The sequence below is a fragment of the Phoenix dactylifera genome, chromosome 5, assembly GCF_051530095.1.
Source record: "Phoenix dactylifera cultivar Ajwa chromosome 5, Ajwa_hap1_PhDact_Kaust_v1.1, whole genome shotgun sequence".
Lineage (NCBI taxonomy): Eukaryota > Viridiplantae > Streptophyta > Magnoliopsida > Arecales > Arecaceae > Phoenix > Phoenix dactylifera.
This window is the reverse complement of record NC_143194.1, coordinates 5,678,046-5,750,134: the sequence shown is the minus strand read 5'-3', so window position 1 is coordinate 5,750,134 and position 72,089 is coordinate 5,678,046. Positions and strand designations below refer to the sequence as shown.

The 72,089-nt window shown below is 37.6% G+C and overlaps 3 protein-coding genes across 17 annotated transcripts in view; 2 read left to right on the top strand and 1 right to left on the bottom strand.

Moving 5' to 3' along the window:
- Positions 1-25,258: 25,258 nt before the first annotated feature.
- LOC103711118 (NAD(P)-binding Rossmann-fold superfamily protein) lies at positions 25,259-52,951 on the bottom strand. 12 transcript variants are annotated; one of them, XR_003386484.3, is made up of 15 exons: positions 52,703-52,950; positions 52,286-52,350; positions 49,813-49,921; positions 46,578-46,725; positions 45,492-45,704; positions 40,276-40,410; positions 33,717-33,851; positions 33,162-33,377; positions 32,686-32,794; positions 30,740-30,860; positions 28,064-28,121; positions 26,125-26,197; positions 25,937-26,049; positions 25,653-25,802; positions 25,259-25,513 (listed from the first exon to the last, which is right to left on the bottom strand). XR_003386484.3 is itself a non-coding variant. In XM_026806260.3 (13 exons), coding segments are annotated over exons 1-13 (1,515 nt in total). In that variant the 5' UTR covers positions 52,795-52,948; the 3' UTR covers positions 25,468-25,801. The 12 variants fall into 12 exon arrangements, 1 of the variants encoding a protein (XP_026662061.1); XR_003386482.3 differs by lacking the exon at positions 26,125-26,197 and having other exon boundaries at positions 25,610-25,802; positions 52,703-52,948; XR_003386483.3 differs by lacking the exon at positions 26,125-26,197 and having other exon boundaries at positions 52,703-52,948.
- On the top strand, positions 40,588-41,932 carry LOC120110085 (uncharacterized). Its single transcript, XM_089931114.1, has 2 exons — positions 40,588-41,092; positions 41,253-41,932. The coding sequence occupies exons 1-2, from the start codon at positions 40,910-40,912 to the stop codon at positions 41,727-41,729; spliced, it is 660 nt and encodes a 219-aa protein (XP_089787240.1). The 5' UTR covers positions 40,588-40,909; the 3' UTR covers positions 41,730-41,932.
- A 15,202-nt stretch (positions 52,952-68,153) lies between the features above and the next one.
- LOC103711116 (potassium channel KOR1) overlaps positions 68,154-72,089 on the top strand; it is a 19,505-nt gene continuing 15,569 nt past the window's right edge. For 2 of the 4 annotated variants that reach the window (XM_026806258.3, XM_088721490.1), the window contains exons 1-4: positions 68,154-68,564; positions 70,581-70,869; positions 71,239-71,578; positions 71,890-72,089. The exon at positions 71,890-72,089 is cut by the window's right edge and continues 96 nt beyond it. In XM_026806258.3, coding sequence (XP_026662059.1) covers positions 68,383-68,564; positions 70,581-70,869; positions 71,239-71,578; positions 71,890-72,089 — 1,011 coding nt within the window. In that variant the 5' untranslated portion in view covers positions 68,154-68,382. Of the gene's footprint in view, positions 68,565-70,580; positions 70,870-71,234; positions 71,579-71,889 lie in introns of those variants that run through there. The other 2 variants (XM_008797132.6, XM_026806259.3) reach the window with 2 other exon arrangements.

Here is a 72,089-nt window from a genome sequence, read left to right as displayed (position 1 = left end):
TAACAATCAAGCACACTTAAAATGAATAAATATAATCATACTTAAAAATTTAGAATTTCATCAACATGATTTCACCTTCATATGTCCAATCATGAATAACATTTTTATTAATTAAAATATTATTGGGAGCGTGGCGTCCACGAGCCCCCAAACAAAAAGGTCGGCAAGCTGATGGCGTGGTCATCTTCTCTATCCTGACGCATTCGACTAGGAGCATTTTAAAAAGCGGGAGACCACTTGTTAAAAAAGGCAGGCAGGTCTTTTGGAGATTCCCCATTGATAAAAAGGACAAAGTTTTGGTAAGACGCCGGTCTCCTTACTTTTTCAAAATATTTCAGTTTGGATTAAGCTCGTCACCACCTTGCAAGCACCAGCCACCGGCCACCGTGTTTCTTGCGCAAAAGCTAAATATTCCCGTTAGACAAACTGTTAGCCCAGCCTCACGTTCATTGGACCGGTCTCTTGACCAAACCCGGCACCAAAAAAGAGGCTCAAAGCCCAATCCTGGCATCCAAACAGAGCGGTGCCATGGTTATCAGATGGATCCAGGAGGGTCCGAAGAATACGGGTGACGACCACCCTCTGCTTCGTGACATCTGAGCCATAACGAGGGATGGAGTGGCCGTTCAGGCTAAGCGTGTCTTCCGTGAAGCTAATGGGGCTGCGAATTGGGTGGCCGCCTATATGGTCAGCCATACGGGTAGGTACCGTGTGGGCTGGGATGAGAAGCTATCTCGAGCACTCCGAAATATTCTGTTTTTTTTACTTTATTAGGTGTATTCGTACTCGTCTGACAAAAATTACCCGTCCTAGCAAAAAAAAAAAAAAGAACGACTCCTCCTCCTCCACAAACTCCACTAGAAGCAATGGTAGCCTAGCATCCACTTCAACTTAAAAGTTCCGATTCCCCCCAATTCTTCCTCACCAGAAGATCACCACAACTATTACCCTTTTTCTTTTGTTTCGTCCTCTTAGTTGCTGAAGTTTAGGCTTACTGTGGCTATCGAAAATTGTAGCCAAGCCCCGTTGGAATTTCAAATAAGGATCTTGATCTTTTTCTCCTTTATTTCCTCATTTATAAGCCCCACAAAATAATCCAGAGAAAAGAGACTCTGTTTATCTCCTATTTTTCGATTCAAAAAACTCCTTTAGTTTTCTTTTTTCCAACCTCCTCCATTGCCGGTGCTTGTTGCCTGAGATAGAGACCTATCCCCTTGCGACTCTTGGCCGGCATCGGAGCCCCACCATCCAGGACCATGAAATAATAGAGAAAAGGGCCAACACCCCTATTTTTGGCTATTCTTTTATCTTTCCATCACCGACCACCCTATCGCCAGCTACCGATCGCCCTTGTCGGTGGTCTTCCAGTTGTTGACCACGACCACAGCTACCTGGCCAAGATCAATGTGAACTCAATTGGGTAGTGTTCATGATTTGATTTTTTTCCCAATTAGTGTTATGCTATTTGATTACTTATTTGTTTAGTATGCTTAGATCCCACTTTGATGTATTATGTTGATTATTGCACTAGTATAACTAATTATTCTTTCTTCTTCTACTTTCATATACTAAATTATGATTGTTTGGAACTTGGAAGAGTGCACTAGATTGCTTGAAGATACTTGAGCCATCTAAACTTCTAGCTTAATTTATTTTAGATTAGTTCAATGTAGTTTTGAATGACAATAATTTGTTGGAACATTATGATTCATGCATGTTACTTCGATATATTTGTTTATGAGAATGATTTAATTAGACCTTGAAGAAATTAATTTTCGAGGATAAAAGAGTTATTATTATTGCTCTAAAATTATTATAATTTTATCAGTAGCCTTGTATGCTTATATGGTCCGACGCTTGACCTATTTTCTAATAATTTGGTTCGTATCTTGATCTACAAACACATGTAAAAATGTTCTTGTTAATGGTGACTAGGGCATGCACTAGTGTAACATACAAGTAAAATTATAATGAATAAATATAATCATTTTTTGAAAACTTAGAAATTTAATAATTTTTCATCATGCTTGGGCCTTCAATTGTCCAATCATGAATAACATTTTTAACATTTTAAAATATTCTTGGGAGCGTAGCGTCCACGAGCCCCCGGACAAAAAGGTTTGCAAGCTGATGGCGTGGTCTTCTTCTCCATCCGGACACGTTAGACTTGCAGCATTTTAAAAAGAGAGAGGCCACTTGCTCAAAAGGGGAAGGCATCCGTTGAGCCTCATCATCGACAAAAGGGTAAGAGTTGGTATGAAGGCTTTGTGTCGTATAGGCTGAAAAATAATTTTTTTTATACAGACAATCAACTTTTCTGAAATACTTAATGGACGCAAATGACTTCTTCCACGTAGCACTTAATTTACTTTCACAATTCAATAAAATAATTTTTTTTATTTAAAAGATCTAATTATTTGGATATTCATAATTTATATTTAGTTAAATATCCAATGTGAGACAATTCTAAAATATCAAAAAAATAAAGTATGCTACCGAAATAGTAGCACGGTTGGAACGGGGCTAAAATTCCACCGGATTGGCTCAGGTTCGAAATGCGCAAGCGTCGATTAAATGTGGGGACCGGATGCCCCTCATTTGGTTTGTCCGGTGGAGTTGCCATTTGGTCCGCCGATACTTAAGTGGTGCTGGTGTGACGTATTCACGCATAGAAGGAGTTGCCACGTTGGTGGGGCTCCTCGTGGGTGGGAAAGGTATGAGTAAAACTTGTCTGCCCGTATCGAATATTCTCCAGTGGGAAGGGGGGCCAGTGGAAGTTGCTACGCGGGTGAGGTCCCCCCTCCTCTTCCCTCCTTGTTTAACAAAAAAATAGAAATAAAAAATTATATATTTAATAAAATGAGCAAGGTTTTCACTTGTCTCATCACCTCGCAGGTCGCAAGCACCCTCACCAGCCACCACCTCCCTACAGCTGGGGAGTGTTCTGGGTTCAATCACCACTAATGTAATACTATCACCATGTTCTCTCTTACAAAAGCAAAATATTCCTATGAGGCAATCTTCAATGCACTTTTACAATCGCAACCTTGTTAATGATATGCATACATACAAATACATGCATGCCTGTAATCTAAAAGAGAGTTTTATATTTGTTATAGAATTCAAATATTGAAGATTGAAAAAAAAAACTCTAGAATTGTTGTTAGAGACATAATTCATGGAGGAGAAGCTGAATTAGATGGAAATATGCAAGATTTGGCGCAATTCATGATTCACAAAAATGGATATAACTAATCTATTCATCACCAATCATGTATACGATCATTTTCCACACGCAACACTGAAGCCTGATGTTCTTGCCGGTCCTAGTTTTGTTGCCCAAATCCGTTTGTTTCATGGAGGAATGGGAGCTCAAAAGCAAAAAACTTTCATTAATAGGAAGTCGTTTCTTTGTAATTTTGTAAGTCAAATAATTCCCAATCGCCTTAGAATTTCACAATCATATTTAAAAATGATTGTACTTTTTCCAGATTTTTTTTGTGATATTTATAATTTATTAGTTTTAGTAATTAGGGCTCATTTATATAATGTAACCTAGGGTTAGTTTGAGGATTGAGACTCTTGATGTGATCAATAAAATTGTAGTAGAGTTCTTTTTTCCCAGTTTTCTCTAGTTTGATTTTTTCTTTTCTCCTAAGAGTAATCAAGTTAACCCTGCATTAAAATGTGAACTGCTAGATGTGATTTAAATGTTTATGTTAAAAAAAAATATATGTGGTGAAGGCACGCCTCTTCTCTACCAATCAAATCCTCCTAAGTTTATAAAAAATAAAGTCCTCCTAAGAATGGTGGCATGATATGGTATATTAATATTGCAACTACTCGATGCATAAATAAGAAATCTCTAAAATATATAATGTTTTTGTAAGTAGGTACTTTAGATACTGCATTAAATTCTGACATCAAGTTTTTAGTTTTGAATTCCAACATGGATTTTGCAATGTAAACGGTGTATCATAGTCTGATTGATATGCATGTGCATGCATTATTGTAGCCATTAGCTTATAAAAATAGTCCCACTAGATTAATAGGCTTGTCTACTAGAGGTTTTGAACATCCTTTTTGTCACGCTGCAAGCCTGCCTGTATGGCAGACCGTGCAAGCATGTAAGGCAACGAAATATATCAAAGCAATTACAAATCCTTAAAATTTATTTAAATATTAATTTATTCAAATAGATCTTATAAAGTTCCAAAAATAACATGTACTGACATAATCAAATAATCTAGTATATCTAACTAAAATGCCAATAACTAAAAGAAATCTTGAGAAATCTAGCACACTCCTTAAGTCCCATGTCATAACGTATCTGAATCTGAAAAATAGAGAAAATAGAATGATGAGTTACACTAGCCCAGTAAGCAACATAATACCTCAAATGTGGGGTCAAATATGCCAGATATTTAATTAAAATACAAAATAATGACTGAGAAATTAATCACAAAAAACATATTTTTTTCGAAACTTATTATCATTTTCACAAAAACTTTAATACTAGAATCCCAACATCAATAGGCTATGGCCACGTAATTCAATGGCATGGATTGCACAAAGTATCAAATCCACTATTATTAACCACCAGTGGCAACAGTGTCAAAATCCATTATTATTAACCACCTGTGGCAACAGTGTCCAAATCCATTATTCTAATCACTGTGGTGTGGTGTCGAAACCAGTTTCTCACAGATACAAATCGACAGAATCAACGAATAATCCTCATTGGCAGGGCCAGAACAGATTATAGCCATGCTCAGAATATATAAATATACACAAAATAGATTTTTCTTAATTTACCCAGTTACATTTTCTAGATTTCATAATATATAATATAAATATAAAATGATCGATTATTAACATGTCTGACCCAATTAACTAAGTACAAAAAACATATATCAAATTTTAATCAACTAATAATTATTTTACTAAATAATTTTGAAAACATACTTTCAAGTATTATGTTACTTAACTCTTTTTGTTTTAAATCCCACTTCACGCAAACATGTCAGATATACTTGTTTATTACCATTAAAATATTATTAATTTTAACATAATTTCAAAAGTCAAAATCAAATACTATGTCTTATGCCCCCAAATTAGTTCGGTCTGAGTAAAGAGGATTCAACGGGTCAGAGGTGAAGATCGAAAGTGGTCAAATTTAGTTGGGATTGAAGTACTGGCCAGTCTACCGCCCGAGTACAGGGACAGTTTAGGATCTCCAAACTGGGTCAACTTGGATCCAAGTAACAATAAGATTATACTAGGATCTCTGAACATGTCTAGAGAGAGAACGAGAGGGAAGAGAATCTCAGCTCATGTTTGGATTTGGTCTGATCCTGGTCTTGGGCTCGATCTAAGTGGTTCGGGTCGACCATTAGGAAAAAGGTCCAGATCTAGTCAGAATGTGGGCTAGCGTAGAGAGAGAAAGGGATACACGATCCAAAGCTAGTTGAGTTTTGGGGCTTAATCCACTTAGGCAAAAATATAGCTAACCTATAGAATTTCGATAGTCAAATAACAATTGTTACAATTGGATGGGTATATCTTAATAATAGCCCCTTGAAAAAAATATAAAAGCTAATTTTTAAAATTATATCAGCAATTAATTTATACTGTTGCAGATGTCCAAAGTATGATAGGGTGATTCTTTATCCATTATAACTATCATCAAAAGGTTATATAACATTGTCATGGCATGCACTTATTAGCAATGCTTCTGTGATATATAAGTATAGCTATATCACCTAAAACATCATTCGTTTACCAACAATAAATAAATAAAACAAATAATCCTTCTTTTTACGTCTCCTTGGCAACAAAACCAATTCTTTTAAAAACAAATAAAAGGAAATATTAAAGTTTTTTTTTTTTTTTTTTTTTGCACAACCAATTCAACTTTGTCCCCACCTCCCTAATATGATGGTATTAACCATGAACAACTCTTCAATTCAAAAGACGGCGAGGGTGTCGTGCCTGAGAGGCAATTCCATCCTTTATTTTATTTTATTTTATTCTGGTTTCAATCCTTTACAACCTTAGATTGAGCAAGTTGTTTCTCCAAAACCAGCTGATCGAGTTGCTAGTTTGGTATTTTCTAACACTTTGAAACCAGGGGACAGGAAACTTGGGAATTGGCTTGAAACATATGAAGAATTAGATGAAACAAGAAAGAACTAGAGTTACAAAAACCTCCTAACAAAGATGGTGTTCAACATATTAATTGTTCTTTTCCAAGCAAAACTCAAAACAGTTGCCTATTTTTTTAAAAAAAAAAGCACCTAAATTTTAGTATGGGAAATGACTTATCTTTAATCTCTCTCATGGCAATCTATTTATATACAAGATTTTTAAAACCCAAGATATCAATTACCTTAATAAATAACTAAGATGTCAATGAATCGAGATCCCGGTTTACCTTAACTAATATGATAAGGGAGAAAATTTGGCGGAAACTAACATTTTCTGAGATACCAACATAGTAAACTTAAATTCTGAATTATACTTAAATAATAATTGCAAAATTTATTATATACAAAATTAATTAAAAAAATGTTTATGGTATTATTTGATATAAAAATATTATATCTATCTATACCTTGAAATTTATCAGTTTACATGAAGGTGGCCAAACTTTTCATAAATATTATATCCAGAGGGTGCTGATACCAATACAAACAAAAGATTTTGTGACTCTGGTAGTTGTTTGAAAAGTGATTTGTCCACAAGCATGCAGACGAAGTTTAGAGTTAGAGACTGAATCGAAAAGGAATGCTTTCCTTGATGACTATGGTTGATAAGAACCAGAATTTCTAGAACATGACGTGGACCATGTTCATAGTTATTGATTATGAAACCCAATTAAATACTTTCACTAAATTAAGTAGACCTTGGAACCTCCATGAAAGGCTATAATCGCCATGAAAGTTTTGTAGGGGCCGACCTTCTGAAAGGTGAGAAGGATGTGACAGTGAAAAGGATGGGAAGATCTCAGATGATGTTTCTAAAACCATGAAGAGATGGTGTTAGCGGACAAGCAAGAGGAAAGCTCCGCTGCCGGAGATACATTTGCCTAAACTTATTGAGGGTTAGACTTCTAGCAATGTAGGAAGGACTTAGTGGTGACATTATTGAGAATTATGGCAACTTTGCAGCCTCTGAATCTTCAGAATGTGCTGATTATTTAGGCCCCATTTGGGGGAGTTTTTGGAGGGTCAAAAGGTACTATCTGCCCCTCCAAAAACACTTTTGGAGGAAAAATGGTATTTAGTAAAAATCTCAGAAAGCTGTTTTAGTTTTTCCAAAAAGGATAAAATAGCTTTTTGAAAGAAGCTTCATTTTGGAGTTTCGTTGGAAAGTTGTTTTGAGCTTTGTCGGAAAGCTATTTTTTTATCAAAATACCCATAATAAAATATAATAATTATATATTTTGTCTCTTTATAAACCTAAAAATTTGCTGAGGCCCTAACAAAGAACCCTAGCGGTGGATCAGACTCCTTTCCGTGCAAGAAAATGTATTCTTATTTCCTATTTTTGTATTATACTATAAATATAATATTATATTACATTATATCATAATGCAATAATATGTCATGTTAAATAAGGGTTAAACTTCTAGCAATGTAGGAGAGACTTGTTTTACAATCATCAGTACCCATGCTATGTATGTTAAAGTAAATGATCAAGGTGTATTTGGAGGTTGTTGCTTTTATGAATATTGTGTCTGATCCTGTGACTTGTTGGGCACCTGTATCATATATTTAGAATGAGGATCCTAGAATGAGAATAAAAATTGTAGGAACCTCTTTCACCTCATTGTTCAGGTTACAAACTTTGTCAAGCGTTATTGAACTCAATTGTGTTGGCATAACTGATTCATTTGAATGCTTCCAGGTGATCCCTTAGTAATTTTTTAGGAAAACAAGTTGGATAAGCCATAAAAAAAATTCATATCATAAGCTAGCCATTTTCCATATAAATTAAACAACATTTGATTTAGAGCAGTTGGTGAGAAATCTTGTGGATTGAAGTCGAATGCAAGACGTTCTCTGATAGCAGATGTTTCAAGTGGGATATAGAGCAATTCTACTATCTGAAAATTTCCTTTATACTGCATACTTTTAGAGAAAATTTTGATAGCAGTTGCTGGTAGGCGCTCAAACTACCAATCTTATTATTAAGAAATTTTATCTACATGACTTACATGTACGAAACTTTACATTCATTTCTTTTTTTTTGACAGTGAGAAAGATAAAAGATGATTTGGTTGCTATAATTAAATTTTGAAGATCAATACATAAGTGGGACTAAGATACGTTGAAGAAGCGTTCATCTGGTATAAAATATTCTCTCCGAGAATTTTTTATTAATATATGCAAACGACTACCTTATACAAAATATTAGATGCATGTATATGGAGAACATGACCCCTAACCCTAATTCAGGTGTTTCATAATTATTGGTACAAAATTATAATCGAAATAGGACTAATGGCTAAAAAAATGGTACAATTATTTTACTTGGAAACTAGTTAAAATTTGATACCGCAAAATTATAGTACCTACTGGATGCACTGCATCATTTATTTTGTCTTTCTATCTTATTTTATTTTTCTAAGTAGCTTTCGCTTAATGTTGTGATGAATTTTGCATTACAAATCCACTTAATTAATTATTGATTTTGCAAGAATGGAATAGATTTATTTTCTTGCATGGTACTAAACATTTAGAGATCTTTCCACCATTTTGGTCTTGGATTTAAGTACAAAATATATGATAGTCTAAACAAATGTACATCAAGCATTCAGTAATAAATATATATAGGAAAAATTATTTAATAACCTATCAATATATTATTATTAAAAGTTTAATTTTTGCTTATACATTTAATCAGAATCACCTCAACGCCCATCTAACGAATTAATTGATAGAGTGGGGACCCATCTAAATCATACATAATTTATTTCTAAAAGCAAAAATAGAGCTAATGTATAGGACTTTGATAGTCAAATAATATTGCCTAGATAGACAACCCAAGAGGAGGGGTGAATTGGGTTTTAAAATAATTTAGATATTTAAAACGTTGTGGATGACTAATTAAAACTATTGCAAGTTGTTTAATTAAATGCTATGTGCTGTGAGTGATAAGAGAGGAAGAAGAAGAGAGACAATCAAACACAAACACCAAGTTTTATAGTGGCTCGGAGCTAACCCTTGCTCCTACGTCCACTCCCCAAGTCTCACTTGGGAATTCACTATAACCCCCTTGGATTACAGCCGGTTGTTTTCCAAGCTCACAACCAAACTTGTTGTTTTACGAGCTCACAACGAACTCGGTCGGTTTTTCCAGGCTCACCGACTAGAACCACCCCGATTGTTTTTCCGGGATCACAATCAAACCCTTACACACGTTGGTTTTAGTAACTAGGCTCACCAACTAACCTCTATACCCTTGATTCAATCCCCCGATTGAATCAAGCAAATACAAGTTGTAAATAAAATAGACAAACAGAAAAACAAGCTTCTCAAAAGCAGATGAAAGACAATATAATCTAAAAGGAGTTTAGAAGCCCTCAAACGCTTTTAAGTTGGAGAAGAGGAATGGCTTCTTAAACTTCAGTCTCCTCTTGAATGTGTAGTCGACTTGAATGCAGGAGGAGCTTCTTTAATTGCTGGGAAGATGTAGGTGGATGCAGTAAATGCAGATCTTCCCTTTTTCTCGTTGAAGAACAAGTTGCAGAGTTGAATGCTTGAACACTTGGAGTGGAATGGTTGTTCTCTGCCTTGCTACAGTCCTCTGTGGCTATTTAAACCAACCCCCACGGAAACTAGCCGTTAGAGAGCTTTTTCTGCCCGTTCTGCACACTCTGTACAGTCTGACAATGTGTCCGTTGGTGGGTTGGAGTCGACTCGCGCGATCAGGAGTCGACTCGTCTGTAGCGGGAGTCGACTCATACTTTTCCGGAGTCGACTCTGCAACTGTTCCAGATTTGAATTAAAGTTGCCTTCGCGACTGGGAGTCGACTCGTCTTGACCCAGAGTCGACTCGCCAACTTCTGGAGCTGACTTGGCTTTCTCGGAGTCGGCTCATCCCAGGAAGTCCGTGGACGTATTTTTGAATTTGGTCCACTCGAGTCGACTCGACTGTCCTGGGAGTCGACTTGGCGCTCAGAGCCCGAACTCCCTATCTTCTGTCTTTTGGCTCGTCCAGTCTTGGAGTCGACTCGGCTCTCAGTTTCCGAAACTTGGTCTTCTGCCCTTTTGATGTGAAGCTGCCTTGGAGTCGACTCTAGCTGTCTGGGAGTCGACTCGAATCTCAGAGGCAGTAACTTGGTCTTCTGTCTTCTTTGTGGTCGCGGAGTCTCGGAGTCGACTCGCGTAATGCGGGAGTCGACTCGAATCTCAGAGTCCAGAATCTGCCCTCTGACTTTTTCTTTGTGTACTGCTGAGAGTCGACTCTTGCTGTCTTTGGAGTCGACCTGCCAACCATCGGAGTCGACTCGCGTTCCACTGGAGTCGACTCGAATCTCAGACCCGAAAACTGCTCTCTGACTTTTTCTTTGTATTCCTCTTGGAGTCGACTCTTACTACCCTGGAGTCGACTCGGTGAACATCGGAGTCGACTCGCATACTTCGGGAGTCGACTCGTTGACAGGTTCTGAGTTGAAGCTTTCTGTTCGTCTGTCTGTTCTCAGTCGGAGTCGACTCGTACTGATCCGGAGTCGACTCGAGCTCGTGCCAGTGAACTTGATACGCTTGGAGTCGACTCGTGATACTCTGGAGTCGACTCGAGTCTCAGACTTTGGTTCAAGCTGACTTATGAACCAAGTCTTGAGACACTTAGACAAGATTTTCACTGAAACACTTAATTGAATTCATTAGTAAACAAAAAATATACTCAAATGCTTTGAGCTCATCAAAATCAAATAGGGTTTTAATCAATCACTCCACAATCTCCCCCTTTTTGATGATGACAAAACATTGAGTATATGTAAAGTGAATTGCACAATAAACAATCAAATAAAATCCATAAATGAATTCAAATGTCTGGTAATTCAATTTATCCAAGCTTGAAAGGAGTGAAACAATAAATTTCGGAGTTAAAGCTCCCCCTTTCATTTGGAATTATATAAGCCTTCATATCATGCATTCAATTGTTTGGCTTATATATAATTAATGATTTAGCTTTCTTAAAATTTCAGATTCTCCCCCTCAACATATGCATTCTACTTTGTTTTGATTCTTTGAATTTCCTTTTAATGCTTTGAAGTTTTTGAACTGAAATTTTGGTTTTTAGAGGAAAAATCTGTCAATTTGTTCTTGAGTAAGATTCAGCTAATCTCCGAATATCCCTTGAATAGATTCTGGAGATTACTCCATTAGGAGCCCCAAAAGAGAGATAATGAGCCTCGAGGTACCGAATCCACTTAGAACAAATTTGTGTGTTTTAAGAGTTTATCTTTTTATTGATTTCCATTGATTCCTTTTACATATTTTATACATATTTTTCCTTTTACATATTTTATACATATTTCTCCCCCTTTTACATATTTTATACATATTTCTCCTCTTTTTGTCATCATATCAAAAAGGAGGTAAACAGAACACACAATCAAACATAGATCAAAAGGCACATTATTGAAGAAAAATGCGGCTACTCATTGTATTAATTTGTATGTAAGTACATTTCAGAATACAATAAGTAACGTAAAGCAATACATGTCAAAGCAAAATACAAAAAGTAGCTACGGTCTCCTCGAGGATGTAGGTCCTCCTCTCGAGGATGTATCTCCTCCTCTCGAGGATGTGACTCCTCCTCTCGAGGATGTGGCTCCTCCTCTCGAGGATGTATCTCCTCGAGGCATGCGCTCCACGAGTGATTGGACCGCATTGGTCACGTTCTCTAGCTGGCGAATGATGGCCTGGATGGCCCTGCTCTGTGTCGTATCCAGCTCGAGTACTGACTTCTGCAGTCCGTCCAGCTTGTCGATGAGCACATTCGACAAGCGCTCGGCCCCTGCGGTGGTGGTGGACATGTCACGGCCGATGTCATCCCGCATCCGTCGAGTGGTGCTCGTGACCTCACTCATGCTGTGGAATTGGGCCTGTATCAAGGTCCTCATGTTGTATATCTCTTGCCGCACCTCAGCCGTCATGTCTGTCACGGCTGTCAGGGAAGGGACCAATGCGGAAGATGTGGGCGCAGGAGAGGGAGTAGGCACCGAACCTCGGAGCTCCCGAAGCAACTCATCCCTCAGATCTCGGACTATCTCCTGCCGCAGCTCCCGGAGCTGCTCAGAATCAATGCGGACCTCCATGGATGGTGGAGCCGAGGAGGAAGGTCCAGCGGAGGTGGTAGGAGCAGGAGTGGATGGAAGATCTGGTAAGTCTGGAAAGTCAGAGTCTGGCTCAGGACTGGGGGAAGGTCTGGTGGTCTGTGTGGTGAGGGAAGACTTCCTAACCCAGATCCCCTCTCTCTTCCGAAACCCCATCCTGTGTAGGGTCCCTGCACGCGTGCGATCAGTCCATCGCAATGCGCGAAAGGGTTCCCCCTCAGGAATGGGAATCTCGTACTCCCTAAACAGAAGAGTGAATATCATGCCGTATGGGAGGGTGAGCCTAGGTCTATCTAGGGGCTCACACAGATACCTATAGATGAGTTTGGGGAAGTTGATTGGAGTGTCCTGAAGAATATAAAACATCAGAGCTAGGTCTCTCTCATTTAAAAAATCAAATCTTCCTGTCTTAGGAAAGATGGACCTAGACAATATACTCAAGAGGATCCGCACCTCAATCGGTAGTGAGCTAGCGGATACCTCGTCTAGAGGTGACTGGGGTGGATGCCCTAGAACGGCCGTAAGGGCCTCAACCCTGTCCTCAGGGTGTGTGGGAGCCACCCCTACTTGTGGAAGGTGGAGGATGTGGGCAATGAGATCCTCCGTAACGAACAGAGGGACACCGGCTACCGTGCCCTCGATACCCCCATCTCTCCGATGGACGGTACCGTAAAACTCTCTAACAAGGCCAGGATAAGTGGGGAGGTCTAATGTAAGGAAAAACTCTAAGCCCTGGACCCTAAGCCTATCACCTATGGTGAACCCTTCCCAGGAGAGATAGTCGAAGTCGACATATCTCCCGGTGGTGACGGCCTTCCCGGCCAATGGCCTCACGGGAACCGCCCTAGGCGGGGAACGAGCCGGAGGTGGTGGCCTCGCGGGATCGTGCCGCGCCTTGGAGCGCCGCTCGGGACCGGCCTCGGGTCGGGACCTCTTCCGGACTACGGTCTTACGCGGCATAATGACCTAAAATGGGAGGAAAACCTAATGAACGGTGAAGAACCGACGGGAAAGTCTTGGGGACGACCTAGAAAGGGAGGAAAACCCTAGGGGACAGTGAAGGGTCGACGGAAAAAACCTTGGGGACGACCTAGGAGTCGGCTCTAGGGCTTGTGAACAGTGGCGGCTTGAGAAAGAAGTATTTTCGAAACGACAAATCTAGGGTTAAAAAGTCGGATCCCGACTGCGAGTCGACTCCACTGAGTCGCGAGTCGACTCGACCTCGAGTCGACTCCAGAATATGCGCGAGTCGACTCTCCTTATGCGCCTGTAGACCTCGAGTCGACTCCCGACTATATGTGAGTCGACTCCCCCTTGCTGCCATCTATGCGAGTCGACTCCCGCAAATGCGCGAGTCGACTCTCCCTTAGGAGCCGACTCTGAAACTTACTCGAGTCGTCTCTAACTTTGGCACGCACCTAAAAATCATGCTTCGTTTGTGCCAAACGAGGGAAAATCACTAAATTAAGATCTGATTTGATGATCATTGAAGAGAAACTCTATTTTAACCACAAACTAATCATCAAAATCAATGAATCTAGTGGAAACTACCACTAGGATGGATCAATCACTCCTAATCCCCTCCTAAGCACACTAAACCTCTCTTCACTTAGGGGTTTTGTAAAAATATCTGCTAATTGATCATCAGTACAAACAAATTGGAGTGTCACATCACCATTCAATACATGATCTCTTATGAAGTGATGTCTTATCTCAATGTGTTTAGTTCTTGAATGCTGAATTGGATTTTTAGTTAGATTAATGGCACTTGTATTATTACAATTAATGAGAATTTTATCTTGTTTAATGCCATAATCTTCTAGTTGTTGTTTAATCCACAAGATTTGAGCACAACAACTTCCGGCTGCAACATATTCAGCTTCAGCAGTAGATAATGCAACCGAGTTTTGTTTCTTGCTAAACCATGAGATAAGGTTTTCTCCTAGAAATTGACACGACCCGCTGGTACTTTTTCTATCAAGCTTACATCCAGCGAAGTCTGAATCTGTGTATCCTATTAAGTTTAGGCTAGATTCTTTAGAGTACCATAGCCCTATATTCTTAGTTCCTATTAAATATTTAAAAATTCTCTTAACTGCAACTAGATGTGATTCTTTAGGATTAGCCTGATATCTAGCACACATGCAAACACTAAACATAATATCAGGTCTACTTGCAGTAAGATACAATAAGGATCCTATCATACCTCGATACAGTTTCTGATCTACAGATTTACCTGATTCATCTTGGTCTAATTTGCATGATGAACTCATGGGGGTGCTGATTGATTTGTTTCCCTCCATATCAAACTTCTTGAGCATCTCCTTGATATATTTGGCTTGATTGATGAAGATGCCTCCTTCAGATTGTTTGATTTGGAGTCCAAGGAAGTAAGTCAGCTCTCCCATCATGCTCATCTCAAATTCACTCTGCATCAAGTTAGCAAATTCTTCGCAGAGACGATTGTTAGTAGCACCGAAAATAATATCATCAACATAAATCTGTACTAACAGCATATCTTGGTTTTTCTTTTTCAGAAATAGAGTTGTATCTACATTACCCCTAGAGAACTCATGTTCTAATAGGAATTTGCTAAGTCTCTCATACCATGCTCTAGGTGCTTGTTTCAAACCATAAAGTGCTTTGTTCAATTTATAAACATGATTAGGGTATTGATGATTTTCAAAACCAGGAGGTTGTTCTACATATACCTCCTCATTAATATACCCATTTAAAAATGCACTTTTTACATCCATTTGAAATAGTTTGAAGTCCTTAGAGCATGCATATGCTAATAATAGTCTAATAGCCTCAAGTCTAGCTACAGGAGCAAAGGTTTCATCAAAATCTATACCTTCTTCTTGATTATAACCCTTTGCTACTAGTCTAGCCTTATTCCTTATAACAGTTCCATTTTCATCAAGTTTATTTTTATAAATCCATTTAGTATCTATAATTGGATATTCAGAAGGTCTCTCAACTAGATTCCACACTTTGTTTCTAGTAAATTGGTTTAGTTCTTCTTGCATTGCATTTATCCAATTTACATCATTTTCGGCTTCTTCTATATGTTTGGGCTCAAAGTGTGAGACAAAAGCTAGATGGTTATTCAAATTCCTAAGGGATGCTCTAGTCCTAACCGGTTGAGATGGATCATCTAGAATTAGTTCCTTAGGATGCCCGTGAGCATACCTCCAAGCTTTAGTTAGCCCATGATCCACAATAGCCTCTTGGCTTGATGATGCTCCTTCACTCAACTTTTGATTATCATCTTGTAATGCCATCTCATCTATCTTTTCTTCAAGAATTTCAACATCATCATCAAAATTATCTTTCTTACTAGAGGAGATGTCACTAGAATCATCAAATACAACATGTATAGATTCTTCTATAACTAAGGTTCTTTTGTTAAAGACTCTATAGGCTTTGCTAGTTGTAGAGTAGCCTAAGAAAATTCCCTCATCAGATTTAGAGTCAAATTTACCTAGATTATCTTTCCCATTATTATGAACAAAACACCTACATCCAAAAACATGAAAGTAATTAACTTTTGGTTTTCTGTTTTTCCAAAGTTCATAAGGTGTTTTCTTTATGATGGGTCTCAATAGAACTCTATTTAATATATGACAAGAAGTATTAATGGCTTCTCCCCAAAAGTACTTAGGGAGGTTACTTTCACATAACATAGTTCTAGCCATTTCCTCTAGAGTTCTATTTTTCCTCTCCACAACTCCATTTTGTTGTGGTGTCCTAGGTGCAGAAAAATTATGGGTTATCCCCTTTTTACTACAAAATTCCTCAAATGACTGATTTTCGAATTCGGTACCATGGTCACTTCTAATAGCTATTACTGAGGTATCTCTAGCATTGGTTACTTCTTTATGGAATTTATTAAAAACAGAAAATGCTTGATCCTTATGTACTAGGAACATGACCCATGTGTACCTAGAATAATCATCTACAATAACTAGACCATATTTATTTCCACCTAGGCTTGTTGTTCTAGTTGGTCCGAATAGGTCCATGTGTAATAATTCTAGAGGCCTAGAGGTAGAGACACATTTTATGGATTTAAATGAGTTCCTAGATTGTTTGCCAAATTGACATGCTTCACATATTTTGTTCTTTTCAAATTTTAATTTTGGCAAACCTATCACGGAATCTCTTTTAACTAGTTTAGTTATTGTGTCCATGCTTGCATGACCTAACTTACGGTGCCACAACCAACTAGCATCATTATCCTTAGTTTCATTAACAACTAGACATTGGTTATGTTTTGCAAGATCTTCAAGGTCTACAACATACACATTTCCTCGTCTAATTTCTTTAAAAACTAAACTATTATCATTAGGGTTTGTTATAATACATAGTGATGGTTTAAACATAACATCATACCCTTTATCACATAATTGACTAATGCTTAATAAGTTATACTTAAGACCATCAACATATCTAACATTATCAATATAAGTAGAAGGGGTGATTTGAACTTTACCAATACCAATGATGTGACCTTGGTTGTTGTCTCCAAAAGTCACAGCACCTCCCTTCTTAGCTTCAAGGGTGAAAAATTGATCCTTGTCACCCGTCATGTGTCTTGAGCAGCCACTGTCCAAGTACCAGCAGTTTTTGTTGACCTTGGCTACAAGACACTCCTACACAAGTAGATCATATAATCTTAGGTACCCAAGTTTTCTTGGGTCCTTCATGGTTAGTCAAGTTGGTTCCTTTTGGAACCCATACCCTTTTAATTTTCCTTTTTGTTTTACTTTTCCTATAGTCACATACATTTGCCTTATGTCCTATAGTCCCACAACAAAAGCAGGTTATTTTCTTAGTTTTAGTTTTTCCAGCTTTAACAAAGAAGTTACTAAGAAGTTTTTGTTTATTTCTTGGTTTATACCCTAAACCCGCTTTATTAAATACTGCTCGTTGACTATTGAGTATCATATTTAACTTTTCAGAGCTATATGTAAATTTTTCAACTAAGGGTTTGTATTTGTTAAGTTCTTTAGTTAGTGTTTGATTTTCTGCTTTTAGATCATTAAGTTCTTTTGTGAGATCCTTATTTAAGATTTGTTTATGTTTTTTAAGTTCTGAAAATTTCTTAGTTAGTTTTTCATTATCTTTAGTTAAGGTATTAGTCTTTTGAGTTAAAAGTTGGTTGCTTGTCTTAAGTTCTATATTTTCTTTGGTGATTAAATCCTTATCCTTAACTAATTTATCGTATTTATGTAGGTATGATTGATAAGCTATTTTTAGTTCTTTATTCTTAAGATTTATTGCCTTATATTCTATCATTAATTCATTAAATGCATCATAAAGTTCATCAAAAGAAAAATCAAGATGCGTGTCGGAAGTTACCTCATTTTCATTGGCCATGAAGCAGAAATTGGCCTTCTCTTCTTGTTCTTCATCCGATGATGAAGATGATGTGTCGGAGTCCGATAGGGTGATGACAAGGGCTTTCTTCTTCTTGTACTTGCTGCCCTTCTTTAGTAAGGGACACTCAGCTCTGATGTGTCCCGGCTTTTTGCACTCATAGCATCCAATCCCCTCATTTTTCCTTTCCTTACCCTTATCCTTTCGATAGGAATTTGAGGGGCCTCTCCTTTGATGATAAGCCTTCTTGTGGTTGATGAATTTCTTGAACTTGCGCACAAGAAGTGCCTCACCATCATCTTCCTCATGTTCTTCTTCTTCACTGCTGCTGCTGCAAGATAAGTCCTTGTTAGATGAAGTAGATTTTAGAGCTATTACCTTTTTCTTATGGGAGGACTCTTCCTCGTTGTGTTGCTTCATGGTTAGCTCGTGCGTCATTAGGGATCCAAGAAGCTCCTCGAGTGGTAATTTGTTCAAGTCCTTGGCTTCTTGGATTGCCGTCACTTTAGCTTTCCAAGATCTTGGTAGACACCGAAGGATTTTCCTGACAAGCTCACTGTTAGTATAGTTCTTGCCAAGGCTTTTTAGGCCATTGACAATATCAGTAAACCTAGTGAACATGCATGTAATTGTTTCATTAGAATCCATTTTAAATAGTTCATATTTATGAACCAAAATATTTATTTTAGACTCTTTGACTTGATTCGTGCCCTCATGGGTCACTTCAAGTCTGTCCCAAATCTCTTTTGCAGAATTGCAAGTAGAGACCCTATTGAATCATTTCTATCTAAGGCACAATAAAGCACATTCATAGCTTTAGAGTTAAATTGTGCCTTTCTCATGTCATGTTCATCCCAATCCTTTTCTAGTTTGGGTATCGTGACACCCTCTACATATACGGATGGGATGTATGGCCCATTTACTATAATGGTCCACATCTCATAGTCTTGGGCTTGGATGAATATTCTCATCCTAGCCTTCCAGTATGAGTAGTCGGATCCATTAAAGAAAGGGGGTCTTTGGGTGGACTGACCCTCAATGTGAGAAGATCCAAATGGGGTTGTCATTTCGATCTTTTACTCTTGGGTGGAAAAGTTTAGGCTCTGATACCACTTGTTGCCCAGATAGACAACCCAAGAGGGGGGGTGAATTGGATTTTAAAATAATTTAGATATTTAAAACGTTGTGGATGACTAATTAAAACTATTGCAAGTTGTTTAATTAAATGCTATGTGCTGTGAGTGATAAGAGAGGAAGAAGAAGAGAGACAATCAAACACAAACACCAAGTTTTATAGTGGTTCGGAGCTAACCCTTGCTCCTACGTCCACTCTCCAAGTCTCACTTGGGAATTCACTATAACCCCCTTGGATTACAGCCGGTTGTTTTCCAAGCTCACAACCAAACTTGTTGTTTTACGAGCTCACAACGAACTCGGTCGGTTTTCCCAGGCTCACCGACTAGAACCACCCCGATTGTTTTTTCGGGATCACAATCAAACCCTTACACACGTTGGTTTTAGTAACTAGGCTCACCAACTAACCTCTATACCCTTGATTCAATCCCCCGATTGAATCAAGCAAATACAAGTTGTAAATAAAATAGACAAACAGAAAAACAAGCTTCTCAAAAGCAGATGAAAGACAATATAATCTAAAAGGAGTTTAGAAGCCCTCAAACGCTTTTAAGTTGGAGAAGAGGAATGGCTTCTTAAACTTCAGTCTCCTCTTGAATGTGTAGTCGACTTGAATGCAGGAGGAGCTTCTTTAATTGCTGGAAAGATGTAGGTGGATGCAGTAAATGCAGATCTTCCCTTTTTCTCGTTGAAGAACAAGTTGCAGAGTTGAATGCTTGAACACTTGGAGTGGAATGGTTGTTCTCTGCCTTGCTACAGTCCTCTGTGGCTATTTAAACCAACCCCCACGGAAACTAGCCGTTAGAGAGCTTTTTCTGCCCGTTCTGCACACTCTGTACAGTCTGACAATGTGTCCGTTGGTGGGTTGGAGTCGACTCGCGCGATCAGGAGTCGACTCGTCTGTAGCGGGAGTCGACTCATACTTTTCCGGAGTCGACTCTGCAACTGTTCCAGATTTGAATTAAAGTTGCCTTCGCGACTGGGAGTCGACTCGTCTTGACCCAGAGTCGACTCGCCAACTTCTGGAGCTGACTTGGCTTTCTCGGAGTCGGCTCATCCCATGAAGTCCGTGGACGTATTTTTGAATTTGGTCCACTCGAGTCGACTCGACTGTCCTGGGAGTCGACTCGGCGCTCAGAGCCCGAACTCCCTATCTTCTGTCTTTTGGCTCGTCCAGTCTTGGAGTCGATTCGAGCTTCCTCGGAGTCGACTCGGCTCTCAGTTTCCGAAACTTGGTCTTCTGCCCTTTTGATGTGAAGCTGCCTTGGAGTCGACTCTAGCTGTCTGGGAGTCGACTCGAATCTCAGAGGCAGTAACTTGGTCTTCTGTCTTCTTTGTGGTCGCGGAGTCTCGGAGTCGACTCGCGTAATGCGGGAGTCGACTCGAATCTCAGAGTCCAGAATCTGCCCTCTGACTTTTTCTTTGTGTACTGCTGAGAGTCGACTCTTGCTGTCTTTGGAGTCGACCTGCCAACCATCGGAGTCGACTCGCGTTCCACTGGAGTCGACTCGAATCTCAGACCCGAAAACTGCTCTCTGACTTTTTCTTTGTATTCCTCTTGGAGTCGACTCTTACTACCCTGGAGTCGACTCGGTGAACATCGGAGTCGACTCGCACACTTCGGGAGTCGACTCGTTGACAGGTTCTGAGTTGAAGCTTTCTGTTCGTCTGTCTGTTCTCAGTCGGAGTCGACTCGTACTGATCCGGAGTCGACTCGAGCTCGTGCCAGTGAACTTGATACGCTTGGAGTCGACTCGTGATACTCTGGAGTCGACTCGAGTCTCAGACTTTGGTTCAAGCTGACTTATGAACCAAGTCTTGAGACACTTAGACAAGATTTTCACTGAAACACTTAATTGAATTCATTAGTAAACAAGAAATATACTCAAATGCTTTGAGCTCATCAAAATCAAATAGGGTTTTAATCAATCACTCCACAAATAACAACAGTCACAATTGGATTGCTATAACATAATAATCGCCATGAAAGATATATAAGTAATTAATTTAAGCTGATATCCAAAATATAATACAGTGATTCTTTAACCATTATAACTATCCTCATAAGGTTATATAACAATGTCATGGCATGCACTTATTAGCATGCTTCTGTGATGTATAGCAATATCAAATAAAATATCATTCTGTTACCAAAAAGAAATAAATAAAACAAATAATCTTTTTTTTTACATCTTTTTGATAGCAAAAATATTTTTTTAAAAAAAATAAATAAAAGAGCATTTTAAGTGAAGATAATATATTTTTTTTGCTGTTTTTTTTCATGAGATAATCGCTAGCACGTTCAACTAGCCGAAGCCGCATAAAGCAACAAAAAGGGTTGTCATTATAACTATCCTCATAAGGTTATATAACAATGTCATGGTATGCACTTATTAGCATGCTTCTGTGATGTATAGCAATATCAAATAAAATATCATTCTGTTACCAAAAAGAAATAAATAAAACAAATAATCTTTTTTTTTACATCTTTTTGATAGCAAAAATATTTTTTTAAAAAAAATAAATAAAAGAGCATTTTAAGTGAAGATAATATATTTTTTTTGCTGTTTTTTTTCATGAGATAATTGCTAGCACGTTCAACTAGCCGAAGCCGCATAAAGCAACGAAAAGGGTTGTCATTTTAAGGTCATTATCAGGCGTGTGTCCTCCACGCAACCACAAACAAACCAATTCAACTTTGTCCCCTCCACCCTCCTGTGACGGCATTAACCATGAAGAACACGGCAATTCAAACGCCAGCGAGGATGCCATGTCTGAGAGGCAATTTTATCCTTTATTTTATTTCATTATTTTATTTTTTTGGTTAGGAGGCAATTCAGTCCTTTACAACCTTAGATTAAACAAATTGTTTCGAATCCATTCTCCAATTCGAGATTGAGTTGCCAGTTTGGTATTTGTTAACACCTCGAAACCTGAGGATGGAAAACTTGAGAATTGGATTGAAACTATGTAGAATTAGACCAAACTAGAAAGAACTCGAGTTTAAAAAACTACATCAAAAAGTGGGTGTTTAACATATTAATTTTTCTTTTCCAATCAAAACTCAAAACATTTATTTATTCTCTTGAAAAAAAAAGCACCTAAATTTTAATAATGGAAAATGTTAATTTTTAAGAAGACTTTTAAATCTCAACATATCAATTACCTTAATAGTTTACCCAGATGGAGATAAATCAAAATCTTGGTTTATTTTTAACCAATATGATATATGAGAAAATTTGGAGGAAACTAAGATTTTCCAATGTCATGATCAATAGTTTAGAACTACAATACTAGCAGAGTAAACCTGAAATTTTGAATTATACTTAAATAGTAATTTTAAAATTTATTGTTTAAATTTTTTTTTAAAAAAAAATAAACCATCAGTTGATATAAAAATTGTGTATCTATCTATATCTTGAAATTTGTCGGTTTATATGGGTGAAATAATGTGCTGAAACCAACACAAACAAAGATTATATAGCTCTGGTAGTTGGTTGAATAATGATTTGTCTAAAAGCATGCAACCAAAGTTTTGATTTAGAGACTGAATGGAAAAGGAAATGCTTTCCTTAGTGACTATGATTGATAAGAACCAGAATTTCTAGAGCATGACGTGGACCATGTTGGTAGCTACGTTATTGATTATGAAATCCAATTAAATATTTTCATTAAATGAAGTGGACTTTAGAGTAGTGTGGCTGCCACAAGCCATATGCAACTGCTACAAGAAAGAAAGAAGAAAATTTTTGCATGTTTTTGACTAAAAGAAAGAATAAAGCACAAGTCATAGACAGACAACTGCTACAAGATACATAAATGGGGCCATAGCAAGCAGACCAAGATGAAGATGGATCATAACAAATTTTTTAATATTTTTCCCTTCTGCACTCAAATTGTGTTTAATCTACTTGAAGTATATCAATATATGTGATAAATTTTCAATTTATTTTTTAAAATATACTTTAATTTTTTTTTAAAAAAAATCTTTTCAATCAAGTTAGGCATGAACAACAGAATAATTTGTACAAAGAAGTTGTTTAGTTTGCAGTTCTGGCCTTTTCCAAACTCCCTAGAATTTTGGGACACACTTCACATAAAAAAGAAAAAATTGTCCTCTGTTTTATTTCAAAGTCTTAGTTTTCTACTGCTAATGCAAAAACGTTTGTTTTACTCATCATGAAAGGAGAAGATAAAGGAGTCGCTCAAAGCAAGTCCTTCCAGTGGTCACTCCCTTGGAATTTATGATGGGGTGCTGAAATTATGCTGACGCGATATTTTGTGAATGACTTGGTTTTGCACAGCTGACCTAATGCATTATCTGATCCCCTCTCACTGCATTGGATGGATAACTGAATAAGCAAGGAAATTACCATCAAGAACAGTGCTTGAATTGTTCATGTACTTGTTTTGAGCCTATGCAAATATAATGAGCTGAAAATAAGGATACATGTTTATTTTAGGTTGGTGCAAACTTTATGGGCAAAAACTATGTACAAGTTTATTTGAGCCCAATGTTTTCACTGGCTTAAAGTCTCTATACATCTTTGGGAGTGTAAAAGGTACACCAAATCAAAACAAACATTTGTGATCTCATAATATTGTGTAGGAACAAAATAATTTATGCTTTATTAGTCTGTAACGTTTGGCTAAAAATAAGCCTTTTATGGATCAAGGGTTGTTTTCTGTCCAAACAAATCAGTTTTGTTCTCTCTTAGTAAAGGACCAGAAAAACTCCTACCAAAGAAAAGGGAACTTATGAGACTAGGGCCTGAATAGGCTGAAGTCGGCGGCTCCAACTGACTCCAGTTGTTGGCCCAAAAGAAAAACAGAACAAAGAATCGCAATTGCTATCCTTTGCTCCATCTTCCTTGGGGTGTAATGGCTAACAGCTTCACGGCCGCCCCACAGCCGCTTAAACGGCTATCGATCCCACTCAACTGCCGCGATTCTCGTTATGGTAAATGGACCAACCACCCTTTAGAAACCTACTATAAAAGCCTCTCTTCCTCTGCCATTGCTCCAATATCGGCTCCCTCTCCTCCGTCGCCTCCCTCCTCCTCCTTCTCCGATGGCCGACCCGCCCCAGCCGAGCTCTATCCAAATTTTTTTTCCATGGCCCTGTTTCCTCTATTCCAAGATTTATTTTGAGCTGCCGCCGCCTCTGACACGAGATCTGCCACTTGACTGCCAGACTGAGCCACCCTCAATCGAGATCCGTCCTCTCCACCATGCTCTGGTGAGTCCTCTTTTTGTTTTTGCCCCCCCCCCCCCCCCCCGCGACTAAAGAAGCTCCACCTAAGGCAGCTTTGGCATTTGCCCTTTTTCCTTTTTCCCCTCTCTATTTGTCCTTGACCAACTAAACCACTGTGGCACTCACCTCCGGCTGCGCCACTGCGCTACCGCGAGTTGCTGGCCGAGCCACCGCCAGGCCATCGGCCACCCTTTCTGGCCTCTCCTTCCCCTCTTCCTCCGTCATTCATAGCCGAATCACCGTAGCCATTTCGCCACCGACCGTGCCACCTCACTATCGGTCGCGCCTGCGTGAGCCGCTAACCGGGCCACCGCTAGGCCATCGACCACCCCTTGCCTCTCTTCTTTATTCTCCTTCCTCTCTTCTTTTCTTTCTTCCTCCATGTTCAACAAGATGAAGAAATTTATGTTGGGCCGTGGGCCAACTTCATCCATTTGGGCTATATGGGAACGTGTTTGGCCCACTTCATTCATTTTGGTAATGCGAAAGCTTGTGGCTGCACATCTCAAAACTACTAGCATGCATGTCACTCAAAAGTTTTGTAAGAGCAATCGAGCAAGCCAGCATAAATTTACTATTTATTGTTAGGAAGGGACCACAAATGTTAGCTCAAATGATATATCTTGCACCTCTTACATGAGGGCTCGGGTTTCGGTTATTATAGCATAAATATGTACTTAAAATGAATACAAATTATTTAATTATTTATATAATGGGGTGGGTTGGGTTAAGCCGGATCGTTAGGTCAGCATTGGGTTTCAGTGGGCATGAAGGCCAATCCTAACACAACCCCACTTGAGATCGGTAACGATTTGAGTCCAAACCAATCAAGATTTGCAAAATTGGGTAGGCAACCAGAAATCCATTAGGTCCAACCAATCAAATGCCACAAGACCTGTTATATTTTGGTCAGTTTGATTCTGAAATGAGATTAATAGCAACATCATCGATTACTACAGAAAATGTTTCATCATGAGTTAAAGAATGAGAATTAATATCGCCCTGTTGGGAAAGCATGGTTAGAGTTGAAAATATCACAGCAGCGTCAACAATAGCACAGAAAGACCCATTAACCAATAGCCCAGAAGAAGAGTTTCATGAAGATTGATATTGACATCGCATTAATAATTCATATCAACTAACAACAAACAGTGAGTTTATTTATTTGGGAGAATGTCGATCATTTCAGGCAAGAGTGATCATTTTATGCATATTTGTTAATATGAATACCCAAGTATCAGAAAATTTATAATGACACAAGAAAAAAGAGAGGTCATAATCAGATAGATATGTCTTAAATGTTGACTTCTTTTTCCTCAAAGAAGAAAAAACATCCTGGATTCTCATCTGCTAGAATGATTGGTTCCACATTTCGTTGATGTCAATAAAGCATCCTACACCGACAAAATTCATGAAATTAATAAACAGCTATCACCCTCTAAACTTTCACACCGCATGGTAAACATGCTTAACTACAACCTGAATGATACCTTCATGCAAAAACTCTGAAGCACCACTTCTGACTTTTCTCACCTTAATTTGACAATATATGCCTCAACTGGGTAGGAAAAGGCACAGTAGCATATTTTTGTGATAAACAAATACTTGCACACAACACTTCATTGCATCCAGAAAGGTCAGCAGCGGTTAATATAGAGTGTATCCATGACAGTAGATGTGTATCTGCAACAACCAGGCATCCCAGAATATAAAAAAACAGAAAGCAATGGTTACATAATATAGAGAGAGAGTGTATTCATGAGATGAAATCACTAAGAATGGAAATTGAAAAAATGCCATTGAATTCACAGGCTTACCATCGTAAAGCAAATTCCTCTTCTGCCCGCTTCAGAACATTGGTAACCATTGTGTAGAATTCAGGTTCTTCTTCCCTTATGCGGTCAATCATCGTTGATTCATGTGCCCCTGCCTGAACAAATGGAGAAAGCTAGTAAATATGGGATAGCTTAGCTTCAAGGCAACAGAGATTGAATGGTGTCCCGACCTAACATACAAAGACTACTTGAAGATCTCTCTGCAATAGTCTAAGATCTGAAATATATACTTCAGACCCGCAACTGCAAAAAGTTTGAAATATTTTTTCAGATTTATGTCCAGAAATTTGCACGACATAAAATGATATGCTTTCATGGTGATCATAGGTACAAGAAGGTTTTAAAACATGGTTTTGGTTTCGGTTTTGATTCTCTAGGTAGAGCTTCAGTTTTGGCAGTTTTGGAGATTCCAGCAGCTTCACTACAAGTTTTGGAGCAACAGTCAGAAAAAAGTTAGAACCAGAATGATAGAAAACTTAAGGGAAAAAATGCAAGTTATAACATCATTTCATTGTGCCTTGAGTTATCCAGGATCACAGTTTGGCTAGTTTAGGTTAAAAGTGAAATGATTTAAAGCTTAACTTACTAGATATTTAATATTTTCACTAACTGTTATAATTATCATACAGAGTCTAAATTTCATAATTTTCCTATACTGGCTTTTGTTTATACTTTCCATATTTGCTCTAATTTTGTAATTAAATAAACTTTTTCTAAGCATATTTTATTTTATTTTAATAACTCATTTGAACAAGAAAAGCCATTTGAGCATATTTCATAATGATCCATTTTAACAATCAGTTTAAGCACGAAAAAGATCCATCAAAACAAAAACACATTTAATTTCACTATTCACTTTAATATATGAATTAATTATAAAAGAAGATAAAAGAAAACTCATTTAAACAGAAACAAAGCAAGAAACATGTAACAATTTCTAATTAGTAAAGATATAATAAGATTAGTATCTAAAACTACATTATATTAGATCATTTGAGCCTTGGTTTAATGTGATATTGAATAATTTAATGAATCGTAGAAAAACATTAGAAAATATTACCATATTTGACCAAAACTTCCGAAAGTCGGCCAAAGCTGACCGAAATTGTCTGAAACTGAAAATTTCGGACGATTTCGGATTGGTCTTGATGGCAACCAGTTCGTTTCGGCCGAAATTTCAAAACTTGACATACAATAAGGTGAATCCTTGGACCAAGTCAAAGATGAGATAGATGGGAAGAATAATAAAGTTCTTTGATCTTCACAAATTTTCTTTTACACATTTCTCCACCTTTTGAAACATTAGGCTAAATTAAAATAATTTTGAAGATTGTAATGGAAACTTTGAAAATTTTCCTGGCAAAATATAACCAGATCCTTTTGAAAATACGAAAATTGATATTTGCATAGCGCTCTATTTAGAAATCATCAAATTATAAAACTCAAATGTGATTTCGTTAAAAGTTTTCATCAACAAGAATTGTGCTGTTGAGGCCATGCTAAAAAGCTGAGAACTATTGATCTAAAGATAGCCACTGACTTTGCATCAGATGGTGAAGCACAAGATGCAACTAACTTGTGTTTCCAACCGAACAGAAGTAAAAAGGCAATGCCGTTAGATTGAGTGAAAGGCATTGCACATTTTATGCTTCCCATCTTGATTTCCATAAAGTATCACAGATGATCAAGAAAGCATGATGGCTAGGAATAATCAAATTCCTGCACAAGTTTTAAATATATTGAAGAGCACTCATTGCCTATGTGGCTAATGCTTACAAACTGCATTGCTGCCTCTGTCTCACTTCTTCTAATGAGTTCAATGATGAGAAGGATAATGGTCTTATACAACAAAAACTTCACGAGAGACATCATAAATTGAAATTCATGCTGCACATTGCATGGATTCATTCATATCGAGTAGTTTCAGTATTGGATTGTTGCTGTTGAGAGACTAACCTGCCAGACACTAGAAGAAAAAAGGAAATAAATTGTTTTCATGCACTTCCGCATGGTGAAAGCACTCGATGCAGCAAGTTGATTATGGCAAAATCATTATACATATTTAGTTTTCATAGTGAGAGCATTGTATGTGTTGTGCACAAAAATTACCTCAGTAAATTTCAAAGGTATCAGATTATTGACCGTAGCTGGTCTTGATTTGTCCCACCTGGAAAAGCACAAGATCATCATTTGGAACAAGAGTGTAAAAAAGTGAACATGTTGATAATGAAGGTATAAATTGATAATTAGAAATGTAATCAACCATTTACATAGTATTCATTGCTAAATAATCAGTAGACATATGCAGGATGCAAATGAATGAATATTGCAAAGAGAAATGCATCTCATAAGTGAAAAACAGCAGCCATCAGTTGTAAATTGCAACTAAGCAGCTATCTTGGTCATGGTCCACAAAAATTCCCAAGACAAACATGCACATGCAAGTACTTATCACTATTTTAACAATGAATTACCCCTACGGATGTTTTGGCACAATTCATGTGCATAACTTGCAGTAGGCACAATAAATCATCACCTTCTATGGGACTTCCATCATATGCAAACAAATTTAGATAGAAAATCCTTTTCTTTTTCTTTTTTTTAAAAAAAAAAAAAAACTGTAGATAACCACCTTTATTTCATTGAGGGGACAAAATGATAGAAGAGGAGCAAAAGGAAAGAAGAGGAGAAGAAGTTCCCAAATAGAAAGGATTGGTCGACAACCATGTCCAAAGGAACCATGGAGAGCAGGACTAACTTTAAAAACCTTTAAACATTAAAAGCTAACCAAAAACCCAGAAGTCATTCACAAATGAGATAAAACCAAGACTCTTACAGCAGAAAGTAGCAGTAATGTGCAGACATGGGAAGGTACACTATAAGTCTCATAGATAAAGGAAGATCTCTCTCTCTCTCTCTCTCTCTATATATATATATACACACACACACACACATATATATATATATATTATAAGCTACACAAACCCAACTTATTAGGATTCCCTAGGAGTTTTATAAGAAAATGCCTATTGTACATCCTTTCTCAAAAAAGAGCCAAATCATCAGGAAAGCCCATGCTTGGCTACGAGCTGATGATTGTAACTATATGACAGTCCATGGAAGGTTGGCAGCAGAATTTAAAATAGTATTTTTTTTCCTAATTCTTCTTCATAAGATATAAGATAAAGTATGCGTGTTACAAACTAAAAAACATTATCAATACCTGTCACTTTTTCCAATGTTACAATTCATATCAATGATTTTCAGGCACTAATCTAGACAATCATTATAATTAGGAGAACTAAGAACAAAGATACCACAAATTAAGTATTGAGAGATCAAAGAGTCATTTGCCAAGTCAGTTCATCTAGAATTGTCAATTTAGTATGTAGATGCCATGTCAATAGGAATCAATGTCCTTGCAGCCAAAGAGATTGAGGATCATTAGATGATGCATGATTAAATAACATGTGCTTAATCACATGTGCTTACTTTACTCTTGGGAAGTAATAAATATGAGTAGGGGTATAAATCAAAATAAGAATGTCTAGGTATAATGGTCAGTTCATAACTTCATATTGTATTCAAAACATGCAACCTTGCCATATACAAGACCTGCAAGATCTTTTGAGACAATTTCCTTCCAAGCATGGTACAAGAGTTTCAGCACTTTTCTCAGCAACTGTTCTATTGTACTTCTGTCCACATGATTTTATGTCCTTCAAAAAACTAAACATGTTTACCATAGATAGAGAAAAATTCAACTAATGAGAGTCAGGATTCCATAACCAAACACATTCTGTATTCAAATTTTTTTGATATGGCAAGAATTAGAAAAATAGATTTTAGTAAGTGATTCTGTTCTTGAATATATAGATATATGTAGTAAGCATGGTATGTCGTACCGTACCAAACCGGACGGTACCGGACATAGCGTACTGTACTGGTTCGATACCGATACCGGTACCGGTGGCATACCGACACTCAATACGCCAAAAGAATCGCGTACCGTACTGTACCGATACTATGCTAGTGTGGCACCGGTACGGAATCCGGTACCCAAACGGTAAACCTTGGTAGTAGGTGATGCATCATACACCAATTTGTACAAGAAAAAACCTGACGTTATTGCCAAATAACCCATTCTCATGACTAGACTATATCATGATGTTCTTAATAGTAAAAAAATGTAACTTTATTTGCCAACAGTAGTATAGCATTTATATGTTATTATAATATTAAACAGAAGACTCAAACCTCCCCCCCCCCCCCCGCCCGCCCAACAACAAAAAAAAAAAAGAAAAGAAACAAATGGCCATAAACCTCTAGAAATCAAGGTAAGCATGATTTAACAAGTTAAAAAACCAAGGATAACATTATTCATACAGAGGAGAAAAAGGAATCAAAAAGGAACGGTTAAATGAACAAAATAAAGCTTAGCATTTAGTCAACCATACCAGATACAAACCATGGTTCGTCGTACTGGCCCGAACCGAGTGGTATGGAGCATACCGTATTATACCGGTTCGATACCGATATCTGGTATAGGTGGCATATCGACACTCGGTATGCCGAAAAGACTCCATACCGTACCGCACCGATATAGTGCTAGTGTGGCACCAGTACGGAGTCATCGAGACAGCGAACCATGATACATACCATATTTCAAGAAAAGAATAACAGACATAAGCAATAACAAATGGAAGAATGACGAGAACTTAAGTTAGCACATTAATCTCATCATATTGAATAATTGTCAAAATTAATAAATAAAGTGAATTGTACCTTACAAGCATCAACTCATTAACAGATCTCCACATTTTACGACCAACATCTTTCTGAGATTGATCTCTAGCACTTCGGCCATGCCACAACTCCTTGACAACATACATCACTTCTTCAACATCTACCTTAAAGTTAAATCAAACAGAAGTCAAGAAATTATGAACAAAATATGGCTGAGCAAGGTAATTATTGTTATACCAAACTACGTTAATGAGCATTGCTATGAAAGTGGTGTGGGGATTAAAGAAAATGTAGTATCCAAAAATAAAAAGCTTTATAAGGAAAAAAATTGTTTGAACATAATATAGAGCACATTATAAAGGACTGGAAAAGCCCATCTGATAACAAAGTGGTAAGATACTGCTCTTTTTAATCCTTTGGTACATTCAAAACCTTTCTTTTGAAATTTTTTATCATGTGATTTCTTCTTTCCACTAATATACCCCATCCCAATCACTTGAGAAATGGTTCCGTAAAACATTGTTCTATGGAAGTGCGTGCTATCTGGATTTAAAAGAGCAATTTGTTGTTGCATTTATAAAAAGAGAAACATCAATTACATATCATGTGGCAGGGCTCTAGATGGTTGAAGTGTCACTTCATGTAGCATTTAGGAGTTGAGTTGAAATCATTTTCAAGATATAGACACAAAAGTAGACAGTATTAAAGATCAAGGCATCCTAAAAACTGTGTCAAAGCAATTTTTTATTTCTTTAGCTGATCCTTTGGTATTAATGGCACTAATGAAGTACAGAGGAGGTCTTATCTTAGACATGAGATATCCTGGGTTAGGCAGCAGCTACCATATTGGTTACACATTTTAATCCACTGCAACTAAGGAGAAACCATCAAAAGCAAGGTTTTGTGTAGGAACTATTTTCATCTTTAAGGTACATAACTATTGCCAAAAAAGCATAGTAAAATAAATTGTGAGGCACGGCATTATATGGAATCTCCAATCTCATATAGGAAGACCCCAAAGGAGAAGAGTTACCGATGGCTTATGTTTTTGCTTCAATGAGCTAAAAGACATGCGAAACTATTGCATTGATGAAGTACTTGGTTAGTGATTTGACATGTTCCAACAAAATGGAAGTCAAAATTCATCCAACAAGTTTACCAAAAGAAAAACCAACACGTTCTTATCACTATAAAATCATATGTTCACAACTTCACATGTTTTTTTTTTGGATAAAGGATAGAATGTAATCTGATAATTGTTAGGCTTGTCGCATCAGCATAAAAAGGTGGACTGTTGCAAAATATGGAACAAAAGGAAAATGTAAGGGTGTCAGCTCACATTAGAAGCTGCAGTTATTTTAATCTTATCCATGGCTAAAATTAATATCAACCATGGTTCAGTGGATGATTATACACAACCTTATTACAAAGTGTTTAAAGATTGACCAATGTCTGTCAACAAGCTTCAGTAATTAGCTTCTAGGAACATGTCTGATAGATTACCAATGTCATTTGGTTCTCTTTACCAAGTACTGCTTGCCAGTGTGCCTTCTCTCTTCACTGCATAACACTGTTCATGATCCTAGCAATAGTCAACTAATAATCAAAAGAAAAAAAATGAAAAAAAAAAAAATTGTATTCTGAAATTATTTTTTTCGGATTCATCGAGTCATGCCCAAATCTTTGGTTACACAGCTCCAAAGATCTGATCAACATTCTGAGGAACCCTATTACTAGGTGATCAGAAGATCCTATTGCTAATCACAATGGTCATATATATGAAGAGATTAGATCCATAGTGGCCATTGAATAGCATATCATGGGCTGCATAATTTATAATGATAACAGATGAAGCAGCTACTGCATCATTTTGAGCTACACTAGCTGTCAGAATCCACAATCTGGTTCAAAAGCCACCAAGACACCACAAAAAGGCCTAAAAGAAACAATTTTAAAGCCTCAGAAGGACCCAAACTGGCCCATACCAGTCGTGAAGATAACACCAAACCATGCATAGCAAAGCAGGCCCATATGGTTCAGTATAAACCAGTATGCACTACATAGCGACAAACGCCATTGTCTTGTGTCCATATCCTGGTGGCACAAAATGTGTCGCATGGCACATATGAGCATGGACCAATACCATAATTTATGTTGCACAATGAAATCAAGTTTTCAAATTTTATTCATTACAGAATAAATAAGAGTGCAATGCTTATTATTTGATTCAATGAACAAAATATGAACTATTAAGATCGTGGTTCGCAATACCGGACCGTACTGTCCCATACTGGGCACAGCATCCTATACCAGTAGCATAATGATACTCGGTATGTGAGGCATATGAGTGTCAGTACTGTAAACTGACCTGTACAATGGACCAAGATGGTACTGGTACAGGTACAGAAAGCGGCAGAAGGAACCATGTATAAAGATGATAAATAATGACAAAATTCCATACCAGAACCTGTACGGCTGAGCCATATATTAACTCCTCATGCTCAAGAAGGCGTTGATGAAGAATTCGATAGTGATCTAGATCCAAATTGACCACTGGTTCCGTCTGAACACACAATCCTGCTAGTTGAGTCGCAACATAGGAGGCCATTACTTGCCCAAAAATTGCAGGGATAGTTCCCAAAACAGGTATGATGCGAACCCTGAAACCTGGCACTATCTGACATCAGAGAAATCAAATGTCAGAATGTCAATGCTAACAGGGTATATCGAAAACCTTCAAGTCAGAATGCTTTGACAGAAACCCATCAAAAATAACTAAAGTAAAGAAAAATGATTCTGTGTATAATAACAGATTTTACGAAAGTTGGAACTATTTATTTTTTGTAAAGTTAACTACCAACTTCCACATAATAGCTTCAATCAAAGTAAGCTGTTCCCTATGTAACCTTCTGTAGAAACCCAAACTTAGCATGCTAATAACGTGTGCCATGTTAAATAAATGACAATGCAATCAATAGCACAAAACTTAGGTGTTAATTCACCTAAATGTACTAACCTGATAATCTGAAGGATTTTCTTCTTCTCCAGTTAAACCTTTAAATGGAAGCAGCTTTACCTTGGGTTTTTCAAGGGAAAAAACTACAGGGATTCCACCCTCTATCCCATAGTCCTTTCTTAGTCGATGCCTTACCTAAAAAAATATTTTCCAGTAGCATAATACAAGTTAAGGTCTATAGCATGAAATTATAAAATGATAAAAGAACTAATATTTACATGCTTTAATAGAAAAATCAAAACAATTAGTATTATAACCCATATCCCTTCTTTTCTCAAACGATGACTCACCTAGAGAAATATTTCCAGCAGCACTTAAGCATTACAAACAGATACAACATAAGAAATGAATGACCAAAGAACCAATAGTTTGCTCTTTTATGGAAAAGCCAAACTAAAGAAAAAATATAGATCTAGAATAAAGCTAGAAATTACATGAATGCTAATATGTAAATTAATCTATGTGAGCAAATGGACCTAAAAGTTTTACCTCTGAGGCCATGAGATCCAAATAAGCTTAAGCATCACAGAAGGAAGAAAAATGAATATGGTCAAAGCCATCAAGGATATAAATGAATGAAAAGCATTTCTTAGGTTTAAATATCAATCTTCTGATTTCTTATCAACCATCTAATTCAGACAAAAAATCATGCATATGAGCAATTAAAACTCAAAATGATCTGATATCAAAAATAACTGGCCCATCCAGGTCACTTGGCAATTTTAGGCTCCTATAATGCTAGGGGAATGAGAAATATTCTCAACACCACATCTAACACCACCAAAATTTACACACTTTTTTATAATACTCATAGGTAAGTGTCTCAAAAGATGATTACAATCAAGGTACACTGAACCGGTACCGGTAGGCATACCGATCGCCTACCGGACCGGTTCGAGACCCGTTTGTACCGGAACCGGTCCGGTACGAACCCGTCATTTATTTATTTATTTATTTTTGACGCGCGTGGAAAAATTTTTTTTTTTGGTTCGCGTCCGTGTCGCGAACGCGGCAAAAAAAAAATTTTATTTTTCTGCCGCATCCGCGCCCGCGCGGACACGCCAGGGCTGGAATGCCACTCTATGGCATTTATGGCGTGCGCGGGGCAGCGCGCAAACCACGCGTGGGGTGATTCCCAGTGCGGGGAATCGCGCACGCACGCTGTGAAATCGCGCCGCGCGCAGTGGAAACGCACGCGGAAACATACAGGCGGGCCAGGGGGACTGTGCGCGAGGCGTTGTCTCAAGGAAGCACGCCTGCTGTGAGTTAAAATCCACAACGCGTGCTGTACGTAAAAAAAATGGTACCGGTGCGAACCAGCCAGGGTTAAAATCCACAGCGCGTGTTGTAAGTAAAAAAAAATGGTACCGGTGCGAACCGGCTGGTTCGCACCGGTGTGGGCCGGTACAAGGCCAATACGCAGCCGGTACGCATGCGTACCAGTCGGTACTAGCCCGAAAATAGCTAGAACCGGTACCCGAACAGCTGGAACCGGTATCCACGCTGTCCGGATACCGGTTCTAGGCCAGACCGGTCTGTACCGGGCCGGTTCGGCTCAGTATAGACCGGTCCGGCAGACCATGATTACAATACTGGATTTTGGCTATTAAACAGAACTAAGCTTCAAGAAAACTTAATGGCAAATCCCCTCCAAATGAAGCATTGTGATATTTCAAGTCCTTATGAGCTTACATGGTACGAGTCTCAATTGTACATCAGTTAAGGCATCTGAAGGAACTTCACAACATATTATCCTCTTGACTTTCATTCCTGATGTTAGCTTCCCAGAAAAACATTCACAATCCACATTACCTGATGGATTGTCTTAAAGCTCAAATAAAATTGGCAATTTTGTATCACTTCACCTGGTTTTCCATCAATGCCCACAATCATTAGTGATTGCAAAATTTTCTAATATAAGGTTCTTAAACACCAACTCTAGAGAGTGAGCAATAGTCTCCATCTTCTAGGGGCTGCTAATGGGCTGACCTTCCTCATAATCAATCTAGATCATGACCAAATAAGGTAGAGCCCAACCTAACCCATTTGACTTGCTGGGTTGAGTTAGGTCAATATCCAAACTAAAATTTTGTTGAGGGTTGTCATTTGAATATTCATGATAATACCCAACCCCAAACTAATCAAATATGCAAATGGATTTGCATCAGAGCTGAGCCAATGAAACTGATATGACCCAATTAAAGACCTACTCACAAAATGCACAAACTATACATATAAAACTCATATAGTTGTATGATAATAGTAACCTAATTTGACACTTGCAATGCAAATCATATCAATTTAGAGAGTTTCATCAACATTTGGCTAAGGGCATGTTTGGCATTGCTTTTTTTCTTAAATTAAAGAGATTGAGACAAAAAACATGTTTGGTACTATCATTTTTATTTACTATTTTTCAAAAATCATATTTATTATTTAAAAAAAAATGAAAGTAAGAAATCTTTACTTTCAATATTTTCAAAGAAATCCGTATTTTTGCTACCACCAACACTACCTCTACCACCACTATCACCACCTCCGCCACCATGGCTCCCATCACCACCACTCTCACCGATGCCGTCGCCGCCACTCTCACCACTGTCATCATCACTGCCTCCGCCACATCACCGACACCTCCACCGTTGCCACTACCATTATCGCCATTACCTCCACCATACCGCAATTGTCATCATCATCATCTCCGCTACATCATTCGTACCCCCACCAATACCATCATTGTCCCCATTGCCACTATCACCGTCTCGCCTCCGTCACAGCACTATCGCCGTTATCATCTCCAGCCGCCAACCTTACCACCTACATCACTACCACCTCCAGTATCGTCACTATTATTGCCACTACCTCGACCACCATAGCCATGTTCTAACTATACTGAACATGTTTATATTTTTTAAAAATTAGAAAAAAATACCATAAACAAATTTTGTTTCTGTTTTTGAACATAGAAAAATAAAAAGTGATGCCAAATAATACCTAAGTTTAAGCTTTTCCATCATAGTGATTCATATTATTTATAAGAAAGCCAAAATATTTTAGACCAAAATGCTTTAATTTTATGAATACCATATAATAACATCAAAGGTAACTCTAAATAAAAATTTGTGAGCGTGGATTCACAAAGCAAATCCCAAATAGTTAAGACAAGGCTAAATGGTTATGATCCCAAGATTTTACTTAAGAATGACCAAAATGGCGTCTAGGATCATCATATCCTCATTACGGATATTTCATTTTTTTATGCACTTAATTAAGGAAAAATAAAAGATATGAAGAGAAGCATGTAAACTCTAACATGGCCCAAGTCTTGACCAAAATCCACAAATAGCACCTAGATATACAAACTGAGCCAATTCGTAGGAAACCAAGTCCTTGCTTGCAGTTTTTTGAGTCAAATGAAAGAAAATAGAAAAGTGGAAAAGAAGGGATATTCAATCACTTCTAGAGGATAGGGACTTCCAAATCCTATAGGCTGGGTTTGCTAAACTGATCGCTTGAATCCCTAACCCATAGGGCTAACATATTTATAGACCAAAATGACTTGGCTAGCAAGAAAATACCTAAAACTAAATTCACTAGGAAAACTAAAGAAATTGTTTTGTTCCCTCCCCCCCGCCTCCCCTCAAATCAACCTTGTCCTCAAGGTTGAGCTGCAACAAAGATTTTTCCACCGTCAAAGGGCATGATAAGAAATACTTAATGTATCTTAGACATTTTCATTTTGCGCTGGCCAAATGATGAAACTGCTGGATGTCAAGGTGGTTGATCATGACAATTACCATTGCTACTCCAAAACAGTCAACAAGTGGTAATTGTTGTTGGATTTACATAATCAACAAGAAAGGGATCCTCAAATTGAGACTCAATAACAGTCACTATCTAAATGTGCTTTGTCTCTTTAACAACTGAATTTTAGATAATCCATCATTTTCTCAATCATCTAATCTTTCACAATCACTTCAGTGTTCCATAGTTGAATCTTCATTGATCACATCTTCAATGTCTTTACTGATTGTTGAATTTCCATAACAGTACTTTCAAACCGTCAATAACTAGCACTTAGGGTGGATGAATCTCTCTCTAAACTAGTTTTTATTAGATCCACGATGATCGATCAAGTCATTCATCTTCATATTTCCTGATATTTGCATTGCATCAGAAGCCCGTGACTTATAGCTTTCCATGACAAAATCAATTGGACGATAGTCATGACCATGGTCTGCCGTACCGATCCGTACCGGCCGGTACGTACCGGTCCGTCCTGAGACCGGTACCGGATCAGTGTGGAATCCAGTACCGGTAGTTTATTGTTGAAGAACCGGTACGGGACCGGTTCGGACCGGTACATACCGGTTCAGGCTGCCACCGGTACGCCAACCGGTACTGGTACGGCGGACCTTGGTCATAACCATGGCCATTATGATGACCATAATATTTCTATTATTGACCAAACTAGATGCCAAATCAGTTTGGTCGTTAACAGCAATAACATCAATTGCCTTTTCCTGCAAGCTCCAGACAGCTTAATTGCTAATTCTCACAGCTCTGCAGTTCACCCAATTAATTGAATCAAAAATTCATGGTTCCAACTTCCAACTATTCAAGTTGTTGAAACATTTTCTAAAGTCATGGAGAAGAACAAAGTCAATGATGACGAGCTTCTCCTTTTGCTTGCACAGCAAGGTCATGTACAGGATCGCCACTGTACAACCAAGTAGATAGGACCCCAGGTCCCTATGAATGGTATTTTGACAAAAAGGGGAAAAAATAGAAAAGTGGGAAAAAGAGAATGTTAGATCACTTTCAGAGTATCAGGACATCCAAAATCCCTTAGGCTTATTTTATGAAATCGACTGCTTGAGTCCCCTAGCCCATAGGGTTCACATGTTTATAGCTATTATTACTTGATGAACAAGAAAAAGACCTAGTCCCATAATACTAGAAAAGTAAAATAATTGAAGAAAATAAACAAGGGTCACTTGGCATTTCCTTGTTAGACTAGGAATAGTATCACCAATACAACAATCAAAGACTAAGTTTGCAGGATAAACTCCAAATTGTAAATGGACTGGGTTGGACCCTAATTTTGGACCCAAATACAAGTGGAAATTGGAGCCTCATGAAGAAAATTCCAGAGCCACATGCAATCCTACCTTCTTCCTCATTTCTCCATCACTAAGCTTCAAACAGACCACCTTCATCACCCAGAAATTCAGGCTTAAGGAAACATAAGAAGCCAATTCATAAACTGTGCAACAATTGATACGTGAGACTTGAATTGGATTCGAGCAATGACGCACTAGAAAATACCATTATTATATTTCCCTGTGGTGTAACATCATTTGATGTCAACCAACAAAATAAGGCTCTACTAGATCTTTTTGTTTGTGTGCCCACGACCGATCACCGGACAAATTTTAGATAGAGCTAGGAATCACAAAGCTAGAGGGCATGTATCTTTGAAAATATGAAAACATAGAGACAAACCATACATAAGGATAAATGCTGTCCAGATTAGCAATATGTCATTGCATTGTAAATCATAAAAGGGGTTAGATTAGACTGGATTAAAGATTAGATCGCATAAAATTCTTTTTAATTTGGCAATTTCTTTGTAAAGCTTTTAAAATATAAAGAAATATGACATTGAAACATAAGTTAGCTATGAGACGAATGGATAATAAAAGGCCATACATGTAATGCATCTAGTTTCCACCATCATAAGCCTAAATTAGCATGTCCAATGAAACAATTACTATGTACAGTTATTCAAGATATACTAATCAATTCGTTTATCCTTTTAGATAGAATATTTTAGAAAACACAAGGATAAGATTGTAATATATGATTTTAAAAATATGAATATTGCCCCTTATTTTTAATTTCATGAATGCCAACAATAGGCTAGCTAGTGATATGTAATTTTAAAAGCCATATAAACTAATTTATCATGGAAAATGGACTTCCTTGTGATTTAATATGTAAATAGCATCATCCTATCGAATATGATGACCCACTGGACTATATGATCCATGATATAACCATAGGATCCTGCGATTTTAATTTATGCTGATCCAAGGATGAGAACCACATCATGTAAGATCCAATCGTGAATCAAAATAACATTTTAACAACAACATCATCATCAAGGATTCTGCATAAAAGGAATGCTTAGCATGATATCAAAGTTTAAGTTGATAACTACCTATGACAAATTGGTTATTGTATGAAGAATCAATGTCCTGATATAGGAGGCCTTCATCCTTCTTTCTAAATTTATAGATTAGTAATTTGATCAGGGTGGAAACAAATTGAACATTTTTTTAGTATTGCTACAGAATCTGGATTAATGAAGGACAACATCATACTGAAAAATGTTCAAAATATCTCCAAATTAAGCTTTTCGAGAACAGATTCACTGAAATTTTTTCAAGTAGCAATGTTATAGATAAAATTGACATAGTTAACATGGCCAAAAGCAGATAATGAAAAACACATCAGAGCAAATAACAGAGGGCACATGATCATGTTAGATTATTACTGATCGAGAGAGAGGATCAATGCTTGATTCCCTTAAATCTGCAACACGAATTCGTGTTGGATCAGCTCTGGCACCTGCCCCCATTGCAGAAAGCACCCTCAAACCTCTACGTACACATGCAGCAAGAAGTGCCACCTGTACATAATTAAGAATAGTTATTCACAAAAGTAAAAGGCCATTACCAATCATACTTATTGTAACATATAGGCCTAATACTAAAAGGTATTTAAACAGGAAATTGTATTATTTTTAATAATCTAGTGCCAAAGAGGATGATTGGTTGATAAGCAATAATTGTTATACCCTCCTGCGTGAGTCACAGATTTAATAAAGGGACTTACCAATACTCCTCTTCAATCAAGTATCCTTACTGTTGCCATTATCAAGTGATCGCATTAAAGATTCATCAGCTAGTAGATCCAATTTTTATTTTAGACTGTATTTAGGGCTGGAAGTGGGCCGGGCCGGGCCGGGCCATACCCCTACCCGAGCCCGGCCCGAAATTATTTTTCGGGCTTCGGGCCGGGCCGAGGCCCGAACAGTTTTACAAAAACTCAGCCCGAGCCCGGCCCGAGCCCGGCTCGAGCCCGGCCCGAGCCCGATTGGGCCAGCCTGATCACGAGCCCGGCCAGAGATGTTCGCGTCCGGAGCAAGCTCCCGAAGCCACAAATCTCTGTGCACCAACATGAAGGCGTGGATGCGATCTGATCATTCCCATGTAGGCCGGACTGCGCCCTCACCTCTCGGCAGAGGAGCCGAGCTCCAGCTCATGCTCGGTGTCATCGGCGCCGGCGCGCCTCTCGTCTTGTTCCCCATCTAAACCCATAAATTCGCCCTCAGTCACCACCTCAAGGAGGATCCAATGGTAGGTCTTCTTCCTTTACTTAAAGGCATAAAGCCGCTGTTCTAATTTTTATCTACTTCCAGCAACTCAAATGGTAAAGAGGGGCAATCCCTGACTCCCATTCACATAAAAAAAAAAAGAAAAAAAACTTTATTTCTTATTCTTCTTCTCTCTCTTTTTCTTGTTTTCCCCCCCGAATAAATGGCAGGAAGCATCAATGGCAGAATACATAATACAACAATACATCGCGACGTCAGGCGGCGAGCAAGCATTAAACTCGGTGAGTAGTATGTACACCATGGGGAAGGTAAGGATGACGGCGACGGAATTCCGAGCAGGCAATGGCAATAACGCCAGCCATGCCAACAAGAAGGCGAGCAAGGGTGGTGGTGGAGGGGAGATGGGAGGGTTCGTGCTGTGGCAGAAGAAGCCGGACTTGTGGTGTCTTGAACTGGTGGTGGCCGGTTGCAAGATCAGCGCTGGGAGTGACGGCAAGGTGGCATGGAGGCAGACAGCATGGCTTCGCCTCTGTGCCTCTGCAAATCCCTCGGGCAAGTTGGCAACTGGGTTTAGCCGCGATTCGGCAGACTGCAGACACAACTGGGTTTAGCCACGATACGGGCTGGAAGTGGGCTCGGGCTTGGACGGGCCCGAGCTGGGCCAATGAAATACCCGAGCCCGGCCCGAAATAGAAATGGGCTTAATCATTCAGCCCGAGCCCGGCCCGAAATGCATTGAGCCTAGCCCATAGCCCGGCCCGCGGGCGGCCCGACCCGATGGGCTTCGGGCCGGCCCGAGCCCACTTCCAGCCCTAACTGTATTTAACTCTTTTTACCATAGAAACGTACATCTTCCCTGCAAAATTTGGTTAGGTCACTGGGATCCTATATCCGTGTAACTTATAACTGGTTTTTAAAATCATATTTAGAAATATGGCTCAAATACAGATAATTTTTACATCAGAAAGAGTATATTAGATCCACCTCCAAAGGGCAAATCTTTTAGCTAGAAGAACTACAGAAATGGAATCAATCACACAAAACAAAGAGTACAATAAACTCTATCATCTCACAGCCACTAATTTGTAGATCACAGCAATGTTTGTCCTGTTATCGTTACAACCAACCAAACAATCTCTCAAACTTCTAACTGGACTAGAAATTCTTCTTAACCTTAATGGAAACCTTAAATGATATAGGGAGCAGCCCATGAGAAAATAAAGGTAAGTCAATTAGAAATATTTAGTGCTAGCAACTTGTTCAAGCAGCTCAACAGTGGCATGTGTTTGGCTTGATTTCAGGCTCAAGCAATCCCAATTCAAAACTAAACAAGCTTGGCATGATAAATATCGAAAACTGATACATAAAATATACAAAAGATAACATGTATATCACAGCTCAAGCAGGCTTGGTTCAATAATGCTGGAAATTTTGATACACAAAACATGAATATTGTAATATGTATATCACAGAAATTGAAACTAAACAAACAGCTATAGCAGGGAAGAGGCCCAGTTACCTTTTTTCCAATTATTTGAAAAAAAAAAAGTTATATCCATAGCTTGAACTAGAAGTCCCGATCCTAAATTTTAAGGTATACTTGACCGGTGAAGAGCAAGCATCAAGTTCTGTTGACTTTCTCTAATCTACTTATCTTTGCACCTCTTCATCTCCCCCGTCAAGCTTTTGCTAATGAACATCTGAACTCGAGCCCAGGCCCATCTAGAATCTAGCCTCTCCAAAGTTTCACCTCAGCTGATCTCCCCATATTTATAGTCTCTAGATAGATCCACCTCCCTTCTCTAGCCCTTGTCAATTGCCCACCGGACCTGTTCGAGACCGGTTCGTACCGGAACTGGTCCGGTACGAACCGGTCATTATTTATATTTTCTTTTTTGGTTCACGGACGCGAGCGGAAAAAGTTTTTTATTTTTGGTTCGCATCCGCGCACAGTGCGGGTTGGCCAAATGCCACTCTGTGGCATTTATGGCGCGCGCCCGCGCGCTGCCCCGCGCGGATGAGTTGGCCTGCGGGAATCGCACACGAGGCGATTCCAAGCGTAGGGAATCGCGCCCGCGCGCCTGAAATCGCGTCGTACGCGGTGGAAACTTGCAGGTATGTGCCAGTACGAGACCGGTACGCAGCCGGTACGCATGTGTACTTGTCGGTACCAGCCCAAAAATAGCTGGAACAGGCATCCACGCTATCTGGGTATCAGTTCCAGGCCGGACCGGCCGGTACATACCGGTTCGGCTGACCATGGTCGGTACGGTATGGTACTACATACCAGTTCGGTACCAGTACGATACAATACATACACCGTACCATACCAAACCGGATAATACGGGGTGCATGTACCGTACCAGTTCGGTATTGGTACACGATATGGAGGGCATACCAACACTCGGTACGTCGAACCGATCCCGTGCCGTACCATATTGATACAATGATAGGGTGGCCCCTGTACTGGCCCAGTACCGAGATGGCGTACTTTGGTAATGGTACATCCGGTATGGTACGATACTGAGCAATACGACAAACCTTGGTTAAACTAATTCCTAGCCAAAGCTTCTGTGGAGTCTGACCTCCAATATCTTCCCCTTTGTCGAGCTCCCGTGTTCTCATGCCCTAAGTCATTCTCTGGCTTTTTGTCTTCCTCCATCACCCTTCACTCCAGGGCATGTAAGCTTCATCCTTAAGGGCTATCAAACTGATAGAAATATGCTTGTGTTCTGTAAGGCTCAAAATTAGGTTTTCTTAAATTTGTTCAAATACAAAACAAGCCAAGATTGATCCTAGTTTTCAAGCTTAAACTATTTTAAGCTAACCTTGATTAGGCTTTGGCTTGAGCAAAATTCTACACCTAATTATATCAGCAGATTTCAACTTCATTCTTATGCAACCAAAATAGATAAAAGCTGCGACACAAGTTCAGACTCAGAGTGGGCTTGAAATGAATACTTCCATGACCAATCTGAGCATGTGCATATTAAGATATGCCTTCAAAAAGGCAAAGTACATGCTGAACTTGAAAAAAATCATGACCATATTTACTAATCCTAGAAGACTACATTAGCTCAACCTCTAAAATAAAAGCAAGGTGCAGAAAACTAAAACAAGAGGCCTCAGAAAAGAAACAAATCCCTAATGCCCTGCATGATGATCACAATAGCATGTTTAAATCATCTCACGTTTAAAAAACTTGTTAGTGTTGTAGGTCAAAATTAGTTACTCAGCTTTGTTCCATGAAAGACTGAATTGAAACCTGCTTTATACCTCAAGACGGAGGAAAGGCCTTGGCGTAATGGTAAGATTGCTCCATTGTGATCTAAGTGTCATGGGTTCGAAACAGAGAAACAGCTTCTCTAAACATGGGGTAAGACTTGTACATCTGACCCTCCCCAAACCCTACGGTGGTAGGAGCCTCATGCACCAGGGCACCCTACCAACAACTAGACTCAAGCCTAATTTACAAAAGATCTATATTCATGAATAATGTATGAGCATAGTGAACAATATACTATTGCTAGAACCAAGGTCTGATGAACCGGCACGTACCAGCCAGTTCGAACCGGTCCGGCCTATAACCGGTACGTCGGAGCAGTAGAAACTGATACGGGACGGTTCTGTGCCGAAGACGAAGAAGACGAAGAGAAGAAGAGAGCGCGGAAAAGAGAGGGAGGGAGGAGACCCGTCGCCGCCATCGGAGACCGCGGAGGGGCGGCAGAGCCTGCAATTTAATTTAAAGATTTTAAAGTGAAGTCGGCACCCGATTTGCCGACTTCACTTAAAATCCCCAAATTTAAAAGCCGTGGTCGCGTCCCCAGTTTCAAAAGAAACAGGGGATGTGGCCGCGGCCTTGGCCTTCGCCGTGCCCCCGCGGGCTCCGCCGCCCCTCCGCAGCTCTCCGATGGTGGCCATGTGTCTCCTCCCTCCCTCTCTTCCCTGCACTCTCTCTCCTCTTTTTCTTCTCCAGCTCCGGCGAGAAAGAGCTGGCCGGTTCGTACCAGCCGGTTTCGGAACGAACCGGAACTGTACCGGTCCGGTAGGCAACCGGTATGCCTACCGGACCCGGTACGGCGAATCTTGGCTAGAACTTGGCCTTAGGCATTTTGTAAAACGTTTAGTAGCATCTTGCACAACATGATATTTTGGATCACACATTATGTGCGCATGCATAGTGATGTTGAACAGGAATCTAATTAAACTAGCTAGAGTAGTGAAATATTATAAACTCGAATATACTATTGCAATGAATGACCGTAGAAGATCAGAATGATGATGCCATATATCAAATATGAACTAGGTACTTGAATAAAATAGAGAATGTAAATTTCACTACAGATTTGCCAAATCTCGGTGCAAAAGATTACCTTCGTGTCAATGTTATCTATGCAATCAAGAACAAAATCAGGCCGGCCAGAAAGAATTTCCTCCTCTGATGATGCATCATACAGCTGCACTCTTGCTTCCACATGGCATTCTGGAAATATTGCTGAAAAATGCTTTTGCAGGCATAGAGCTTTTGGGGTCCCAACATCATCTCTCGTGGCCACAGCATGTCGATTTAGTGATGAGAGTGATACCTTTCATATATGGATTACTTAAGTTGCTCTCAAAGTATTTAACTTTTGAAACTTTTGCATTTATCTTAATAGGAATGATCAAATTCTTCCAATAGTTATTGCTTATGTACACATAAATGTGCCACATGCATACAGACAGACAGATACACACACACACACACACTACTGTCTTATGCTTATGTAAATCTGCTACTACTGGCTATTAAGGATGATAAGTCTAGGACCAGCCCGCAAACAAGGCCAGAAGCATATGAAATCACCCAAAATGGCCTCCAGGCTCACTTGTTTACATTACTAGAAGAGACCTCCCAAGTACCAAACTTAAAGTCAAGCAAATTTGGACCCAGCAAACTTATTGCCTCAGATGTACTTCTAAACCCTAAAGACAAAACTAAACAAAGTTATATGGAATAGAACCACATAGATTGGAACAAGATATCACTTGAAATTGCTCCTAGGTCTGGTTTAGACCCATCTAATTAAAACTTGAAAACCAAGCTGGACCCAACCTGATTCTTGCCAGTTAATTAAATGGGTTGAGTTCAATCTCTATATAAAACTTGAACTCAAGTAGGTCTATTTCAAATCCAAACTGAACCTGATTAGTCCACATTCACCTTTAACTCTTCTGTGCAACTAAGCTCTTAAAGCATTTCATAATGAAACATCCAGTATGAAGTGCTTGTGCTCAAAGCACTTTTATCAAACTGCTGCTTCAAAAGCACCATTGGAAAAGCATAAGCAAAAATAGGCATGGCCTGATTAAAAAAATTTGAAGCCAAAACGAAAGCTTCCCTCGTAAATACACACATAAAAAAAAATCAAGCTATAGAAGCATTTGAAACAATATTTACTCTATGCAAAAGAAAGTACCTGATCAAAGTCCACAAGGAGGAGCCTGCCAACCCCAGATCTCAAAAGCATAGAAGCAGCATGACTACCCACTCCTCCAAGACCGATGACTACAACATATGATTCAGTCACTTTTTGCTGTGACTCCATTCCAAAGAATTGAATATTCCTAATACAAAAAAGAAAAAGAAAAATGCTACATTTTATGGAATACAAAGGTATCATCAATCAATAAGAAAGTGAAAGAACTAACAAGATTCACTTAAATCAAGATTGTGACAGTACATTATTTAAAATATACTTGAACAGTGTTATGTTTTAAACCCATCAGAGAAGAGGAAAAGGAGACAATGGATTCACTAAATAGATAAAAGCTGATTATAATCCTCAAATTCAAGTGAAGAGAGTTCACAACATCCTCAATTAATTCGTCAAATTGGAAATGTTGAACAAGTTTGCAACTATACTTAGATCATGGGGTTTGGAGGATTGTTTGCAAATAATTTTAAATAATTGTAATCAAAAATTATACCCAAGAATATCCTGACCTCAATATCTAGCTCTACTAAAATGTTATTCATAAGCTTTCATATTTTCTATTCTTAATCTCTACAACATTTTCAACATATATTTGTTAGGAAAAACAAAAACAGACTTAAGGCCAAAAAGATCAAATTTGACGCATAGTAAAGATAAAAAACCTCCTCGAAAATATGATTACTAAAAAAAGGGAAGAAAAAGAGTTAGATCAAATAAAAATAAAATGATATGAATCAAATATGGTTGATTTATTAATCTAAGATATTCTCTCAGATCTGAAAGAATTTTAAAAACACTTATGGATGAAAGGAGAAATGTCACATATTCAAAGAGAATTTTCTCAACTTCTATGGTGGCCGATGATGAAAAGTACAAGGCAAGCACTTTAGACACTAATCTGTTGCATGAAAGGTATCTAGTCAAGTTCATTTAGTGGAGATTTTGTTCATTAGGGTTCCAAGCTCAAGAATGGGTTTAGCAAACCTGAATGAATACCAGCTCAAATAGACCTCATCTTAGTTCCCTCAAAAAAAAAAAAAAGACAAAAAAAAGAAGAAAAAGTAAATCTCCTGTTAGAGCATTGTGACTTATCAGATCAGAACCCTATAATTCTGTTTTATTATACCAAGATACATATATGCATAAGATAAATCCCTGATCCTAACTCAGATCTAACCATTCCTATCCCCTTTTCTCCTCTCATAGCTCCTTCCTTTCTCTCCTCTCCCTTCCCCTCCTCTATTTCCACATTCCTCCTCCCTCTCTACCCCCACTTATCCTTCTACCCAGGAGCTGACTGATCTAGATCTATCCCTTTAGGATTAGAAGAATTTGCATTAACAAACAAGATAAGGACTCCTTGGTGAGTCAAGACTCCATAACTAAATCAACATGCTCCTCCACAGTAGGACCCTAACTATTTATCATCATTGTCTGCTAGACGCTCTGCTTCACAGACAGCACCATCAAGAATCTCCATCTCAATATCATCGACATGGCCAATGCTCATTGCCACATCCTCCAGAACATGATCCTCATCAAGCAAATCCTCGTCTTCACTTCTCATAGTGCATTATGCCAAAAACCCACCCGCATGTTACGGAATCATAAATCACTATTCCTAAAAGAAGTTATTAGATGGCTAACATCCTGGGGTTCATGGACGCCCTGCAGACTGAGTAGAAATCCAGTAGCATAGTATCTTTTTGAGCCCATCAATATTTATAATGATCAAAATAACACCAAAATTGATCATGGCACTGATGGAAGAAGAGTGTAGAAGATTCAAGCTTGCTGGCTCTAATACAGCCATCTTCAGGAATTGAAGTTACAAACATGGGATGGCAATGGGGCTACTCACTTCGTTTCCTAGGAATCAAACAGCTTTAGTGAAGTAGAGATAACTAAATAAGAAGTGCTTCAAATGTTTAAACTATTTCATGTTAATTTAACATTAACAACAGTTTGTATTTGATGTGAAGGAACATTTCATTTAAATCCTGGAATTGTGACTTATTACTCGAGTTGCATGTGAAACCTTTAGCATATGACATACATGCATGTGTGCGTGCATATATTGGAAAAAACATACATATACATATATAAATGCATGCATGCATACAAATTGGAAATATTGATCTACTTTGATAATATGCTTTGGTTAAAGAATGATAAATAATTATGTTATAAGCAAATATTTATGTGACCTTGCTTTTCTGAACATTTCAATGGTAAAATCAAGAGGTTTTAAACAAATTTAAGATACTTAGGTCCTACAATATGATTGCATATTATTTTCATCAATAGGTTATCTGTTTATTTCTTCTATTTCTTTGTTTTTATATTTAGGATCAATTTTATATTATTATCTAATTTAAAACATCATAATATTTTCATATTGACTCATGACTCAACTTGCCAAAGTAATTAATCTGCTTAGACTAGTAGAAACCCAAATTAGTCAAGTTTCTAAATTTTAGAACACTGAACATCACATTGAAAACTAAAAATTCCATTCTTCCTCATGTGATTGATTAATTAACCTTGTCATCAATTGAATGAATGAATTATGTGTTTACATATGTATCATGTATGTATCCATGTACTTATGCATGTACATGTTCTAGTCATATGTTTTAACATAGGTGTCTTAAACTTGACTATAATTTGTTCTTCACCTTTTCTAGCCCCTATAGCATGTTAAATAGACATTAAACATCTTGATTGAAAACTTTCAGACACTTTTTACCACTTCACGAAAACTGCATGCAAGAGGAAGCTTACATAAATCAAAATTTTCTTCATAATAGTACATGTAATTAAGTAGTTTAGTGGCCATATCTTGATGTCCTTTAATAAGATTAACATAAGCTCATCAACATGCGAAAAATATGTCAGTGTACTATGTTTAATAAATTGGTCCCTAATTTAAACTCCAAGTGTCCACCTAACTTCCTGTGTGTTTTGTCTAAACTTTTATAGTGACCATGTAGTTGGTTTGACAACCTTGACGACAAACAATTTCTAAGTTTAAATATGAAAAAAAAATCACCCAAATTGAACATCATTTCATGAATGTTGTTGCCTGCAAATGAAAAGAAATATAGCCTTTTATATTGCAAAGCAATAGTTTCTCATACTCCTGGAATGATAAGATCAAAAATTCTAATTCATAGACCTGTTAATGTAATTAGTTGAACAAAGCAATTAATCGCACCTTGTAAGTTGTTCAGATACAACCTCATCTTTTAAAAGGTCTGAATAAACCAAACCATCTGGTGCACCATTGTATCTGGTTCCGCATCTTCCAAATAATTTTTCTTTTCCTGCATACAAGGTTAGGATTAAAAAAGGGCATACGACAGCTCAAAAGAAATATAATACCATGTCTAAACGATATGAATTTTTATCATATCGCATACAGACAATCAATTAAGTTGTTCAGAAATGATGTCTACATCCACCATGTTGAGGATATAAAACATATCACAGGAAAAATGTGATATTAGTAAATGCTCTCAATTTGCTTAATACCGCATTCCTACTCCAGTGTAAGGTAATTTACTACTAATAGATATGTAAGAACTAAACTAGACAGCATAACCATAAGTAGCAAATATTTTATAAAGAACAATAAATTATCATACCAGTCTGCAAAAAGAAACACCCAGAAAAATGTCGGCATACACTTTATTTGGTATCAAAATAGAATTGCATCACTGCCATATTTTCATTACTAAAGAATCACTAAGATTCATAAAATAGAAACCTTTACATCACCTGACCCATATTTTAAAAAAAGAAAACAAAAACAGTTTTAAAATCCTTCAAAGCACTCCAACTTATTCAAAAAAAATTTCTCTAGGACGGATGCTTCAGTTTGGTATGGCAGCATAAATTTTTCATGATATGAAATTCCACCAATGAAAATTTCTGTCTCTTCAAATCAAACCTGGTTGCCCATTAGGCGATCCCCTGATGAGGAAGATCTCATTCCTGGTCTTTTTCTGGTGGCCCCATACTGACAATCCCCATCAAAAAATGGACCCAGAAGATGACAAACTAATGGACCAATAGAACCATAAAATGTTTGAGCAAAAATATTCCTAATAAAGATGATATTATTGGAAATATTGGCAGCATACACGGGAAATGACAAGAAAGTAGGGGGGAAGAGTGAGATGGATAAAAACATTGGTAGTTTGCTTGTCATGTAAATTGTTTATCCTTTTAACATTGTTATATATATCTTTCATATTGGTTTTAGCTAGCACTGCAATGGTATGCTATTGTATGGAACAAGACCTGCCAAAACTTAATTAGGCACAATCACAATATGCAGTACTACAACCCATCCTATCCATCTTTGCTACCAATTAATACTACAGAAAATTGTCCATCTTGTTCTTCTCTCAGAATTCTTGTCCTTCCTACCGTTGCTCCTCTTTCAGAGGATATTGCCAAAAATTTCACTATATTTTTTGACAATATGGAATTTTCACAAACTTACCCACTGAAGATAATTGGATCAACTCAATTTCAAGGATCAAAGCATTAAAATATTATGCCCATCCAATCAAGGTCTAGTAGGGTAACTATTATACAAGTATGCTCTTGTCAATACTCTACTGTCTTGCTGGCACTAGGAAAGATTGAGAAATTTTCCCCGCTGAACATAACTACGTCTACTTAATGTCAAGAATTAGTCATCCTATGCAAGTGCCAATCCTGAAAAATAGAAGACCATGCCAATAATAGGCATGAACTGCGATAGAAAGTGACAAGAAAAGTAAGAGAACAAGAAAAACTACGAAAAATCCTTTTCTCAATGCTTCTAGGGTCTAGGGTCAATTCAGCACTCTTTAGTAGACAAGAATTAAACAGTCAAACATGATTTTACATTTAACTAAACCAAGCATCCCAAGCCATACTAAACCTATACTTTCATGAATGATTACTACATCTAAACATGCAAAGGGCATTATCCAAAGAAGTATAACACAAACAAGCATGAACTAGCATTATACCAGGTATAGTTAATAAAAACCTCAATTTTTTATGCAAACCTCGATAAATCGTATAAAAGATACAACATCAGAGATTGATTTTTGTCCAGGGATAATACAGGTGAGCACACAGTAAAACAATTTCAGTATGAAATAAACTCATGCTCATCAGTGCTATTATTCCATGATACATGCCTTCCATATTGGTGTTCTCTTTCACACCAGAATGCATATTATATACAAAAATAGAAATTAAAAATACATATGTAAACGATCAGGAATTAGCAATTCTAATTTCTAAACAACAATCTCTCCAAATAGCACAAACAGCAGACAATGTAGACGTGCCCTCTTTTCCAACTACAAAACACATTTAGATAGCACAAAACTTCCGACTCTTTATTATGAAGCATATTTCTAGGCAGGGAGAAAGCCCTTCAACTTCAAGGAATCTACAGTGTCCCCCTATGTTTCTGACGTGCAACATATAATTGGGAAGGGTCACTTAGAAACAAAAAAAAAAAAAGACATAATTTTACACCCAAAAAAAAGAACAAGTTTTTACACATATGTATATGAAAGGAATTCAGAAGCACAATTAGGAATAATGCAATTAGTCACCAAACAATAACATTACCCCTTAGAACTACCAGATTTTGATGAATATTATTAGAAGAGGCTTACCGTTCCAATCAGAAATTACTGAACAGCTGGTCAAAAGACCTTTTACTTGTCGCTTCCCAGCCCATCTGCAAGAATCAGAACAACAGGATTTGAACAAAACAAAGGTTGAAACTTTTTTACCAGTAAAATCATCTTAACAAAATTCAAAGGGACCAACTACACACAAATTCAATTTTGATATCATATCATTGCCGAATGCTGAGAATTCCCTATTGGAACCTGTCCTAGTTACCAAACTCTTGTCTCATTAGATAAACAGTGAGGTCGAGAGGCTAAATTTCAAGGAACTCAATAAAAATAAGAGGAAAGATGCAATCTTGGAGTGGAAATCCATGTTTCGAGACTGGATTCGACGATCCATTGTAATTTTTCAAACAAAGTGATGAAAATTCATCAAATAGCGATCGAGAGTGAGACCTGGAGAAGAGCCTGAGGAGAGCCACGGTGGAAAGGGAGCCGAAGAGAGCGCCCGTCCCGACCAAGAGCCACTGCTTCGACCTCTCCGCCATGTATCTCTCTCCCTCCCCCACTTCGAAGACCGCGCATGGGATGGAACAAAAACCCTACGATGGATCTAAAGGGTTTTTCGCTCCCTTCGAAGCGCGTACGTTGTTACGAAAGTCGGCGCCGAGAAGAACAGGAGAGGCTCGGTAGGGACGCGCCCAGAGAAGATTTTATGAGGTTGATCTTGCCAACATCAAGGGTTGATAGGTTCGGGGTCTAGACTTGCATAAATCATATACAGAAAAAATCACTATGAAATGATGCCTACCGAGCATCATGTTTTGGATTTCTATTAGCAACTAATAAATTATTAACCTGAAGATTTTATCATGGTTTTATTAGCGAAAACAAAACTTAGATGAATAGAGTTGAATTGACTAAAATTGGCTAAAAACTTCATTACATCACATTGACCAAAAATCGCCTAGTTTTAGGTCTTATTGCATAAGTCTTTGGTAGATTGGTATATCAGCTCGATTGTTTAGATTGGTAAATTGATTTTACTCAATATGAACCACTTTGACCACTAGAAGAAGACTAAACAGGATTCAAGAGTGAAATCCGTTGTGCCGAATTATGTGCTAATTTTTTAAAGGCTATAACTTATACATACGATGTCCAATTGATGTTTTTTTTTTAAATCAAATAATTTTTTGAGGTCTATGATGTGGTGGTACTTACTAAGGATGCATTGCAATGAGTGGTCAAAGCCAATTTCCATTTTGGACCCCAAAATAGGCTAATGAAAGCAATTATTTTTTTAAAAAAGAAAGATTTTAATCAAATATATCTTCCAATCTAGAAAAATTTTAAATAAAACCGCTAAAGACAAAATCAATATAGCTTATAGGATTTAAACTTTTTATGATTACTTTCGCTGCTCATGCCTATTTTAACCAGAGAAGAATTCAGCCTAAATTATGTAAGGATGGCTCCCATTAGTATAAATAGATACTATGCAACTTAGTTATAATGGATGAATAATGAAAAAATGACCTAGACCCTACTTTCAACAACTTTTCTACTTTTTCTATTTTTTCTAAATTATTCAAGTTGTGCGGATTAAAGAAATTACTTCTTTCTCATTGATCGACTCTTCACATGTATTGATAGAGCATAAAATGGACATTTTTTAATGAAAGCTATAACATTATTTAATTTATAATTTGCTTGCATAGGAATTATTTGAAATTAGATTTTTATATCATGATCAATGTATATGAAACTAATGTTAGACTACCTATGGTAGGCTTTGAACTCTAAAAGTACTAATATCATCCATTCTTATCATTTAATATATAATATATGAAAAGTTACAAAGCAAATTGATTTTTGATTTTTAAAGTGATATAGATAATGTATTTATGGCTCATATTTTTAATTTATATATAGTTAGATGGATAATTTTTGATAAGAAAAAAATTTATTTGTTTTGATCCATAGGTGTCTGATATCCAATATTTTTAATATTGTCTTATTGTATGCATGTGCAATATATAATGCTTGTCATGGGTCAGGTGGCCATACATTTATAAATATTAGTTGCATTCAAATAACACCAAACTTGTTCCAATATATACTAATAGTTGGAATTTTGCATATGTTATGCATGACATTATGGAGGGAAAAAGGATGCTAAGTCATAATTGAAGAGGTAGGCCACTAAAAGCCACCCAATAAGAAACCAAGAATAAAAAAGGAAAACCTAGTTGGGGGGCCTTAACTTTGGTCATATCATTTGTTATCCTTTTTATAGTAGGATTCTTAAATAGCGAAGCACATAACTAGGAGGGTTAGTTAAAAAAAGATTTAGATTTTGAAATGGCCAAATTGCTCAAAGAAAGCACAACATTAGCTAAGACTGGTTCCTATAAAAATTACTAAGAGCATTCGATCTATATGGGGAGGAGATAAAAAAAAGTATTTAAAAGAGTTGCATCCTATGATCAATATGCATGGCTTAGGAGAGTCACATCCCATAATTTATATTTTGATCTTTAATACCTCAATCTATAGTACTCCTAAAAACAAATAGTATAAATTATAACAAATAGTTGAGATTTTGGTCATTCTCATAAAAATGACTAAATTAAGTATCCTCAGTTAACTCTTCTTCTCTAATTAACCACTCATTTTCCCTCTCCCTATTTATCTTACCTCTGCACTTTTAGCTGCTATATATTAAATATAGCACTTGTCCTCTCCCTCCAAGTCATTTTAGCTTCTTTGACTATTTATCCTAATGCAGTAATTACATTATCTCTAATTCTTTGCAGATCAAAGGTTCAGCAAACCAGCGAGATCTAATGCAGGAAAGAACTCATTAAAACAAACAAGTTTCATCCAACCTACAAAAGATGCCTTATAGATGCTATGCAAAAAGGCTTGATATCAAAATCATATAGGAAGAGTTTTAGACTAGCCTTGATACTCTTTACAAGCACTTGCTGGTTTTGTGAATAACTCATGACCATGTAACAGAAGGAATTAGGTTTGGTTTTTCCATTGTGCATGTGCAGCACTGCCCCGAGCTTCTCTTCATCATTTGGGTCTTTTCCCTATATCTCTCCATTCTCCATTCTATTGGCCAGATATCTTTTCTTTTTTATATAACCTTTATTCTAAATCTTTTTACTTAAAACTTTGGAGATCCTTCAAATTCTTTTTTTTTGGCCAAGCACCAATTTCAATGTCTCTTTGCAATTTTATTTCAAGGTTGACTGCTTTGGAGGTTCTTGTTTCAATGCTACTTTTTTTGATACCTCACCGGCATTTTCACCTTTTTTTTTCTTGCTAACTTCGTGGGGCCATAATTTGATCTACTAGTTATGGTTGCCGATGTCATAGGCTCTAACATGCCCTAGAAGATGTTAACTAATTTCAACTAACAAGGAAGCTTCAACTATATTTGAATTCTAAAAGTCTCAAAATTCAGGACCCACTAGTGATATATTACGAAAACAAGGAAAGAAATTAAATTCACCAATTTAGAAGAAAACAAAGCATTTTTTTTTTTAAAAAAAGAATCAAAAACATAATAGGATAAGGAAATAGATTGGATGCCAAGTTTTTGATTAAGTTTATTCATTTTGAAGATGAGCTTTGCATACTATAGGTCCACTATTTTTTTTCCTGAACACTCGCTATTAATACCTAATAGAAGAAATTCCATAGAGGTTATGAATGTAAGACTATAGGATCATCCTACTAGAAATCATATTGATCACTGATTTATATTGATGGAGAGGGCAAGATGTAAATTTTATTATTTCGTTAACTATACGATCAATACTAATAGAAACCAATACCTTACATGGGTTGAAACCTGCTTGAATAATCCATCCAGTGCGAGTCAACCAGTGGATGACTACTAGTATAGGATCCAAGAGAGTGGAAAAACTCCATTGTGGCCACCATGTGAGCCACGTCATGCTATACGCTTGTGTGCAGGCAACCATTAAACTCTCGAGTATTCAAACATGAAAACTTTGTAACCAGGAAGTGCAGCAAGTTTGGTTGCTCTTGGAAAATGTGCTCATCTTTCCTCTAAAATTAATAATAATGTATGCTACATATCAGTTGTTTATTGATAATTATACAACTAGGAAGTGATTCATTAGTGAGACGTCTTTTTTTTTTCTTTCTGGTGATCTGGTGTGTGCCATAAACATCCAAAATGGAGACCTCTTGAGCCGTCAAGAAAAGCTAGCCCTTGGAGATTTCCTGCTACTCTTACATGCAATTTGGAGAGTCCAAGCCATGTCATGCAGCATAGGATCCCAAAATCATGACTAATATTATTATAGTAGTTATTATTGCCATTTGTTTGAGAAATCTTGGCTTCAACACCTTTAGGATTACTGAACTGCCTGTTCCCAATAAGTTCTCATACTAGCTGTAGATAGAATTTAGTTTATGATGCACATTTGAAGCTTTTAGCCCTATTAAGAGATTTTTTTTTAAGGACTAATTTGGTTTGCGAGAAGTATTTTCTCTCACTGAAATATTCTTTTTTTGGAAGCCAATGGGTGTATGATGCCTAACAAAATTACTTTTGCTTATTTGGACGATTTTAACTTTTACAAGGTTTGGAGAAAAAGAATTGATTTAGTTAATTTTGGGGTTTTTTCTTTTTGAAGGTTTTCCCAGGGTTTGAAATAAGTTTGACCATTTGATTCAGTTAAATGGATCTTGGGTTCAAAGTCAGATTTGGGCTTGAGCTTAAATCAATGCTCTTCTTCAATTCTAACAGAGTTAATGATCTCCATTAGGTTTAAATCATCTTGGTTATAACTCAATTCATGAGAAAAGCTCGATCAAGATGGAGAAAGAGAATTAGCTAAGGCTTGAATTTTATAACTTTGAGAAAATTTGCAACCAATCAGTTCAGCCTTTTCAAAAAGATTTTAGAATTTATAGATGTGGATAGTAAATGGATTTGGATTCCACCATGGTATACTTGCGGAACTTGGATATAGTAAAATGATCGAGACCAGCATCAACTATTCCATATTTCACCTTAAGAGCATTCCAAAGCCTTTTAGCCAATTTGGTGGGAAGGTACACATCATACAAAGAATTAAAAAGGGTATTAAGGATCCTATGGCGATATAGACATAAATGTCTTCTGGGATTTTGAAATGGGAGTTACAAGATCCAGATTCTTAAGGGCTAGTAGAGGATGGAGATTAAGAAGTTGATCCAGAAGATGGTCTGAGATTAGGAAAGTTAATGGCAAGGTGAGCTAATATTTTATTTGGCTCCATCCCCTTTTAAAGATAGAGCCATTAAATATCTTGAGTTTGATAGAACTATGATCATCAAAAGAAGCTATAACAAATAGAATTAAGAGATGCTGTTAATAAAATTAACTTAATTTCTGCATGGTATTCAAAGAGCATGCGCATATGGTCATCGGTTCAATCTCCTCGAAGCTCAACTTGAGTTTCCAAGGATAGAATTTCTATGGAAGCAAAAGAACTCGTTTTTACATCTTCAATGTAATTTAAATATTTGAAATAACCAAAAATGTAGAGGATAAGGACCTATTTAGAATATAAATCTTTTCAAAATTTAAAATTTCGAACACAACCAAGACTGACATCCTGATTTCTTTGCAAGTCACAGCCTCGAGCTAAGTTCACCCCAGCCTCGAGCTAAGTTCAATTACTCTAATATTAGACTTGGTTAATTTACGAATGACTAAGCTCTTTGGCTGCACATATGTCTAGGCTAGATATCATTTGTTCATATTTTATAGCGCAGTCTTGCTTCGTAGTATATATATAAAAGGACCCAAGGAAGAGACGCCACAGCCCATATATCATCACTCAGACCAGACTCTCTTCTTTGGCGTTTCTACTTCATTACCTCCTCCCGGAACTACAGCTTTCTCAAGAAACAACAGCTCCTTGTCCTTTTCTTCATTCTTTCCGATCCTTTTACTTCTTCAAGGGTCAAGAAGACGACCAAAAACTCTTCCCTTGGGCCAACCTGATTCCATTAGTCATGAAGACCTTCTGGTCACAACAGCTGTCTGTCTCATGATCCCACTGAATTAATATATGTTTTCGCTTAAACAATGCAGGAATCGGACAATATGGGCGAATAAACTAAGAAATAAAATGTTGTGGCTGATACGTGGACGGCCTTATTTGCTGGTGCTGTCGTTATATAAGAAGCGTAAATGAATGGCCAGGCCAATTTGATAGTGGTCTCTTCGTGGGCTTATCATCCTAGTATTTTATACTCTTCGTGGGCTTATCATCCTAGCATTTTATATTGTTCTTCTGAATTGAATTCGGCGTAACCCGCGGTGATGTCTCGTACCTACCCTAAACGAGCGTAGAAATTGGCCACCTAAACCCATTAGTACTTCACTGCAAGTGGTATTTCTTCGTTTGTTTGCTTTGCCCCTAAACAAGTAGCATGAATAAACGGCGACAACAATTTTGTTTTGGTCTTCTGGTTGGCTTACATTTTTGACGTTCTGCTGTTGTTGAAGTACATTTGGTGTAACTGCTGTAGCAATATATGTGATGTTATAAGGTCGATGTCCAATAGCTACATGAGTTCCGATCCTCTGCAGCATGCATTTTGCACCGTAGATGGTTATACCATCCTAGATACTCACCACATCATTCATCTCTAAAATGGACGGTTGCTGCTCGTTGCGGGAATCCGAACAGTCGGTGTGTGATACATGACATGCACCCAAACAAGCGATGGATATCCATCTTCAAGATGAATGATATAACGGTTATCCAGAATGGTAGAACACTATGCAACACTGAGAATCTTGAATCATCACTATATATACATAATTTGCATTCCATGCGTGGCCAATAATACTTATTTGTCTAAAACTTTGCCATCGGACTGCTCATACGTTTTTTTCTCTAGCTTCTATATTTAGGGCTGAAATCGAATCAGATAAGGATCGGATGTCAATATATCCATATTTATATTTGTTTTGTTTGACGAATACCGATACTGATATGGATATTAATCGGATGCACAAATCTGTATCCATATTTATTTTAAATAAATATGGATACAAATCTGATAGTAAAAGTACGGATATAAATACAGATATAAATCAGATAATTAAACTTTATGATCACAGAATCAAAAATATTACTAAGTGAAAAGTATGAGCATTATATTAAATTGGATAGTTGTCTAATCATATTTATATTCATTTTTCTTTAACAGATATAAAAATTAGTCGGATGTTCAAATTTCTATTCACACTCGGATAGATTCGAATACAAAAATAAATCTAAATGAACATTATTCGGTTCACTTCCATCATCTCTATCTGTAATACTACTGGATCTTTAGTTTTGCTGGTCTTTCTCTCCCTCTAGTATTATGTACATATTTTGACAAGATCATTTGTTCCTTCAAAACGCGGCCCAGTGAAGCAAGTGGATTGGCGAAGATCGTCATTATAATTGGTGCCAGGAAGCATTGCATCCTCATGAGCATACACCCACTAAACTTGTCAATAAATCATGCTTCCAATCCATGCAAGCATATATAAACTTTGGCACACTCGGCGTGCTTTGGTTTCAGCGGTTTTGGCAAATGCACAACCTATGTTTACTCTTAATTCTAAAATAAACAAGAGAGCGTCTCTATACATTGAGCTTGAGTGGACAGTATAATATATTAAGTGCTTGATAGCTCTTCACCACCTAATGATTTGGTTAATACTATAAGTGTCCAAGATGGTGCCATCTTAATCAAGCTGTTAGGAAAAGCTCGCCTATAGAGAGTTCTGTACTACTTTAAATGCAATTTTGACAGACTCACACAGCAATGCTTTCAGTATATGTCACAAAAACATAAGATCCCAATAAGTTGACATCTAGTGCATCAATAGTATAGCTATCTTTATATTTATTAAATAGATAGAAGAGAGAAAGTTTGACCCTCTCCGAAAAAAATTGAGGATACCATGCCATAAATTTCAAATGAACTGAACTCTTATTCCCGAATCCTATTGAATTCCACCGAGATAAATATTTTTTAATTTATCTCCTTTATTTAGAAGTTTCCTCTATCTAAACTTCTTTTTTTCATAGAACAAAGCTTCTATAATCAAAGAGATTTATGGACAAAAATATAATATATTTTTCTAAACTAAAATATTTTTATATAATTTTTATCCTTGCACTTGAATCTCAGGTGCAAAATGCTAGTTTATTTGAAAATTGCCAGCTTCAACAGTTTCTAGGGTAACTCAACCATGTTTTCCCAGTTAAATTACAACCCCACACTAGATGGAAATAAGATTGTAGTGGCTGATAGGGTATGCATTTGAGGCTTTGAGCAATGTTTTGTTTCTTTATCTAAAGGGACGTTCTTTTAGTTTCCGCCATAAAATACGCAATGAGATAAGCTCAAAATTAAAGAAGCCACAAGTGGGAAAGGTAAGTCATTGGTCTAAAGGGCTTGGTCGACTAAATGGGTGATGCCTGTGACAGCACGGGAAATGCTAGCTTCCTCAAAAGTAAAGTGGCCGACCACCAATTTGTGCTCCTCTTTTAGCCCCAAAAGCCACACGTTAGATCACAGGAAGACTAAAACTACGTAGTTGGATTGGCCGATAAAAACTTCAGGATTGGCACTTAAAAAGCGAGAGAAAAAAAAGACTTCAGGATTTATGCATGGCTCACAATAGAGAACTATATATATATCTAGACATGCAAATAAAACCAGGATCATGCGATGCGATTTATTCATCTTAAAGATGGACGGTTCTCCTTCATCATTACGATACATCTTGTATCATACTAATAGTGCCTTGTTGTATTTCAGAAATGAATAGAAGTCACCTGTCTCCGAAATGGATGACGTGGCTGCTATTCGCAATGATATAGAACTCTATGGTGTAAAAGTTGCATCGTAAAGGATCCAACCTCTGCAATATATCTCATGGATTCTACTTTGCCAGCATTTGAGTTTCAATTAAGTCTTCTTCTTTTTTTATAATTCAGGCAATTTCATCATGTATTACAAGTATACTTAGATTGATAAGTGGACAGTTATCCATCTAAGTCTTAGGATTAATAATTGATTAACTAATTAATAGTAAGGATAGATCAATATAATATTTGACCTAGGCCGCAGTCTTTTTTCTTCCCTGGCTTTTATAGATTTAATTAGCTATCCTCATTTCATTTATCAATGAAATAGGATGTGGTTAACCTACTGTTTTTGCACAAAAAAAATATTTGACCTAGGTTTGGATTTGTTTTAAGACATTAACCAAGTTAATTCAAATATTGTGTCCCTTGTTATTTGAAAAAAAAAAAAAGTAAACGATGCAACATGCAGAAAATATTCATTTCTTTTTTCAAGAAAGAATATCTGCAGGGAATATTTTCGTGTGATTGAAACATAATTCTAATACTAAGGTGGCAATGCTCCTGTTCCATGGGTTGATAACGTTAGCATTTAGCGACACCCAAAACGGATTAGACTCGATATGCGGATCCCTCGTAGATTCCCTTGGCATTGGGTAATGCACATCCAATGTTTCTCATATGGTGTGTGTGTGTGTGTGTGTGTATATATATATATATATATATATATATATATATATATATATATATTATCTTTATTGTTTACACTAGCTACCTAAAAAACAAATTAAACATACCATTAACATGATAGATTTCTAATTAAGATTGGAAACCAATCACTACAAAGAGTCAGCTTATAAACATCAGCATGAAGCATGTGGAAATTATGATGGCTCGTGTGCCACGACTAGGGTTTTTTTTATCAGCACACATATCCGGGTCCTTGGAGTTATTATTATATAATAAATTTAGGGGTGGCAACCAAGCCGGGTGGGATATATATAGGTTAGATCAAAAATATATAAGCTTGAATCTTACCTGTTTATTAAATGGATCAAAAATTCAAATCCGAATCTAATTATTTTATTAAACAGATAATCTAAACCAACCTATATTGAGTTGAATTAAGTTAAATAGGTTAAGTATTATCATCCCTAATAATGATAACTCTCGTATTATTATCCTCTAAGTAAATATATACCTTGTGCTTGAAATCCACTAACGTATAAGAATACCCTATTAGACAGCTAGCTATATTCTATCGATCAAAAATCCAGATTCGAATATAATCATTGTATTAAACGGGTGAATCAGATTAAATAGGTTAAGTATTGCCACCCTTATATTAATAATAACTCTCATATTATTATTATCTAAGTAAATATATACCTTGTGCTTGAAATCCATAAAGGTATAAGAATATCCTGTTAGATGGCTATATCCTTGTATCTCAGTCATGGTACCTCATGAGATCCACTAACACTAATGTCTCTCTAAATGATGCTCCAAAGATTTTCCTGAACAAACCTCGTTAGTGATGCTTGTCTTATAATATTGCTGTTTATTACTTTCATGTGGGTAATTGGTAGAACAAGCTTATGTGGAGATGACTCATGCACTTCGGGAGGGCAACCGGAATATAATAAGTTGTTCTCCATCACTCAAAAGGATTTGTACAACTATTCCCCTCTTGAACTAATAAATGTAATTAAGATGATATTAGAGCATATTTCTTAGATCTGTAGTTGCTTAAGGACCAGTGGTTTTATTTAATGATACGTAACAGGAACAAGTAAAGGAAAAGACAATAATAATAATATTGGCCGGACAGCTTGAATCCTTTATAGGACAGCTTGAATCCCCTTACAATCCCAACAGTACAAAATGTGGAGATAATAGGATGCCAAGAAGCTTGAAATCTTATAAAATAGGTTCGAAACCCAAAAACTTGTCTCACCTCTGTATATAAACCAATAGAGTTGATGTGAAGGCTTAGGTGAGTCTTCACCAGTTAGAATCTTCTATTTGGATAAGAATGCGTTGGCCAACTTGCCTACTCAACTGGTACCTTGGACGCCGAGTTTTTGGATAGAGTTTTAGGCTGAACTTGAGGATTAAAGTTCCTAGCTATCTGAACCAGTTCTTCATCATTTTTAAAACCTTTGATGTAGCCTTAGAATGAGGCATCAATTGTTAAGAGTTCTCCACGGCAAGGAGGGACTTCAGCCTCCCACCAAAGGTGGGAAAAGCCAAGTTCTCATATAAACTCAGCCGAGAAAAACGACGGCGTTGAAAGCAACTCCCAAACGTTGCCATATAATAATCCAACTAGCTACAAGTGCTTGTGGAGAAGTGTGAAAAACGTAGATGACATTTCATTTACGTAATAAAATCAGGATGGATTCGTTTACTCTCCCTTCTTCCATAAGGAAAAAGAAAGAATTAAAAAAGGTTGACAGCATCACATACATATGAGTACAGATGTACATGAGTATGTTTTTCAAGATGAAAAGCTGTATTTGAGATAAAAAAACGAATGGGTCATCTTTCAATAACATACCAATATATATCAATTTTGAAAAACTTACAAATATGAACCTATTTGTGTCTTGCCTCAAACAGTTAGGTGAGTATATCCATCCAATCACATCGGAAAAATACTACCTTAAACTTTACATAATAATCCAATTCATAAATATCAGTAAGGGCACCATAATAAGTTTTTTCATTCGTCTAAACTATAACTCCACTTTTGAGTTTTTCTAAATTTCTCACACTCTTTATAATATAAATTTAAAATTATTTATGATGACCAATCATATATGTTGATAATTTTATTTGAACTTTGAGCAATAATTATTAATTTATCGAAATAATTTCTTTTCATCATTGTTGGTACCTAAATATGCGAATGACATAGAAACCAAGTATATAAGACATCCAATTTAGAATGAGGAGTTCAAATTGATGGTCGCTTATTATATGTTGCTGGCATTTCATACACGGAAGGGGAAAGTATATTGTTGATGGTTGTGACACCACTGAAGGTTATTATACAATGATAAGCATACTTTCAGCATTAAAAGATGATGGTCCAGATATTAAGATAAGACCTATTGCCAAGATAGGGCAGCAGGGCATCTAATTTTTCCCTTCGCAGGGCATCTAAAGTGCTTTGCAGCAAGGGAAAAAAAATTAAAAAGATTGTTGAGGACATTACTAATATTTTCCCCTCTACATGGAGGTTTTTTTATGCACAAGGAGAATTTCGTGGTCATTATTTTGGATATTGGGCCAATGCACAGCTCTTTTTGTGCTTTCTTTTGAGCTGGCAAGTGGATTGCCAAGTGATTATTGCAAACAAGCTACATATTGGTTACAAATTTATGTCGTTTAAGATTTAGTTGACATCTAAATTATTTATTCTAAAAGGTGCAATCAATAAAAGCAGCTCTCATGGGTCAAGCAGAGTAAAAAAATGATTACCATGGAACTATAAGTTGCACAACTCACTTTCTTAACAATTGTCACACATCGAAATATCTTGAAATATGATTATGAGCTGTTGGCAATAAGTGCTTTGATGATGTTTCTCCTGCATTAGAAAATATAGAGTAAATTATATATTTTTTTAAAATTATACTTACATCCAATAATTTGAAAAATTTATGCTTATTCTTCTGAAGTTTATTTTTATTCAACATCCAATAACTGTACAGGACGTTACTCAATTCGCTAATTTTAAATGAGACCCAAATACCACATTAGAAAAGTTTAAAAATAACGAAAACAACCTTAAATGACCAAACAACTATCCAAAGATATAAAAAATATATATATGATCCTCCTCACTTAAGAGCACATTTAACTTTTTATATGAGATAAACGGTTTTACTATCGCTGTTATTTAACTGGATGTAAGTCTAGATTTTACAAATTATTAGATGTAAGTACAATAAACATAATTTTTTTTTAAAAAAATTGTAATATATTTTAAAATATATTGAAGTTTTTTTTTTTTTTCATATCAAGTAATGCTCCGAGGCCTAACCGTAATTTTTTGTTTACTTTCTGAGAAAAAAAAAACCACATCCCATATGATATAATGCACGGCATTGGTGCAACATGTGGTGGGATTGTATTTTTTTGACGAAAATGGGAGACAAATCTACCACCTAATCCATATAGTGGGATTGTGGTGTGACTCATCCGTTATCATTACATGAAAGGTGGCGAACTTTCTGACACTTTTGATAGTAGGGTTGGTTTATAAGCCTGCTTCGGATCTAAAACCGGGGACATGATTTTAATATTTCACCGAAGTTTTGTTGTGTGGGTTTCGTAGCCCTGATTCGCAACAAGAATCCTCCGTAGTGCATGGGTCGCACTGCTGAATGCTGTGTGGTCTTTAATGACCGCCATTAAAAAAATAAATGGCCATCAAATAACGTGTGTAATAAGGAATAGGCTCATGAATATCTTATTTGATGGCCGTTCATTTCTTAATGATGGCTATAAATGCTGTATACAGTGCGGCGCGGATATGTGCTTCGAGGATTGTTGAGCCATTGTTAGGAAGTAAACGTATGGATCACCACCTGTTTTAAGATATACGAGTAATGGTGAAGGATCGGTGATTTTCCAAAAAGTTAACAAAGCTGCAGATTAGATTGCTGCCTACGTAGCTAGCTATTTGGAAGACATCATGTGACCCAGAGAGGGAAGCTATCTTGGGCATTCTGTGACTTTTTGTTTTCTGACTTTATTAAATATATACGCATTCGTATTGTCTGAAACACCTGTATTCGTGAAAAACAAAGAAGAAAAGCTGGTAACTTGTGGCTTCGAGTCAAAAGCTAGCGGCTGTGGTTGGTTAGGTTAGAGTAGTGAACTGCAAGCAGGGGTGGTAGAATAGCAAACTACTGTCAATGATTTATAATCTTGGACATTGGGATGCAATGTGTCAATCTAGCTAACCTATGGTTCACAGTTCATAATCATGATCAGTAAAATTTAATTATTGTCACCTTAGATGAATAATTGCATGAAGTACTGGAGCAATAATTGGTATATATGCAACATCCCTGCTTGAGGGAATAATTTTAGACCTTATATTTCTTAAGGTCTAAAACCTTAGCCTTAGTTTTCGAATTGATAATTGATTTCAAAATTCTAGATTTAGGTCTGCTTTTATTGCATAACTTATTTTAGTCTTCCGTTGGGTAACTCTAAAACTCATATTAGACCTTCAACCTGGATCACCAATAGAAGTTCAACCATAGACTGTGAACCAGGCCTAATCAAACTTTTATTCCAGCTGAATTCAAGCTAAAATTGTTAAGCAGGCCACGTACAGAAACTTATCGGCATCCAAAAAATTATTATTTTGAGCATGGGATGCAGTTCGGATTCACTATAAAGTGGAAACTAAGTTTCTACTTGGATATTCTACAATGTTTTATGAATTTTGAGATCCACAAGCAGTATCAGGAATTATATAGTGCAACTGTCACAAGTTAAAGTCCTGTTTATGACAGCATTGCCCATATGTACACTAAAACCATGCTTTTGATGAGATTCCTAGGCAAGCTCGGTTTCAACGCAAACTAGAATACGGTGCAATTACACATGGATATAGCATTAGAATCTAATACCCCTGGTCCAATCCTTGTCTTTCGGCTTAATAATTTCAAACACACTCCCTCTTCTTCAAAGAGCATATATCCTCCAGTTAGGTCCCCTTCCTTGTCGGCCAGCCATCCCCACGAAACGTCTCCGTCCAGCCGCCCGCCGGGCCCCCTTACCCACTTACGCACTACGCTCCTCGAACCTAATCTCTGGGGACCCGATCCCCACCCGTTCCCCCAAAGCCCACTAAATCAGATGGCCACGGACGGATAGATCATATAACTCTAATACAAATATATCTGTTGTGAATAGGGGTTTCCGAATTTAGTCCCATATCAACTGAGTAACGGAAAGGTCTGTATCTTAAATGGAGGGCAAGTTAACCCTTTCCTGAGGAGGCATCTTTTGTGGGGCAAAACCGTGAGGGGTGGCTCCCTATAAGTGTCTACGATTCCCAAAACGAACAATATCTTCTGGGGGGACACAGCTCGCTTTCCTTGCTCGGATCAGTTGGGACTGTGCTGTTGACCGGGCAGCACTCGGCAACAGATGGCACGCCAGGTAGGGGCCTCTTCCACATCCCTCCTCTAGGACTGGGGGGCTACGTCGGAAAAATCCAGTCCAGGACCTTCCCGCTTGAGGGGCTATGTTGTGGATTGGAGTTCCCGAATTTAGTTCAATATCGACCGAGTAGCGGAAAGGTATGTGCCTTAAATGGAGGGCAAGATAACTCTTTCCTCAGGAGGCGCCTTTTGTGGGGCAAAACCGTGAGGGTAGCTCCCTATAAGGGTCTACGATCCCCAAAGCGGACAATACCTTCTGGGGGACGCAGCCTGCTTTCCCTACTCGGATAGGTTGAAACTGTGCTGTTGACCGGGCAACACCCGACAACAATATCCATGAAAGTAATAAGATAAGATATGTAAAAAGCGATCCAATCAGCTGTCCTGTTCACCTTTCGGTACATATAGTTAACCTTAAAAGCAATACAATCTATTGCCTACCCGCCGATGTCCTGCAGTAACATATGCTCTTTATCTACTCTAACTGAGTTCTGAATCCATTCGACCATCGTCTTCAAGTCAACTTCAAGATAAATGCAGTCTTTTTTCTTTTTTCTTTTTTTCTTTTTTTTTTTTGCATTGGTGCTGCCTTTCTTTATTCAACTAAAGGTCTAAAGAAGTAAAGAGTAATAAAAAGCTTTAAAGTTTTTAAAAAAGGATAAGTTATTCCGCCGGTGCAGAATAACTGCCAAACCTGTACCTCCACGTTTTGGCCCAAAGGCCCCTAAGATCAAGCGGTTCTCTCTCTCTCTCCCTCTTCCTCTCCCACCCCATCCCCTCCCGCCTATAAATGGCCCTCCACCCTTCGAACTCCTTCTAGATAACGCTGTCCTTCTTTTCCCTTCCTCCGATCCTCATCACCTTGGAAGCCTCTTCTATCGCTCTCCACGTGAATCTTCTCACCTCCCCCTCGTGACCCGCCGAATCCAGTCATCCATTTCGAATCGCCGTTCTTGCGGATCCGATCGGACGCCGGCAGTGGTGGCAGCGACGCATTCTGGGCGGAGTTGGGCGCCGGAGAGCGGTGGCGATGTCGCCACACGCGAAGAATGAGTCACAGGAGATCGAGTACGAGTTGGAGGAGCCGATGGGATCGTCGCGGGGGATCCGCTGGTCCCTGATCACCTCCGACTTCGCCATCGGTCCCCTCCGCCGCCGGGCGCACAGCCACGAGAAGCTTCTCGAGCGCTTCGTCATCGAACCCGATAACAAGTACGTATTTAGATCTCCGCCTCCTCTTCCTCTCTCTCTCTCTCTCTCTCTCTCTCTCTCTCTCGCTCTCTCTTCTCCTTCCATTTTCCCCCCTTTTTCCCTTTCCTTTAACTTACCGTTAAATAATCCGTTACGCTGCGCCACTCCTTTTTCAGTGGCCTTTCCTTTCTTGAGTCATCTATTATCCAAGAAAAGGGGAGAAACGGAGATCGTTTCGGTGCGCGAGTCTCGTGCACGGCAATCCGGCGTGGCGATCGAAGTGATCGATTCTGTCCGTCTGATTTGCAAGAATAGTGTTACATTTGGATCGGACGGTTATGAGACGGATATAGGCCACTATTTTTGGTGGATTTGATATTTCTATCAATAAATTTATTATCCTGACGATGGATGAGCGAAAACCGGGAGCACACATAATGAAATCAATTTTATTATTTTTTTGATTTTTTTCTTGCAAATTTTTTATAGATAATTTTTATAAACGCTACTTTCCTAATAAAAGCCGAATGGCTTTGTCTCCTTCTTTATTAAAAAATATATATAATGAAATCAAAGTTAACTACGGAAGAGTTCCAGGTTGAAGGAGGAAAAAGAAATTAACGAAGTTTGATATCATATGATTATGCTTAAGAGGAGGAAACTGGTTATTTAAATCACTTCCTGCGATATGACTTGTTTTGAAGTAGATACATGGGGCTTGTTTTCCAGATATGTGGACTGAATTCAATGGACTGGTCCAATATTTTTCATACCTAACAATTAATCAAGCCTTAATAAATGGTTACCATCCGACTGATTAGCTCTTTTGCAAGACATATGAAAGGGCATCGCTATGACTATTCTATTCCCATTGGCTCTTATTATTCTTACTTTTAAATTCATTTCTTAGAATTATTTAAAAAAAGAGTATATTTTCAAGTTATGAACTGAGACATGTTGATAATTGTATAAAATTTGTAAAGAAACACGACAACCAAAAAGTTGTGACTTTTCTGTTAAATTCCTGCTACTTTTCTCCTCATATAAATTCTCACATACTACGTATAACTTTTCGTTTTACTTTCTTTCCAGCTAACAATTAGAAAACCTTAACTTAAAAGAACAACAAAAGAGTCCCATATGTGCTACTCAGGTTCCAAAACCAAAAATACTATTCATCTCTGCTCGAGGATATTTGGCGATGTGTGGAGAAATATAGATCTTCTGAGTAACTCATATTTACCGCAAGACGAATAGAGTGGCAGATTGAATTGCATCTTCGGTAAGGTGGTCAGGTGGACCGATAGTATGTAAATGTGTCCACCCCTCTTTAGATTGTTTTGGTTTCTAATTCAACTGGACATATTTATTTGAGATTTATATGAATTATTCATCTTATAAAAATTAAAAAAAGAGAGAATACCATCCATAAGTATAGATCCTATACAGCGCAATTTTGCACCTGTAGATACCTGCCATATTATCTGGTGGATGGTTGTCAATAATGAAAAAGAAGCAGTCCATTTCCGACAGCTATCCATGAGAGGATCCCGTGGGCTACCTTGGATTTGAACTGACCCTAGCTGAGGTACCACACCGAGTCCGAACGTTGGATGCTTGTTCATTAATAATGCTAGATGCGTCCGAACGTCACGTTGTATGCCCCTGCCTTCTGGAACAATCTTTCGTTCCCGCGATTCTAGGCCAGTAAATAATAATACTATTCTAACGTTGACACGTGCACACTACCTGTCGCAAGTTGGACCATTAGCTCGTTGCCACGTATTCGATGATGTAACACTGCCAACTTGCCAATAATTTGTTATATTATTAATTATTAATTATTAATTTTTTATTTGTTTTAAAAATGTAAGGTAGGATGGAGTCCATTATAACTAATACCATCAGCAACCACAATGATATTTCTGGAGTGTTTTCTCATATGCGGACGGACCGCATAAACGTTCTTATGCGGATCATCACGTTGGCTGTTCGCCGGGAGTTTTAAAGTTGACGGGGATGATGGTGGTGGTGCAGGTGGTACCAGCTGTGGACGAGGTTTATACTGGTATGGGCATTGTACTCGTCCTTCTTCACGCCGATAGAGTTCGGCTTCTTCAGGGGGCTCCCGAACAACCTCTTCTGGCTCGACTTCGCCGGCCAGGTGGCCTTCCTCGTCGACATCTTCGTCCAGTTCCTCGTCGCCTACCGTGACTCTCACACCTACCGCATGATCTACAAGCCCACCTCCATTGCTGTCCGGTACGTGAAGTCGAGCTTCGTCTTCGACTTACTTGGCTGCTTTCCTTGGGATGTTATCTATAAGGTATGCTCTCTGTCTGTCTGCCCTTTTCTCATATAGTATAATGCGGGTGGTTTGGTATCAAATCAACAGAGGGGATGCATTCTTCCTGCGTCGGGTTAGTTGAGCAGAACCTTGTTCGATTTCATGAAAGAGAAAAATGCTGTGGTGCATCACTGCTTCATTCCCCATTCGCCTGCTCGATGCCGGATTCTATTTCAAGTCTTCGATTTTTTTTCTCTCCTGTGCAATCTTGAACCTCCCCCCCCCTCCTATTTAGAATATTTCCAAGTGTTTAAAACCTGTCTTTCCTCACGCTTAACTTCTTGAAGTAGTCTGTTTATTTGTTCGCTTTTATGATCAACACATCTCTCTCTCATATGCTCAAGCTAGGCATGCGGAAATAAAGAAGAAGTGAGGTACCTTTTATGGATTCGATTAACTCGAGTACGCAAAGTCACAGATTTTTTTCAGAAGATGGAGAAAGACATCCGCATCAACTACTTGTTTACAAGAATTGTTAAACTCATAGTTGTGGAGCTCTACTGCACGCATACAGCTGCCTGTATATTTTACTACCTTGCAACAACTTTGCCAGCATCCATGGAAGGCTATACGTGGATGGGGAGCTTAAAGTTGGGTGATTATAGCTATTCGCACTTCAGGGATATTGATCTCGGAAAGCGTTACATAACATCATTATATTTTGCCATAGTCACAATGTCAACTGTTGGTAAATATTATTCTGACCATTCTCTATATAGAATTCCAAGCATCAACTATTATGACCCGTAAAACTGTGTTCTGAAAGAAAATATGTTAGTGTTTCTTGCATTCTAGTTGTATGGCTTATGGAAAGGTTAAGAACAATAAAGAGTTTTTTTAATCAAACGTTTCATCAGTAAATATTCTCCAGCTAATTATGTATATTCTAAAAGGGCCGTTCAAAAAACTTTCAACTGGGCTTCCTGATAGGTCTCTTAGTAATTTGTTTCATATCATTGTTTCCTGGTAAGATGCTCAGTCATTTTTCCATTGGTGCAGGTTATGGAGACATACATGCAGTTAACCCCAGGGAGATGGTATTCATCATGATTTATGTTTCTTTTGATATGATTCTGGGAGCTTACCTTATTGGCAACATGACTGCATTGATTGTGAAAGGATCAAAGACAGAAAGGTTTAGGGACAGAATGAAAGACTTGGTTAAATATATGAACAGAAATAAACTTGGAAAGGAGATT

Excerpts from the sequence above, each read along its gene's own strand:
- LOC120110085 (XM_089931114.1), top strand. The coding sequence starts at position 40,910 with ATGTTCGCGTCCGGAGCAAGCTCCCGAAGCCACAAATCTCTGTGCACC. Across the intron at positions 41,093-41,252 it reads CTCTCGTCTTGTTCCCCATC|AAAAAAGAAAAAAAACTTTA; the intron begins TAAACCCATAAA and ends TTCACATAAAAA.
- LOC103711118 (XM_026806260.3), bottom strand. The coding sequence starts at position 52,794 with ATGGCGGAGAGGTCGAAGCAGTGGCTCTTGGTCGGGACGGGCGCTCTC. Across the intron at positions 49,922-52,285 it reads AGTAATTTCTGATTGGAACG|GAAAAGAAAAATTATTTGGA; the intron begins GTAAGCCTCTTC and ends CCTTGTATGCAG. Across the intron at positions 45,705-46,577 it reads TCCTTGTGGACTTTGATCAG|GTATCACTCTCATCACTAAA; the intron begins GTACTTTCTTTT and ends CATATATGAAAG.